Below are 72,089 nucleotides of genomic sequence, written 5' to 3'. Positions count from 1 at the left end.
CCTGAGCACCTTGACGAAAGCAGCAATGAAGTGGTTCGACAGTCTTCCCCCAAGGTCGGTCACTAGCTTCGACGACCTCTCACGAAAGTTCCTGATGTGATTCTCTATCCAGAAGGACAAAGTAAAGCACGCACCGAGCCTCCTGGAAGTAAACAAGAGGTCGGAGAGACTTTAAGGGACTACATGGAAAGGTTCAATAAAGCGTGTCTGGAGATTCAAGACTTGCCCACAGAGGCAGTGATTATGGGCCTGGTAAATGGACTCCGAGAAGGCCCCTTCTCCCAGTCCATCTCGAAAAGGCATCCGACCTCCTTGAGTGATGTACAGGAGAGAGCTGAGAAGTATATCAACATGGAGGAAAATGCCAGACTTCGAGAACCAGGCTGGCGACATGGACACTCTCACTCATCAAAAGAGAAAGAGAGAGAGCCTACAAAAAAAAATTCCGACCTTTTCCTCGAGGTACGACTTCAAGAACCAGATCCCAAGCATAAATGGCCATGAGAAGGTCATACGAAGAAATTTTCCAACTGGCGACCTCGTCTTGATCCAAAATGACATCGGGCCAAAATCGGACGAGGAAAAGCCAACACCAAAATGAAAAGATCCCAACAAAGTCACTTAAGACTTGGAAAAGAACTACTACAACATATTTGACTTACTCGAAAACAATCTACCTAGATTGTGCCATGTCTACAACAAAAGGGATACTACAGTTAGAAAGTGCACCTTACTTCCTAATGCACACTTTTTTTTACTTGAAGTGACAAGATTCAAAGTGGTGTAAGAAGTTATAAATACAAATTGTGGTCTGACCTCATTAAGCCACTTGTACTAAAACAAGCTGGCAAGGGGAAAACCTAAAACGAATCGCAAAAATAACTTGAGGACAGCGTGATGATAATCAAACCTCAACACGGAGAGAATGTAAACCCAACCTCACAACAATTTGTTTAAAACAAATTGAAAAAGGATGGTGGTTTGTAAGAATGCCTCCCCAAGCTAAGAGATAAGTATTCAACCTTACTAGGTTGACACAACAAAACAAGTTATCCGACATCCCAGAAAGAGAGTCCAAAATAACTTGTAAAAATCACATAACAACAAATAGTAAGATTCAAGAATGGCATGATTGAATGTTCGAGTCCGACTTTATGAAGCTCGACCTCGAGTAGGGGCACTGGCTTATTATGAGAGCCAAGTCCAAAATTATTAAAAACCAAAGACAACATTCTACAATGATATCAGAGCACGAAAGAAGAACTCGACCTCCTTCCAAAAATCTGAAAGCAAACTCAGATAAGAAAAGAGGCTTTGAGAAATTCTACAAGGAAGTTGGTAACATTCAAGTTCAAAAGAAAAGCTTGACCTCCTTCTAGAAATTCGAGAGCAAACTTGGATAAGAAAAGAGCTTTTGAGACAAAGGATGGCTACGAGATTCACCGTAAAAGACTTCATCTTGATAAGAAATAATATCGGGCTACTGAGTTCGGGCGAAGGAAAGCTGACAGCAAAAAGGATAGGACCCTACAATATTATTGAAGTCTTAGAAAAGGGCAACTACAAAGTGTCTAACCTCAAGGATGAGGAACTGCCAAGGTTGCGACACACCTCCAATATAAGGAGATACTATAATTTCTTATGGAAATTGATTTTCTACAATTAACACACACCAATTGAAGCTCGATAAACCGCGAAATCACGGGCTGATCCTATAGAAATCGCCCGGATGAAGCGACGAGGAACCAATTGGTGGAAAGAAGTTACATACGCGAATTGGAAAGAAAACACCTCGAAACAGCTCATGCCAAATGGGTTGAAAAAGTTGTATTTAGAACAAGTCGCAAAAGTAACTTAACTAAATATGCCCCTCGAGGCATAAATACGATTTAACAACTCGACCCACACAGGTAACAAATGAATCGTACAAAATCTCAAGCCCACGATCTCATCTCTACAAGTTCTAAAAATAAACGACCTAGTCGTATAAAATGGAACAATCTCACAAAAACAAGTTGTTTAAAGAAAACTTGTTCTAACATTCACAACAACATAAGGACAACTCGGATCAAACGAGTTGTGCCAGCCAACCATATTTTCAACGAAATTGTGTCAAGCACAAGTCGTGTCTATCTAAAAGCAAAGCTTTAAAAGTGATTTGTATCAAAACAAATCATTAAATCAAAACATTAAAAAGTGATTTGTATCAAAATGAATCACTAAAGTAAAATCAAAACAAAAATCCTTCAACCAAATGGTTATAATACGGCTTGATGATTCAAAACAACTCAAGCTCATGAGTTGAACAAAATCGAGTAAAAATTAACCATATGATCTAAGCAATTTGTATTAAAACAAATCACGCAAAACAACTTGATATATAACGAGTTGTGCTTCAAAAAAGTGACTTGTATAAAAAACAAGTCATCTATTAAAAACTCAGAATGAATGAGTTCAACAAATCATTCAGAGGATTCACTTGATAATCCTATCCGCTTGATTGCTCGAGTCCAACTTCACAGAGCTTGACCTCAAGCAAGGGCATAATGGATAAAGCAACGAAGTTCGATGGTTATAAAGTTGATCTGATACTTTAAAAGGACTCAAAATAAACAATTTGTACTTGAAACAAGTTGTGAAGTCCTAAAAACAGCTTGAATTTAAATGAGTTGTATGAAATTAGATCAAGAAATAGCCACATTTTAATTAAACGATTTGAAATGAAACAAATCGTAAGACCTTAAAACTACTCGCATCGAACGAGCTAGATGAGGTTATACTCATAAATAATTACGAGTTTTGAAATAAACGATTTGTATCAAAACAAGTCGTAAGAAATCAGAACAAGTTTCAGAAAGGTGATTTGTATTAAAACAAGTCATGTATCCTCAAAACAACTCGAATTGAACGAGTTGTATGAAACTAGGACAAGGAATATTCTTTGGTTAAGCAAGATGTGTTAAAACCAATCATACAGAGCCCACAAGCCTTAAATAACTCGGAAAGAACGAGTTGTACAAATCAGTTCTAGAAAAAAGACTTGGCCAAAAACAAGTCGTTTAAAGAGGGAAAAGTATTTATAACATGCAAGGGCATAAAGATAAATTGACGCGATCATTAAAGAAATGCGCAGTTACCAATGTAACTGCTCCTATGTGTAAATGCGAAACCCCCAACGGACGTGACATTTGATTAGACATGACGGTTGAGAAATTTAAATCACGTCGGTTTTAAAAATTACGTCGGCTACAAGCCCGAGTTCAAATACTCGAATCCAACTCATAATTAAAAGAGATTGGACTCGAGTAGGGGCACTGTTCATACCCTGGCCCAACATTAAGGCCTAGGTCCAAATGAGGCAAAATGGCCCAATCCAAAGATTGGCCTTCGCTACTCACCGACCTCCTCAGAAGAGGTCGAATTCGACGCACACTCCACCTTAAGGAAGTCGGGATCTAAGATTAGCTGGCAGATAACCCTTATTCAAATAAGTACCTACCCCTAAAATCTCTCAACCCACTTCCAGGAGCCATATCTCAACTTTCCTAAGATAAAAGGACAGTTATCCACCTAAAAAGATGAAACTACTCCAACGGTGGTTATTGGTTCACCACTATAAATACCCTGACACCCCTCAGATATCTCTAAGTTCCAATACTTTCTAAACCTGCTTAGGCCCTTGCTGACTTAGGCATCGGAGTGTCTTTGCAGGTACCACCCCCCATTCCTTCATACACCACAAGTCGGACGGAGGCTCCCAGACGCAAACCTAGTCAGTGGCCTCCTCCCTCAGACGATTGGGCCAACCCAACGAGTCCAGCCCATTAATCTCCGGTTACCCATCGTAACACCTTTAAAGTAGCATGGACATAAATGAAAGTACTGTTTACATCAGCGCTCTCTAATATTGCATTGTTGATCAATTTTCTTCGTTGAAGTATTTCTTGTATTTCTTTAGGTTGTCTTTGGAAATTCACAGAACTTGGAAATAATTAAATTTGTAAATCAAATCTTATATTTGGAGATAAAATTTAAGAATTGATTTGATTTTTAAATATATGAAATTTACAATATAATTAAGATCAAGTTTGAGGTAGCAGTTTTGGGGTGTTTATTAGTGGTGATGAAAAACTATGGGATAAATAAAAATTAAATTATTATATAAATATTTAAATCAACTTAATTTTTATTTTACATAAATTTAAATATACTTCATTTTTAATTCATTTCATTTCAAACCAAATGAAACTGATTTAAAAATAGTTTCAAATACACTTTTAAGAAATACCACAGTGCATCAAGTAATACCACGGTGAGTGAATATCATTTTCACGAAAATTAATAGATTAAAGCAAGCAATGTCTAATTAAATCTCTAATTAAGTCAATCAAACATTGACAAGAGGGTTGTGGATCTTGAATTAGAAGCAAAAATAGTGAAAAAGAGAATTGAGAGAAGGAGAGAAGGCTTAGAGAATTAGGAAGGAATCAAGGATATGGAATGTTAAATGCTTTGGAGATGTTATATTCTTAGAAAAAGCAATGTTTGTGTTTCCTTACTTTGACACAAGCAAAAATCTTCTCGCAGCAAATTATTTATATCAAATTCTAATTCCTTGACAATTTAATTTCTCTTAATTAATCGCCAATTCTTTGGTCAATTAATTAAGAGAAGAGGTGAAGAACGATTTCAATTTAAAGCCACACAATTTTCAAAATACTATTCCTAGTCAAGTTAAAAATCATGAGAAAGAGTTTAGAACTAATTCCAATATTAAATTTTCTAAAGTAATAACGGAATCCAAGACAGAATTAGAATATTTTCCAATACTTCTAACCATTAAAGATGAAGAACGAAACTCAATCTTAAAAAAGTAGAAAAACATTAATCAAAATAAAGAAGACACTTGCATTACTAATCTATAAAAATAAAATAGAGCTCCTAACCTTTAACAAGAGAGGTTTAGTTACTCATGGTAGAGAAAAAAATAACTAAAACTAAAGAAGGAGATGTTCGGTCAAAGATGGTGTCTATTTTTGTGAACCTTTTTTACTTATTTATATCTAACTTCCTAACTAACTGAAATTTAAAAACTAATCTTATCTTTTAAAGGGAAAGATAACTTATTTAAATTCAAATCTAATCTAATCTAAATCCTAACAACCAAATCCTATCTTTTTAGAAGAGGTTGTTGCTAACTAATCATTTAAATCTTAAATCTTGACTTGAATTGAAGCTTCCTAGGAGTTGGTTAGGCATTTGGTGCTAGGCTTGGTGTAGTTAGTGCTGAGCTTTGAAGCACTTTGGATTGCTGGGAGTGAAAAGTGCACTTGGAGCTGGTCAGCCAGTACTTAGAAATTTGGTGGAGCTGGGCGCCATCTATAGGAGTTGGGCGCCAATCGACTTGTGCTTCCTCCCAGGCACGAAGGCGCTGGGCTTGGGGGTGTGGGAGCTGGGCGCCAATCTTTGGAGCTAGGCTCCTGATTTGGGCACCCAGCTTGGTGTTTTAGGTGCTTGGCTCGGCCTCTTTGAGCCTGGCGCCACCAAGCTTGTTTTCTTGTTGATTTCACCTTGATTTGCTTAATTCTATCCTAAAACACAGTTATTCTAACACAACTCCAAACATATGATAAGTTATCAAAATTTCACTAAAAACATAAGAATTTTGATTAAAAACTAAGAAAACTAATGAAAAAGAAGCATAAAAACTACTTAAGATGACTAGTCATCACAACACCAAACTTAAAACTTTGCTTGTCCTCAAGCAAAAAGAAAGGTAAATGGATTTTAACTTAATGAAAAAGAATTGAGAGTTCTTGAATTCAAGCCCAAATCAAAAGTGGGGTTTTCGATGATCTCCCTTATTATAAATGTATTTTTCTTATCTTAATGAGTCATGTATACTTAGGAATCAAGAATATTTCAAAAACTAAATTCTGGATTGTATTATGAGAATCCTTTTAGGATTATATGATCCTTGAAGTAGTTTGCTTACAATTTTAATCAAAAGTGATGTTTGAAGTTCTTTACTCTAAGTGTTTTGTCTTAAGGTAGCTCTTAGCAGGTTTTCAATCGATAATCCGGGCTAGTTGGCCAAGCTACCGAGTGATTAAGTACCCCTCGAATCTAATTACCCAAGTCTCTCCTTGAAACAATCATACCACTAGCACATAATTAGGAATTTGTTCATCTAGACATTGATACCTAGAGCCTCCTTGGACTCTAAATGGTTTGTTTCAAAGTAACTCTTTAATGTGGGCTTTCAACTGATTATCCCAAGCCAGTTGGTCCAAGTTATCGGGTGATGAAGCACTCTTCGGATTTAATTTTCCAAGTCTCTCCTTGAAATATAAACATAACAGGAATATAACTGAGCTCTAGTTATTGATGCTCAGAGCCTTAGTGCTTTTAAATATTTATGATTTTTCCATACTTCTTTCTTTCTTTCTCCCTCATTTTTCTTTTTATTTCAAGGATTTTGGATTTTTGGAATCTCATAATATGTCTCTAGAACTTTGTTTTCGGCTATGATGCACGGACAATGACACGGACACGGGACATGACACGACACGGGACACGCCGACACGGAAATTTTAAAATTTTACATGACACAGGGACACACATATATATAAAATATAAAGTATTTTTTAGATAAATTGTAATGATATTTTGATATTTTATTGATATTAAAATATAAATTAAAATTTTTAATTATTTTTAATGTTTTATTTTAATTACATCAAGTATTTAAAATATTTTTTGTTTTAATAAATAATAATATATACTATATCTAAATTTATTTTAAGAATATATGTTAAGAATAAGACTAGACACGCAGACACGTGATAGTATTTAGGTGTGTCCAGGCGTGTCAAGAAAAGAATTTTTTATTTTTTATTAAGACACGGTTGGACACAGCAGACACGCGTGTCGGACGAGTGTCGGTGAGTGTCGTGTCCGAAACGTGTCCGACACGCGGACACGATAACTCAACGAAGTGTCCGTGCTTCATAGGTTTTCGGAGATTTCGTCTCCCTTTTTTTCAAGACCATTCAAATACTTTAATCCATGGAATATAATCAAGCTACTATTGACCACCACATTTCAATGGAACTTCTTTGTTAATTATTCAATTTCTTTTATTAAGGGTCACCATCTTTACATCACTAGAGTACCCGAGAACAAGTACAAGTGATAAACATAAAAAAAACAAAGAAAAAAAAATAGAAACATAATGCAAAAAAAAAGGAAAACAACTGAAACAGAGATAAAGTAAAAGAAAAAGAAAACGAAAGAAGAAAAATTAACTGCCACACACAAATAAAATTACCAATTTCATCATATATCATCATCTTCATTCTCAGTCTCGACGCTTCCTCTGGGGTTCTTGGTCACCATCTTTTTAGTCTTGCACTTGTCTCCTCCCATGGCCTCCAAGCTTCCTCTTTTCTTCTACTTCATGTCCACTCTTGATGTAGATGTTCAAAAGGGAGAACTTGCTGTGGGTGTGAGTGCTAGACGGCAGCAAATAGATATGTTGTTCTATCTATCATGTCCAACCGGAATCGTTGAAATTCTCGATAAAGCTGCTCCACGTCAATCCCGTGGGTTTAGCGTTGACTAGGCCCAACTTGAGGCTTAGGTGCAAGAGCAGAAGGTTGTTGCTGTGGTTCTTCTTGTTACCCTTCAACATGGCATCTTCTTGCTCTTCTTTCCATTACAGCCACAGTGATGGGTCTTGGAAGTTTGATAGGGGTGTCTTGCTCAATGGACACCCCAACAACCTCACAAAGACGGTGGATGAGGCCCAAAAATCCAAGCTTGACCTTGAGTCGCAACTTTATGCCATAGTTTAGATGTGAGGGGGAATGGGGTTCTCTTCTCTAATTTCTTCCCCAATTATGATCGAGTAGATAATGACAGCTCGGTCCACTGTCACCTCAGAGTTGTTAGAGATAGGGACAAGTGAGTGTTGGATAAAATCCAATCACCCCTTAGCGATAGGGATGAGATCCGACCTCTTCAATTGGTTTAGAAGTCCCCTTGCATCAAATTTTCATTGTGTCCCAGGGACATAAATATCATTGAGCACATCTTGCTCTCTTCTGTTGTTCATCATCCTCAAGGTATATTCACAGTAGTTTGGACTGAATGAGCAAGATGGAGGAGGAAGGCGAAGAACCCTTCGAATACTCCGAGGCCCATAATCAATGGGTTGGTTTCAAACATAGCTTACACTACAACAAAAACGCCATTTAACGGTGGTTCTTGGAGCTGTTTAGCGGCGGTTTTGAACCGCCGCAAAATATTTCGCGGCGGTTTCATGAAACGCTGGAAGATAGGGCGCGGCAAAACGGATAGTGGCGGTTTTAGTCAACCGCTGGAATAACCACCGCAAAATGCGAATAGATTTTGTGGTGGTTATAATAACCGCCGCTAAATAGCAAATAAACGAAAGTAGCACTTGTTTTGCGGCGGTTCTAAACCACCGCCAAATTTCAGTATTTTCGTTCATAGTTATTGGAATCGGACCGGACCGTCCGGTGGTCCAATTAAACCCGCGCTTCCACCAATAGACCCACAACGTGTGGATCAACTATGTAAAGCCTTCCACAAATGAAGAAGGCAGGGCTCGAACCTTGAACCTGGAAGAAGGAAAAGCTTTAACAATGTCATGCTGCCACCAAGCCAAGTGACTCTTCGATATATAGCGCTAATAATTATGTATATCATACGAACACATTTGATTGTAACACAATTTTTTGTTGTATACTTTATATCTGATTATAGTTGTAAAAGGCACCTTATATATTGGGCAAAATGCACAATTAAACCAAATGGACGACCAAATTACACAATTCTATCAAATTGAAAAACATTACCAAGATATCCCAAAAGCACATTCTTATGTAATTCGAATCAGTCCCATTCGAATGAGACAAACCAACACTAATTTGAATTAGTCCTATTCGAATTAGTAGTGATGCTTGTAATTCAAATTTGTCCAATTCGAATTATGCTTGCATGTAATCTTAGGGGAGTTCAAATTAGGGTGATTCAAATTATGCATGCTAGGACGTCCCTAGTAAATCAAATCGGTCTATTTCAAATTAATTTTAGAGCATAGTAGATCGAATTAATTTACATCTATTTATATATGATCCAAGCGTATATAAAGAGTACATTTAATTATATCCATAATAAATTCAATAAAGAGTACATTCAATAACAAATAACAAAAATAATAATTATAAATATTTTTTATAAATTATTAAAAATCTAACATTTTCTAAAAATATTTATTAAGATTTAGAATTTAGTCTTTAATATTTAAAATTAGTGAAATATTTGCCAAAAATATTATATTTGTTAGTCAGTTAGCATTATTGAATTTATTAACTATGATAATATGCAGATCATTAATTGGTTTTATATAAAAATATTTTTATTCTATTTAGTATTTAATTTTGGTAAATTATTAATTAATTTTGAATTTTGTTATTATGAATTCTTATATCTAAGAATACAGGTTAAGATTTTTATTAATAAAAATTTTAAATTTTTTATTTTAATAAATGCTCAACAAATCATTAAAATAAAAAATTTAAAATTTAAAATGATAATTTTGGTAAAATTATAAAATTTTGAATTTTTAATAATTTGTAGAAAATATTTTTAATAATTTATAGAAAATATTTATAATTATTATTATTTTTATTTATTATATTTATTATGGATATTATTAAATGTACTTTTCATTGTACTCTTTATATACTTTTGGACCATATATAAATTGATGTAACAATGATTTAAACATATGTAACTTAAGAAAGTAGTGTTTACTTAATTAGATTATACCCAGATGGTTATTACTAAAGAAAACATTGCAATATGTGGTAATACGCATTTTGCGGCAGTTTAAACAAAACCGCTGCAAAATGTAAAACAATAACTCACCCGGGGTACATATAGCGGCGGTTTTCGAAAAGACGCCGCGAAATGCAAACCTGATTGAAATATAGCGACGGTTCGAGAAAAACCGCCGCTAAATGTCGACCTGACTGCAGCCCCAACCCCTAACCGCCGCTATATGCGCCGCAGGTTGTCGTTTCGCGGCGGTTTCACACAACCGCCGCAAAATAACCGTCGCATTAGCATAAAATTTATGACCAAGGTAAGGCCCATGTTTCTTGGTGGGTTTGCCAAGACTATCTATTTCTAGTGGGAGATCTCAGCTTGAATTACTGGATACTCTTACGATTTTAAATCAAATCTCACGTGGGGGATTATGGGCTTCTGCTTCACCCATGTTCTATATTGGTTCTCATACAATTGGGTTCGGAATCGTGTGATGTCAAAAGATAGGGTGGCCAGTTCTTTCCCTTTTATTTTCTTAGACAAAGACATTTTTGAGTTTTGTTTATACTTATAAAAGTATAAGGCACAACCACAACACCAAACTTAAAGTTTGGTCCTATGAAGAGAATGAAATATAAATGAAAAAAGAATAAAATGCTAAGTGTATTTGTGCTGTGTGATGAATGGATGCATGCATGTGAATTTATAATGGAATGGAGTATGCATTGTGTGGTTATGAAGCTTCGGTAATATATATGATATGAAAGTGTGCAGAAAAAGAATAAGCATACAACAAAAACTAAATGCCAATGTTCTAACTATTGAAAGTTAAAAATATAGAGGTACATAGGTGACATGCTAAGCTTTCAATGCATGTGAATGAATAGAATTAATCTTGAAGTGATTATCATGCATGCTTGATAATGAATTCTTTGGACAAAATAACTTATGGTGGCAGTGAATAAAACAAAGAAATAGTAACTATGTATATGATGAATTTTTAAAGAAATTTTTTACTAATAAATTTTAAAAAAAAAAGTTAAAGAAAATAAAATTAAAATATTTTTAAGAGGATGCATGTTTCATGTATGCATGGCACTGGGCACCAAGCCTCGGAGTTGGGCGTTGCCCTCCAAGAAAACAATGGGGGCGCTGGGATTGAGGCGTAAGCGCAGGGCACAACTCCAATTTTATGCCAGGGCACAACTCCAATTTTATGCCCTTGGGAGCCCTCCTTTGCTTTGGGCGCTAGGCTCCTATAAGTGGAGCTGGGCGCTACCCTCTTCACCCTTTGAAGGAATCTGACTCCCTCTTTGGGAGTTGGGCTTTACACTTATCCCTCTTTTTCTTTTTTTTTTTTCTTTTTTAAAATTTTGAAAAATAACATAAACAAAAAAAAAAGTTGACAAAAAATTGCAAAAGAACAAAGAAGAAGAATAAGAAGAATGCAATTATGAAATGCTTAAAAGAAAAAAAAATGCAAAAGACACTAATCGTAGTTGGGTTGCCTCCCAACAAGCACTCTTTTAACGTCACTAGCTTACATTGAATCTTCTAGGTTGGGAGTTGGATTACTTTATGACATCTTCCTCTAATGCCATCCTCCATTAGTTGTGCATTCTCTAGCTCTTCTTCCTCATCAGTTTTAGAATCTATGAGTTGAAGAGGGCTTTTAAGAGCTCCTCTGTCCACAATCTCTTAGACTAGGGAGTCAATTATGTCAACCCCTCATACAACTCTCAGATTCACTAGGGTGTTGGATGACTTTGAAAACATTAAAAATCACTTGCTTATTATGCACCTTTAGTGTTAGCTCATCCTTTTGAACATTTATGAGTGCTCATCCGGTAGCTAAGAATGGTCTTCCTAAGATGATGGAGGCATCCTCATCTTTTTTCATATCAAGGATCATAAATTTAGCCAAAAAAAAAACTTTTCAACTTTAACCAATGTGTTTTTCACTATCTCATGTGAAAACTTCATTAATCGATCGGCTAGTTGCAATGAGATCTTTGTGGGCTTCACTTCTTCAATATATAATCTCTTCATCACGGGAAAGGACATCAAATTGATGCTAATTCCTAGATCACGACGAACTTTGCCAATAGTGACATCCCCAATAGTGCAAGGGATTTGGAAACTATCAGGATCTTTAACTTCTGTGGTAGTTTCCTTTGAATAATGACATTACACTCTTTGGTGAAAATTATTTTTTCATCTTCTTCCTTGAAAATCCTCTTCTTGAATATCAACACTTTCATGAGTTTGGCATAGAGTGGCATTTGTTCCAGGACTTCAGCAAAAAGGATGTTGATTTGTAGCTTTTTAAAGATATCTAAGAACTTGGAAAAGTTCTTTTCTTGATTTTGCTTCTATAGCCTTTGAGGATATAGAATCTTTAATTCATGACCTTTCACATTTTTCTTTTTGGCCTCTATTGTTGCAAGAGCTTTTTCTTCCTTTAGGTTCTCCTGCTTTATCTCTTTTGGAGGTTCTTCAATTTTTTTCTCATCCTCCTTGAGAAGCTCCTTGTTGATCTCTCTTCCACTCCTTCGAATGATGACTTTACATTCCTCCCTAGAATTTGGGATTATGTCAATAGGGAAGAAATTTGGAGGCTTCTTTGCCAATTACTTAGCAATTTGCCCTACTTGCACCTCTAGGTTTTTAATTGAAGCTTCTTGATTTTTAAAGTTGGCTCTTATTTCTTGCATGAAGCTTTGTGTTTGTTGCATGAAGGAGGCAATGGATTGAAAAAGCTTTTCAACAGCAAAGACAAGAAATGAGGGTTTTTGATGATTAGCGTGCTATTGAAAAGGGACATTAAAGTTCCTTTGTCCTAGATTTTCCCAACCAAAATTTGGATGATTCTTCCAGTTGGGATTATAAGTTTTTGAGGATAGATCGTTCTCTGGCCTTGAAGAATGTCCCATGAAATTTACTTGCTCAGTGAATGAATGATCTTTCTTGCTTAATTTACACTCTTCATTCGGGTATGCTCCTGCACACAAATCGCATAGGGCATGAGTTCTAATAGCTGAAATTTACCTATGTTCGAGTTGTTTTGTAAGTGAGGAGAGTTGTTAAGTCATGAGTCTGTTTTTGTACAAGGATTTCATCCATTGTGTCCAATTCCATCACGCCTTTTTAGTGGACCTTTTAGATAAATACATGAAGTTATTAGCCGCCATTGTTTCTCTTAATTCCAATGCCTCTTCAGGGGTCTTTTTATGTAAAGCTCCTCTAGTTGATGAATGAATCATTGTTCTTGAAGTTTGACAGACCCCATCATAAATGGTTTGGATTTGAAGCCATTCGAAAAAGGCATGGTGTGAATATTTTCTGAGCATCTCTTTGTACCTTTTTCAAGTTTCATAGAACGATTCACCCTCCTTTTAGAAAAAAGAATTAATTTCATATCTCAATTGGGCTAACTTTTGGAGAGGAAAATACTTAGTTAGGAATTGGCTAACTAAGTCTTCCCAAGAAGTAATGCTGCCCAAGAATTGAGCTTGAATCTATTGTGTGGCCCTATCTCTTAAATAGAATGGGAATAGCCTTAGCCAGATGGTTTCGTGGATAACTCCATTACTCTTTATTGTGTCACATAGCTGCAGAAAATTAAGTATGTGTTTGTTTGGATCCTCTTGCAGGCTACTACCGAATTGATCTATTTGTACCAATTGGATTAGTGATAGATTTAGTTCAAAGTTGTTGGCTTGAACTGTGGGTATCACTATGCTACTTCCGCAGCTATCAATGGTAGGTACTATGTAATCACCAAGAGTCCTTCTATTGTTATTCTCTTCTACCATTTTTTTACTTCTTCTCTCCTAACCCTTGATCTCTTCCTTATTTGTGCAAGCGTCTTTCCAATTTCTTAATCGAAGAGAATGTGATCCTCTTCCCATTGCACACACAAAAACAACAAAAAATAAAATGTACCATGGAGAAAAAGAAGAATAAAGAAGGAAGGAAAAATTCAAATAGAATAAAAAAAGAAAATAAATTAAAGAAAAATAAAATAAAATAAAATAACATCTAAGTTAGTGATTTAATCGGACGTATGTTGCCAATTTCAATTAATCCCTGACAACGGCGCCAAAAATTTAATGAGCCAAAACTGATATGCTCATATTATCAGCAAGTGCACCAAATCGTATCAAGTAATACCATGGTGAGTGGATATCATTCCCAGAAAGATTAACGGATTGAAACAAGCAACGTCTAATTAAATCTCTAATTATGTCAATTAAAACTTGGCAAGAGGGTTATGGATCTTGAATTAGAAGCAAGAACAATAAAGAAGAGAATTGAGAGAACAAGAGAAGGCTTAGAGAATTAAGAAGTAATCAAGGATAGGGAATGTTAAAGATTTCGGAGATATTATATTCTTAGAAAAAGCAATGCTTGTATTTTCTTACTTTGACTCATGCAAAAAATTTTTCACCGAAAATTATTTATAATTAAATTCCAATTTCTTGGTAATTTAATTTCTCTTAACTTAATTAATCGCGATTTCTTAGCCAATTAATTAAGAGAATAGGTGAAGAACGGTTTTGATTTAAAGCCGCACAATTTTTAAAATAGTATTCCTAGTCAAGTTAAAAATTACGAGAAAGAGTTTAGAGCTAATTCTAATATTAAAATTTTCAAAGTAATAACAGAATTTAAGACAGAATTAGAATATTTTTCAATACTTCTAACCATTAAAGATGAAGAACGAAACTCAATCTTGAAATATATTGAAAAGCATGAATCAAAATAACAAAGACACTTGCATTACTAATCTATAAAAATAAAACAAAGCTCCTTGGGGTTTTACACCATTCTCGTGTTGAAAATAAGTAGTATGACCACAATCCAATCAATCACGTGTCAAATAATTTGTTATTATTATTATATTAAAATGTTAATATAATAACGTCCTTGATTAAATTTAGAGATTTATCATTGTGATAGTAATCATAATATTGAGAGATAAATTATTTTATAATTTAATCTAAATTGTTTTTGGTCATAGGATTATTAAAAAGGACATTAATAATCCGGAAAGATCAATATATATATATATATATAATGGTCTTCATTGGATGAAGATTAATAGATCTCATTTATTAAATTATATATATAGATGGTGCATATAGAGATATAACCATTGAGCTGACTCACTTTGAGAATTCCTAATGGTTATAATTACCGTATATTTGTCAATAGGATATTTTCAAGATGAACATAGTAATAGAGTTTCCTTTGACCTGCGACTGTCATAGTAATTAACAAAGTATTTATTATACTTTGATTCCGGACACCTAATACCCTAGGGTGCTAGTTGAATGGATATTGGGTATAATTTAAATACTTGTAGAATTAATGATTAGTCAATAAGGAATCCGTCAACTCTCGGTAAAGAGTTTGAGCTCTATGATTATGATGACTGAGATGAATAAAACCTTGGCCAAGGGGATTGAATGAATGAAGAAACGAGTTTCGTAAGTCATTCACAGTTCATTATAAAAATGGTAACAAGTTAGAGCTTGACAATTAAACCATACTCTAAGGGTTAACCAAGAGCTGGAAAGATGGAAGGAATTATACTTTGTTCTTCTAAGGTTCTTAGTAAAAATATATTACTTCATACTATCGGGTCATTGAGGAGTGTTGTTAGACGCCAACCTCGATTAGTAAATTTAGTATGACTAATTTACTACCCGCTTAGTATTGAACCTATGGGGTCACACACTAACGAGTGTCTTAATCTTTGCTGTAGAATTATTTAATTATTATTTTGATTTGATCAAATAAATAATTATATTAATTCAAATAGAATATTATTATATTCTTTGCTAGCACCAATAATATAATAATAATATGATAATTGAGAATATTAAATGAGATTTGAGAATAATTAGTTATTCTATTTCTGAATTTGAATTATAAATTTGGATGAGATCCAAATCGATTATGTTTTAAATTGTTATGATATGATTCATAAAATTTGAAGGATTTAGATTTAGAATTTCAAGATATGATTTAAATTTGAATTGAGAATCAAATTTAAAATCAGTAACAAATCTCATACTATATATATGTATGTCAAGAGTACAGGAAATATATGAGAGAATAACAAGAGTTTTATTCTTTTATCTCTACACACATAAACGTATGTGAGCCTAATTCTTGGAGAAGAATTTTATGGCGTGCAAAGAGTTGCAAGAGGTTTCTCAATTTAGATAAGATGTTCATTGGTCAAGGAGTTGACATCAAAGGTTGGTCTCGGTGTGGATACGCATAGCGCCTTCGTACCATCGAAGGAGAAAGTAATTTTTACTAGCTTACCCAGGTATTTAGGTCTGATCTAAAATATATATTATTTATTGGAATAAAGTTTAAGCACAAAAATAGATCTTTAGGATTACCTTATTTTTCTTCTGCTGCATGTTATGAACACATGGTAATCCTTCAGTGGTATCAGAGCTTTAGCTTTTTGTGTTTAAATTTTATTCCTATTTTCTTAAAATTTGTGAATTAATAGGATTAATTCAAAAATTAATTTAAGCATGTGATGTAGTTATTTTCATTGAGATGATTTTTTTAATAAATTAATAGTTAATTTATTTGAAGTTTGATTTTATTTATTTATTAAATTTTGTTGTAATTTTGATCACAATAAAAGGAATAAGATACAAAATATCTTTTGTTTGTTTCTTATATATATAAGTGTATATATAAAGGTCAAATTTGATTTGATAGTTTTATAAGACTAAGTATTCATCTATTATAAATCAAATTTTGATTTGATTAATGTGTTTTGAACACTATGGTTTTAGAAATTAATTTTTCTAATTTTCTTGATTATAAAGAGCGGCCTGACAACCAGGAGTTTTATTTTCAAGATAATAATCAGTATATACATTGATGTATTATAGATTTGATTTTATATTTTACCTAGACAACCTAGGAATATAAAATTTAATCCATGAATACTGGTAGAAATTCTCTAACAATGGAGATAAATCCTAAAAGTTAGGAGATTGTAAAAAAAAAATTTATCTCTTGTTTACAAGGAACGACCTGACAACCAGGACACTTGTACTCAAAGATAGAATTTATTTATGTATATGATGATGTATAAGGAGAATTAATTTTATACTTGAACCTAGACTATCTAGGGATATAAAATATAATTTATTTAAATAATTGTCTAACAATCAGTTAATTATTTGGGATTATAATTGTATGAGATACAATTTAATCATGTTTATTTAAAATAGATATGAGTAACAACTTGACAACCAAGGTACTCATTCATGATTCTAAATAATTTTGACAGAAATATAGATTTCTTAATTTACTTTCATATTTTAAAATTTTAAATATGCCCATTTTTGTGTGGCATACTTAAAAGTAATATATTGACATTTGAGAATTATTTTCATGTATGAAAGGGTTATCATGGAGATGATAATTCTATTAAAATAATATCTTCTAATAAAATTGTTTTTGAAATGGTCAGAACTTTTGAAATATTTATAATATTATTTTACATGGGTTGTTTGGACAGCCATAAGTTCTAATTTCAAAGGCATCTCCCCACTATTTATTGCTGAACATCTTGAGAAGATGTGGTGCCCAAAGTAAGATAGTATGACTATCAAAGATTTTATTTAAATTAGTGGGAGTATTGGGCAATATATTTTGAATTAAACAACTTTAGAAGTTGAAATGCCATTAGGCAAATGGTTTTTGCGAGAATTGTTCTTGTAAGCATTTTTGGAGATTTATTTTGTTACAAACAATTTATAATTGGCCTTAATATGATTAAGATTTGTGATCTTTTTAGAAAAACTCAATATGAGTATTGAGGATGTCAATCAAAATTGCTCTTAAGGGTTGGTTTGACCAATAATAAAGATATTGATTATTTTTATTATAAGAGTTTAAAGTAAAATCTCTAATATCTAATTGATATTTTATTGAATAGAGAATGAGATTCTCTCCATGCATAAATACTAGTACTCTATGTACTCCATCATGTTTAAGAAACATGAAATTTGATTTAGTTGTGTATCACTGTTTGTTAAATATTTGGACTACATTTTAGAAATGTTGCTAACAAATTTCTCACTAAATCAGTTTTTACCCATATGAGATATGGAAAAGGCATAAGTTGAAACTCAAGAACATTAGAGTTTGGAGATATCTTATATGTGTTAAGAAATTGTATAACAATAGAATTGATATTAGGTCCGATAAATGAGATTTATTGGTTACCCTAAAGAAATAATGAGATTATTTTTATCACTCTTCTTATGACAAAGAGTCTGTAATAAGAGGTTAAACTCTTTTTAGAAAAGAGATTCCATCTTAAAGAAAGAGTGAGAGTACAATTACTTTTATTAGAATTGTATACTGCTCAATAAAGGATATACTTTCTCCTGAAAGTATAAAAAGTTTGATCGTCAAACTAACTTTTCAAAAAAAAAAAATAGCCTATTTGTATAATGATACAATTCTATGAAGATAGATTTAATGGTTACTTAGATTTTTTTTTTAATAATGTTATAAGGATTGTCCTTAAAATACAATTATACACTATTGTAGTGGGAGATTTTATGTTTTGAGAAAACGTGATATTTATTATACACTAGACCCACTTTGCAAAAGGTCAAGCACATATGTTCAAAAGCTAAGGTGTTTAAAGTCAAAAGAGTTTTGATAAACACAAATGTGCATTGAAAATTATAAACATGATTGATTGGCTCTAGTGCAAGTGGAAGATTATTGAGATAATAGTATGCCCAAGATCCAATCTATCATGATTGGCTCTCGTGCAAGTGAGAGATTGTTAGAAATAAGTAGTATGACCACAATCCAATCAATCACGTGTCAAATAATTTGTTATTGTTATTATTTTAAAATGTTAATATAATAACGTCCTTGATTAAATTTAGAGATTTATCATTGTGATAGTGATCATAATATTGAGAGATAAATCTTTTTATAATTTAATCTAAATTGTTCTTGGTCATAGGATTATTAAAAATGACATAATAATTTGAAAAAGAGGAATGCTAGGGGCCAGCAACTTTGTGATTTGTAACTATCAAATAGCCATTAATGATGGTTTTAATGGTGTGAAATAGGTGTGAGATTTCATCCAATGGCTCACTTTTTTTTGCTGGTTACATACTGGCCAGAATTTAACAAAATTGCTGACCCCTATACTTTTCTTTTTTCTTTTGAAAAAATCAATATATATAGGTGCGCTCTACGCTACAGAAGCAGATTTACAGAGATATTCTTTTTCTGACGTCACCATGATACATGTGGGTGAGTTGTCGGTGAACTGGGGCACAGCTTCAAAGGCGCAACACTATAAATCGGCTCGGCTTACCGTTCAGTGGAATGCTTAAACTCAAATGGAATTATGAATTATTCGGCTCCATATTTTGGCAGTGAATCCAATCATCCAGTTGCATATAGGTTTAAGGTGAATTTGATTTATTATTTTGTTTTGTTATACAGTATAGTGAAAATTAAACAAATTCAAATCATGTTGTATTAGATGCACAGACTCTAAATAAGTGAGTTGTGAAGAAGTTACCATCGATGTCAATGGCATCGTGAGCAAAAAGAAAAAAAAAATTGAATGACAAGTAAATTAAAAATCGGAGAAAAGTTGTCTTTTAAATTAGTGGTTCAAAAAATATTACACAATTTATTAAACTATTTTTATTAATAAAAAAATATGTCTTATTATTGATTTGAATGGTAAGAAATAATGATGTATTATTGAAAAATAATATAAACTAATTATTTAACTATTTAGATAAGTTTAATAGAGAGGAACAAAAAATATGTTATATTCATATTAATTCATTATTTTAAGAATGTATAATTTAATAATTTTTGAAATATATAAAGAATTATTTTAAAAATATAAAAGTTCATTTTTTGTTGAGTATAATAATATAATTTTTTATTTCCTACCATGAATTGGAATAATAAAATATCCAAGTATCTCAAATTTAAGTATATCAATTTATTAAAAATTTAGACTACTACATCACATAAACTCTTTTTCGATATCACCAATCATTTTTAAATTATTCATATAAGCAATAGTTAACAACATTAACAACGAAGAATAAAAATAGATAAGTTTTAATCATACATAATAGCACCTAAAATTTAACTCTAAACTTAATTTACAAAAAAATGAACATTTTATATATAATAGAGTAAAAAATAAATATTTTATAAATTACATGCAAAATATTAAGGATAATGAAAATAAAAAAATAAAAAAATGTGAAATATAAAAAAATATTATTATTACTTTTTTATGAAAAGAATGAAGGATTTACAAAAATCTACAAAATAAAAATATTAAATATAGTTTAGTAGAATGAACAAAAAATTGAAATTAGTATAAAAAAATTGAATAAAACACTTCAAATAATTTTATATAGATTAGCATTCATTTTTTTTATAGGAAAAGGGATTGATTACGATTTTAATTTTAGCACTACTATTTTTTAGATGAATTTTTAGTCGTTTTGATATTCAATGTCAGTATAGTTAAATTCTTCTAATATTAAGATTTTTTAACACGATAAAATTATCATTTTATATCTTGTTTCTAAAATAACAAAATTATTCTCTTAAATACGTATCAGTTAAATATATGATTTTTAATTAAAATGAGAAGTAGTAAATTTAATCTTTTAATCTATTAACAAATTATATATAATCAAGGATAAATGACTAAAATAAAAATATATTAAATATGTTTTAAATTATTCAAATATCTTTTCTTTTTAATTTTACTTTTGGAGAATTTATTTGTATATTATACTAGCATTGCTAATGTAAAAATTTTATTTTGCTTAAGCTATTTATTATTTTTAAATATTGAATAAAAATTAAAATAAATTTTTATACTTTTTGAGTTGGTTCATTTTTGCATCCAAATTGAATTTATTTTACTTATTTATTTATTTAGTTACTAGTGAAAGCGCAAATATTTAGGAATGTATTTAGTTTCTAAGTTTAGCATGCTATATGCATTTGAACCGGATTCATTCATGTAATAATAGTGATTCTGTATTAATTATTGGTTGACTTGATAGCCGCAGCTTGATCATATCAGTTGCCAATCCAGCCATGAGTCTATAACTCTTTCAGAAGTTAGGTCAAAATCTATCTAGCTACTCTATTGTCATTCCACGTGTAGGTCAAGCATTCTTACAGAGAAAATAGCATTCTCTCTCTATACAAGTTGATCTGTATAGTATAATTCACCACATATATATATATAATGGTCTTCATTGGATGAAGATTAATAGATCTCATTTATTAAATTATATATATAGATTGTGTATATAGAGATATAACCATTGAACTGACTCACTTTGAGAATTTCTAATGGTTATAATTACCGTATATTTGTCAATAGGATATTCTCAAGATGAACATAGTAATAAAGTTTCCTTTGACTTGCGACTGTCATAGTAATTAACAAAGTATTTATTATACTTTGATTCCGGACACCTAATACCCTAGGGTGCTAGTTGAATGGATATTGGGTATAATTTAAATACTTGTAGAATTAATGATTAGTCAATAAGGAATCCGTCAATTCTCGGTAAAGAGTTTGAGCTCTATGATTATAATGACTGAGATGATAAAACCATGGCCAAGGGAATTGAATGAATGAAGAAACGAGTTTCTTAAGTCATTCACAGTTCATTATAATAATGGTAACAAGTTAGAGTTTGACAATTAAACCATACTCTAAGGGTTAACCAAGAGCTGGAAAGATGGAAGGAATTATACTTTGTTCTTCTAAGGTTTTTAGTAAAAATATATTACTTCATACTATCGGGTCGTTGAGGAGTGTTGTTAGACGCCAACCTCGATTAGTAAATTTAGTATGACTAATTTACTACCCGCTTAGTATTGAACCTATGGGGTCACACACTAACGAGTGTCTTAATCTTTACTGTAGAATTATTTAATTATTATTTTGATTTGATCAAATAAATAATTATATTAATTCAAATGGAATATTATTATATTCTTTACTAGCACTAAGAATATAATAATATGATAATTGAGAATATTAAATGAGATTTGAGAATAATTAGTTATTCTATTTCTGAATTTGAATTATAAATTTGGATGAGATCCAAATCGATTATGTTTTAAATTGTTATGATATGATTCATAAAATTTGAAGGATTTAGATTTGGAATTTCAAGATATGATTTAAATTTGAATTGAGAATCAAATTTAAAATCAGTAACAAACATCATACTATATATATGTATGCCAAGAGTACAGGAAATATATGAGAGAATAACAAGAGTTTTATTCTTTTACCTCTACACACATAAACGTATGTGAGTCTAATTCTTGGAGAAGAATTTTATGGCGTGCAAAGAGTTGCAAGAGGTTTCTCAATTTAGATAAGATGTCCATTGGTCAAGGAGTTGACAGCAAAGGTTGGTCTCGATGTGGATACGCATAGCGCCTTCGTACCATCGAAGGAGAAAGTGATTTTTACTAGCGTACCCAAGTATTTAGGTCTGATCTAAAATATATATTGTTTATTGGAATAAAGTTTAAGCGCAGAAATAGATATTTAGGATTACCTTATTTTTCTTCCGCTGCGTGTTACGAACACATGGTAATCCTTCATCTCGAACTCCCAAATTTAAGTTGTCACCTTTTATGAACCTTTGTCCTTTTTGCAAACCACTATCCAATGCTCCACCATTTAATATTCCAAGAAGAATCATAAGTTGGTCATACGTCTCCAAGAGAGCATATTGATGTGGGATAATGAATATTACGAAAGAAAGATTTATCCACTCAATTTGTACTCCGAACGGTGTCATTCTCTTGTATTTCTTGCACGACGACTTTCACCTCTTGGTTGCCGACTTCTTTGAATACATATTCTTCATTACTCAAAGTGTGTATTGAAAGTTGTGCACATTCCTCCTCAATACCGTTTTTACGCCCAACGAAATAAGGTTCAACAAACTCGTCAACGTCACTAGTTGGTGTAGAATTATCCTCAATGGTGAAGTTGGTTCCTTGCTCAACTTCTAAAAATCCAACCACTCCATCTAATTCAATGTACTCAACATCCTCCGCTTATTGCAACTCATGCTTCAACTCCTCTTCTTTTTCTTGAGATTTCAAATTCTCTTTCACCCCCACATTCTTCAATTAAAGTTGATTATTCACATTCATCCATGGAGATATTTTGATTGTTGCATGATCGTAATAAGACTAAGCGGTTTAAGGCTTCGGCTAAGGTATCCATGAAATTTTTTTGTCTCTTTTGGTATTCCTCTTGCTCTTGAAGAATAGATTGAAGCACTTTTTGTTCTTGGATTAATTGTTGGATAGCTTCTTTCATCAAGGGTTGTGGAGAAAAAGAGGGTTCATCATGTTGGAGAAAATCAGAGTGTATAGAAGGTGGTTCATTAAGGTGGGAATATTGAGATTGTGTATATGGAGGTGATGGTTCAAGAGGGTTATGGGGGTAGTGATGTTGGAATGGTGGTAGTTCAAATGGTAGTTTTTCATGAGGCACATGATGGTATGGTGGATATAGATTTGGATCCCATGGAATTTGTTGGTGGTGAAATGGGACTTGAGAGTATTGTGGTTGAGAAAAATATTGAGAATGGCGGTCATAGGAATATGGTGGTTGAGGTTCATAATCATAGCAAGGATCACCATGTCCATTGGATTGGTATACACCATGGGGTGGGTTGTGATCATAGTAGTCCGGAGGAGGTTGTTGCCATGAAGATTTGTCCATATGAATATGACTCCTCCCTCATTTGATAATTCCTTCCTTGATGCAAACCATCATTGAAATTGTCATTTCCTACAACATAGTCAAAATCATACTCAAAGCTACAAGAATGTGAATTCATAAGAGAAGAGAGAATTAAAATAAAAGAAAAGCTAACAAAAATTGAGAAACAAGCATATATACAATATTCACACTATTTAAGATATCAAGAGCAAAATGCAAATTCCTAACTAGCAAAAACAAGAAAACAAATAAAAAACAAGCTATTCACATTATTCACATATTAACAATAGCCAATAACAAGCACACATTGCACTTCTCGGCAACGGCGTCCAAAACTTGACGAGCGCTAAACACCGGTTTAGAATTTCACAAGTTTAAAAGCTCAATTTCATTGTAACTCTAAACTGGAATTCAACGTTCTTCAAAGTTTAGTAAAAATGTCACAAATTCAAAACAAATACTGAGAGTTTAATCTCGAGTCGTTCTCTCTTGAAATCACAATCGAGTGCTCAATTATTGACTATGGAAAAAAAGAGGTTTTGATTGCAATTTATGGGAATTTAAATGACAAAAAACTAAAGAAAACATGCAAGAAATTAAATTAGGAGTAATTAAGGTAATTAACTAAAAAATGCAAGTAAATTCAATTGCTAAAAGATCTTGGCAACAGTTGAAGGTTAATGATCACTATCCTTGTCACTAATTACAACATGATAATTATAAAGAACAAATTCAATTCGTCAACTATTACAAACATGAATTGTTAAATTTTCGTGATAGAACAACATTGAGTCTATCTTGAAATATTAGGTACACAAATAAGATGATTTAAATATTAAGAACAACTTTAAAACTTATTTCAAATGTTAGGGACAAAAAAATTACTTCTTTAAAAATATCATTATAGGACTAATTAATAGTACCTTTTTAGTTCGTTTTAAAATGATAAAATATCATTTTAGAACTTCTTTTAAGAAAGTAAAATATCCTCTTAGAATTAAAGTTTTTAACTGTATTAATAAAAAAATAAAGTATCTTTTTAGAATTAAAATAATGGATCAGATCGGCAGTAATCTATCCGATTCTACACCCGCAAGCTGCCGGATCGTCGAAGATTCGAACACGGAGAAATTTGAATGCCATGGCTCTCCTTGCCCACTCAGCCACTTTACTTTTTAACATATTAGTCGACAAAAAAGTATATATATATAAATGAACTATAAACGATTTTTTGTTTTTATTTTTTATACATGAATTTATAAAAATACCAAAAAAGTAACAACACATTATATATAAACAAATTAATATATTGGAATTGATTGTTATCTTTTATTCATTTCAATTGAAAAATTATTTTATACTAATGACTAATTTTTTATCTCTTTTTACATCATAAATTATATCTAAAAATTAATATTTGATTATTATTAATATATTTTTAAAAATATTTATTTTAACTTTTAATTTTAATTTTAATTTTAATTTATTTTTATAATTTTATATTTTTTATTTAATTATAAACGAATCAATTGGGTAAATCAATGACTCAATGGTTCAACCAATGACCTAGTCATATAATCGGGTTAATTACCGGTTTGGTTCTGATAACTATGATTAAAATTTTTTAATTGTAACAATAAAATTTCAAATTTGATTTTATATAAACTAAACTACCTTTTAATTAGCAGATAACAAACTCAAAAAGCCCCAAGATCAAAAGCAATCACAAATTTAGATTATCAAACATTATATAAATCAATAAAGGGCAAACAACAAGATTTTCTAAGAACCATTAAATAAAGTGAAATAATAAATTGGAGTCAAACTTCAGCTGCTGCTTAAATATTTAACTCGCCGAAGCAAGGAGCTTGATACAAAATGCAGGAATTGAGAGCTAGAGAACATAAATTGATATTGCAACCCCGGAAGACAGAAGAATGGGCTCTAGGAAGAAACTTTACCAAGTGAAAATTTTCTGGTTACCACATAATAAGACTACCATCTTACGAGGAAATATGAAACTTTAGACGCCTGTATGTACTGCAAGAAAGATTGTTCCGCCGACTAAGCGCACATGAGATGAGACATTTACAATGCAGACATCTGGAAATAAAGTAAATCTAAACCGGCCACAAATTAATAATGGTTCCATTCATAGGAGCAAAAATCAGTTTACCATCACGTCCCACTTAATAACCAAAACAGACAACCAATACTATGCTTCCCCTTGTTATTGGCAGGAGTGCCAACATCAAAATAGCGCATTGTAGAATCCGTGTCGCACAAGGCAATTCCAAGAACACCTTCCTTAATGGGCTGCACATATTTTTTTTTTAAAAAAAAAAGTAGAAAAACAAACCCAAAATGAGATCAACTAATAACAGAATTTCAAACTCCCATAAAAACATTGACAGTTAATAGTGAAACAAACAACATACACCACTACACCCTCAACACAAATGAATAACATAAGTTTCAAACATCTAAAACAAGTGGCACCTGATGATCAGTCCTTGGATTAGTCAGAATGAGTAGACGAGGCTCATTATTGGATGTCTGCATTTGATTAGTGAATGTTCTAGGAGTGTGCCTTCCAGCAATTGCATTCGCACCTATTGTGCGAACTTTGATATCCTGAGGGTTCTTGATAGCAACAATAATCCTAACAGCAAGATGGAGCCTCTCCCATGTCTTGTCCAAGGTTAATTATGTAAATACCTGGAAACAAGGAATACGAAAAATCAACCAAACATAAAAATGCTTTCATTCAGTAGCAGAAGGATCGGAAAGATAACAGAAATGTTGAGGTTTGACAAGTTTTCTTTTTCATAAGCTCTATTGTGAAATTATGATAATAAGCTGTTTTGAACACAATGTGGTCATACAAAATACACTTACTCGTATCAAAATTATGATTAGAAATTAAATTGACTATTTGAATAGACAACACACCATATAAAGAAAAATTGACAAACCACTAGATTATAACAAATTTATAAGTATATAACAAAAAAAGAACCCTAGATACAGGAAAAGATAAATATAAAAAGGTGAAAACTCATGTACAGTCAACTTCACCTGAAGTTGATAACTGAGAGTCGTTAGATGAAAATTTAGTCAAATCAGTCAAATTATTTAACCGCTCTCAGCTATCAATTTCACGTGAAGTTGCTTGCACTTGAGTTTTCACCAAATATAAAAAAATTGAATACAAAATTCACAAAAGATTCACAATCGACATACTCTTCAATAATATTCAGATTCAGAATCCAAAAAGATAAACAAAAAAGATTATGTGAAAATGGGAAAGCAAGACTGACCTCTGAGTAATTGCATTAGCACCAGTTTATTGGGCAAATTTCAAGACTGCCTGCTGACTACATGGCCTAGCAGACTAAACAACAATATCCTTAGGGTTCTCAATAGCAACAATAATCCTGCTTGGATATTTAAGTTGCCGTAGCAAGGAGCTCGATTCAAAAAGCAGGAATTTACAGCTAGAGAATATAAGTTGAAAATGCAACCCCGGAAGACACAAGACTTAGGCTCTAGGAGGAAACTTTACCAAGTGAAAATTTTCCAGTTAAACATTGTGCAATGTTGTCTACTACCATGGAAATTCAACTTTTTATTTAAATGGAGAAACATAGAGGTTCAAAAATGAATATCCTATTCTCCAAGTTCTAAACCAGAAACTTCTGCAGCAGCAGTTAACAAAAATGTTATATAGCTATTTTCTATGATTACATCAGCAGATTCAAAACCAGCATCAAATTTCATACTGAATTACTTTGAGGTCACAGAAAGTGATGATAAGAGGAGAAAAAGAGAAAGAAAAACTGAATTCAGATTTGAAACATTATAAGAACTTGATAACAACAATCATATATGAAGAAAAAGAAAGATGCAGATGAGGGGGACTCTGTCAACTATAGTTGATGACATGCTTGACTTACAACGTAAATTATAAGGTGAGTTTTTGTTTTAGAGTATGCACTTGCAAGTAGAAGTTGTCTATTCTTGAAAACATGCAAGAGCTAAAACCTAGAGTATAGCTTTGTAAACCTCAACTAAACCTCATTTTCTTGAAGTGCTGAGTGCTTTCTCTTCTTGGTTGACAAGCATCTTTCCCTCAACAAAATCGCAGAACGCCACAGTTACTCCAAGCTGCTTCTCCATTTTCTTCACAATAAACACTTCGGACTCTTCACATATGGTCAGCACTGTACCATCCCTACCAAGCCGACCAGTTCGGCCTGCTCGGTGTGCATAGTGAGTTGAATCCGTAGGTAAGTCCAGATTAACCACGAGATCACATTCTGCCACATCCAAACCTCTAGCTGATAATTCATTTGTCACTAGAACTCTCACCTCGCCATTCTTGAATTTCTTCAAAGTTGATGACCTAGCAAGCTTCCCAAGATCCCCATGCAACTCTGCCGCTTTCATTCCACAGGCCTCCTTGAAGACGACATCCTTTAGTTGCTTAGTGTTGTTCATGAAAGCTATTACAACTTTTGCATCCAAGGCATGAATACACTTTCTCATGGTATCGACCTTATGCTGTAACCTTGCTACACAGTAATAGTGTTTCAAAGCCGGAGGCAAACTCTCTACTGATGCCTGAGATGGCTTAGTTGGGTCTGGAGTAGAACCGACCGAAGGCCTTGACAAATTGATAGGGGCCGAAGGCGAGACAGTATCAAGCGGGATAACTTTCTTAGCTTGGACGAGAAGTGGATCACATCCCCAGCTTCTCGCTGCTCTTACAACAGAAAACGGCACAGTTGCAGACACCATAATTAACTGACGCTCAGTCCTTTTAACATTTGGATCCGGGTCTGCACCTGATCTCCTGCCTACATGCTCCAATATCCGGTGCATGTCCTCCCAAAAATTGAATGACAAGAGCTCATCAACTTCATCCAATACCAAATAGCGACAGCCATGTGTCCGAAGCTTCCCTGCTGCACTAAGTTCCGCTATCCTACCAGGTGTGCCAACAACAATGGCAGGTTTATTCTTCTTGAGAGCTTCTTCCTGCCTAGTTCGGTTCGCACCTCCCACAAGCTGCTAAACCACTTTCTTGTTCTCCACTCCTAGTATGTTCTCAAACTCCCTCACTATCTGCATCCCTAGCTCCCTAGAGGGAGCAACAACCACTGCTTCTATTCCCATTTTCCCACCAGAATCACCACCACTGGCACTCTTGGAAACTTTGTTCATCAGTGGACCAATAGATGATAGTATAGGAAGCAGATAAGCCAATGTCTTCCCCGAACCCGTGTAAGACTGAATTATGACATCATGGTTCTGCAGAATGGTAGGAACAGCTGTAGACTGAACTTCAGTTGGAACACTGAACCCCTCTTTCTCCAGTCTCTCAATCAGAACAAGGGGCAACCCAAGTTCAGAGAACGATTTTGCTGCAAATGGGGCAGCCTCGATTTGTTGTTTCTTCCTCTCAACAATCCCAAACGCTTTCTTCTTCTCACTGGAAGCAATAGGTTTCCCTATGCCTTTGCTCTTAAGGGACCCAGGGGATGAACCCAACAATGGCTTTACCTTGCTGCTAGACTTGCCACCTTTGTTAATTGGTTTATCAACTTCACCTTGGAAACCAACACTTGAGAGGGTTAAGGAACCATGATTGGGTGGTTCCACTTGGCTCATACAATGAATACTTGTGTGCAACAAAGAAGAAGCATTTTTATGAGTAGCCAATGCTCTTCTAATGGGGAAGGACTCTCCAACAAGAAGAAGAAACCTAGATGACATCAAAGCTGGCATCTTTCTAACAAAACTAAGAACAAAATACTATCCTTATCCTTACTTATCCTTACTTCCTTACTTAATATCTTAAAATCCAGACATGTAGCTCTAGGTGTCACAATATCCTTCTTCCTGATGTTTGTTTACTTTCCTCCATTGGCATTGAAAAGTCATCAAATGTGATGAAAGCTAGAAGTCCTCAAAGTCTTACCACGTGCTGGTCATAGATGGAAATTTCAACACCTAATTAAAGTACCTGTTAGTTCAAAAACGTAATAAATGTAAATTTAAAATATCAAACAAGTGTGTTTGATATTTGGCCAATCTATTTTGAGAATCTACTCTGTTACATGCATCATTGATGTAAACTTTACCTATAAAAAAAAGTTATTCATTCATCAAAAGGGTAAAATCTTTTTGAGAAAAAGAACCCAATTCATCCCTTCTTTCTTATAACCAAGATTGCGAGAACCGAACCGGCCATCGAACCGATTGAGTAACTGGTTCAATGGTTCAATGGTCCAACCGTGATCGAACCATAGTCGAACCGGTTTCGTTAAATATAAAATAAAATGATTAAAAATACAATATAAATATTTTAAAATTTTAATTCAATCATTCATATAATAATAAAATTTAAAATTTTATGACCCATCCACTAACTAAACTATATCCCATATCATCATTAAAATTCTACATTCAAATTCAAACATCAAAATTTAGAACTAAAAAAATCATGGCATAAAATACTATATCCACATTCAATCAACAATCACCAACAATCAATAATAATATCAATAATTATTTAATTAGACAAAACTCACTCAATTAATGCCAAATTACTAATTAAAAATAGCTATGAACCAATCTCAGCAGCAATATTTTTTCAAGATGTGCAAAACAAACCATCCCTGCCCCCTGAAAATCCTAAAAGGAAAGAGATTTATCGATAATTGACCAACTTCTATTTTAACATTCAAACCTTCTAAACATTTCTCCTAAAAAATTGGTACAACCTCAAAGAAGAAAAGTCTAAAACCCAGCTTTATGTTTCAGTTGCAGTTACAACTTACAACATAGCATACCTTCAACAAGCATAAAACAAAGGGATAAAACAGAACCGAATTACAAATTACAAATATACATACAGCAATTACAGCAAAATTACCCAAACTCCTTGTTAAGGCTGCTGGCGGCAGCATTAGTACCGGCCTTATCGGAGGCACCATATTTGGAAACAAGATCATCCTTCACTCGCTCTAGAAACGCAATAGGAACCTGCCTTCCAGCAGATTCATCCGCAACAACACAGTAAGCAGAAAAACGACAATGCAGCATTTCAAATCACTCAAACACAATGAGAATTCCACTCTAACAATCATCTGAGCAAAAATGCATACATATATACACAAAATTGAATCAGAGGAAAACAGATCCAGAGAGAAAAAGAGAGGAACCGACTGAAGCCATTATCGACGAGGAAGTTGAAGGTGTGGTTGTCGCAGTTGTAGGTGAACTTGTTGTTGGAGGAAGGAAGCTTCTGGAGGCACTGGAACGACGGTGAGGAGAACAGGCACGTTTGCGACGGCGAGGAGAACAAGACTGAGTAGACGTTCGCGACGTCAAGCAACAGAAACGTTCGGCGGCAACAACGGCACCCTCGGGCTCGAGGACGACGATGACAGGTCCGGCATTGACAACCTTCTGGCGACAACGACGAGGATAGGTCCGGGCTTGACGGCACCCTCGGGCTTGACAACGCGAGGAGGAGAGAATACCTTCGAGAAGCGAGGATGGCAATCACTGGTTGTCACCGCCGATAGTGGTGGGGAATGATGGTGGCTGAAAAGCTTTGTTGATTTTGCTCTGATAGGGTTAGGGTTGGTCAGTTTGAGGCTTTGGGCGTTTGTGGAAGATTGAAGAGGGAGGGGTGTTCTCAAGGTTCTGAAAACCGAACCGATCATCGAACCGCTTTAGTTACCGGTTTATTGGTTTAGTAGTTTAATCGATCCAACCGTGGTCCAACTAAAAAAATCGTTTTATATTAAAATAATAAATAAACACTTCAAAACATAATTATAGTCTAATATAAATTTTAAAATATCTTCTAAATTAAAAAACTACATGAAATGTTATCAACCACAATCTTAAGATCTTTAGATAGTAAAAACTTAAATATTTTAATGAAGTGAAGCTTTTGCTTTCAAAGTTTGCTATAAGAGAAACCAAAATTCTTTCTTCATCATATAAATGTTTGCTTTGATGACATTAATCAATAAAGCAATTATATCCAAAAAATATCAAACCATTTCCAACTCTGGTTTAAATTTATCCAAGCAACAAAGAAAAAGAATCAAAGGTTTCATCACCAAAAAAAAAGAATGAAGGTTCCTCGAAGTAGCAGCTGTACAATCCACATCATTTAACACAAACTAGAAGTTTAGAAATCTCGTTCTTCCATAGCTGCAGGCTCAAAGCTATCGCCACCTAAATCTAACCTGCCACCTAACATATCACAAATTTCTAATCAAGAGGAGACTCAAACTTGCAGGCTCACAGTAAAATTGTATTCACTTAAGGAGACTCAAAACAAATCAGAAAAGCAAAAGGATTTCACAATAACCCAAAGCTAACTTGACATTTTAATGCCCCTTCATTGCGTTACTCAATAAATCATCAAAACAGCCGCAATCCAAGGACATGTAAATCACAAACTTGACCCTACACTTGTCTACTTTGCCATTGAACAAAGCTGGAAACATAAAACAAAGTTACAGGTAAATTCTAGTTTCTAACCATGCCAACCCAAATTTCAACACCTCTAAATTCTATTAAAAGCTCAGTTACTAATATGCAAGGTCAATTATTAGAGCGTGGTCCTCAAAATCTTAGTAAAACAACACATAATTTCAATTCAGCAACATTAAACCAAGATAATCCATATTGATCAGCATCATGCCATAATTCATCTTTACTGACTGAGGTATTATTATCAGCAACACATTGACACACAAAACAGCAGCATAGAAGAACCAAAGCTAATCAATAATCACTAAATTAAAATAATAAAATCACAACATACACAAAACAACAGCATAGCAAAACCAAACAGAGAAATAAATTTCACACATCAGAAATTACCAAAACACACAAAGAAAATAAAAGAAGAAAGCTACAAACCCTAAGATGGAAGACGTGGCGTGACTGAGTGTCGCGGACGACAAGGACCGCGGTGAGTAGGACGACTGAGAAGTAGACAGCGGCGCAGCTGAGAAGTGGATGACGGCTTGACCGAGATGAGGAGGAAATGGCAGCGCCTGCGATGATTCTTCCTCTATGGGAGCGCGACGGCGGCGAAAGAGAGCACCTTCGAAGCTAGAAGCCTTGAACAGAGCACGAAAGAGGGAGACACCGAGACAAGGAGCACCTTCGAACGGGACAGTGGCTGCGGTGGAACAAAGCTAGCGCCGGCAGGACTGTGGCTGCACGTAAGGGAGGGGCTGAGCTTGCTGGCATTGAGAGGAACGGCTAGCTCGAGGGTGATGGGAGGGACGAGGGAGGGTGCGCTGCTGCGCCGTTGGAGATTTGGAGTGGGTTAGGGTTGGTAACGTAAGAGTTGGGAAGGGGGTTAATGAATGCTAAACGGTGCGTTTTGAGTGTTTTTGGGCAAAGCAAAAAACCGGCCGGGTCCCGGTTCGACTCGACTGACCGGTTACCGGCTGGTTTAGTGGTTCAACAATGGTTTTTATTTTTTTCGGTTTGGCATAAAATCGAATCGTAATTCTCATCGGTTTGCGGTTCAACCGATTCAATCGGACGGTTCGAACCGGTTTTCAGAAGATTGGGTGTTCTCATTATGGGCTGAGCGTTTTTTTTTTTGGGTTGGGACCAAAACGGCGCCGTTTTGGTGTTGATTAGAGAAGGGAACATTTTAAAAACCTGGCCGATTCATCGGTTAACCACTGGTTCGACCGGTTTTTGCAGAATGATATTAGATGTCAATCGGACCGGTTAGATAACCGGTTTTCGATTAATCTGGTTAAACTGGCCGGTCTGGTCCGATTTTCAAAACATTGCTTATAACCTATTTTTTATGCATCACAAAATTTTCATTTACCCAAGCATCACCATTATCACGCACAATTACTTCATTATCATACAGACAGTCACAACATATATTGGGTATACATAAAAGATTGTCTCTGATTTTGAACATGAGGTTGCTGCCTTCTGAGGTTGGTGTATCACCGATAGTTCTACATGAATGAATCATGGAGCTGCTGTTCCTCTCTCCCTCTCCCTCCCCCTATGTGTCTGAAGCCCCATTCATTTTTATTATCAAATTCTTCCACTCTAAGTTATTAGTAAATATGTGTCTTAAACTAAAAACAAGACAGCACATGCCCCTTGATATTTATTTATTTTTTTACTTGGGCCAACCAAGCATGATTAAAATAGAACAAGCTCACTGCAATAGTCCAAAACAACAACGCAGCACCTTCCTTTTTTTTCATTACTTATTTGTTTATCTTTCAGAAATCATGAACGGCAAGAAAACACCTAACTTCAAAGATTATGTAAGAAACTTTAACAAGGTTAACTTACCAAAAATCTAACTACAATATCTAAAGTGTGAGAAACTAAATCAATCTGAATATGTAATATGTAATATGTAATATATTCTTTTGGTGTCTAAAAATAAAAGAAAAGAAAAAGGAATAACAAAACCAAAGAATAAGCACTTTCTAAATGGCAGTAAGTACATCACAACGCAGCAGAAGAATGTAATATGTTGTATGTAATATATAATATAACATTACTGAATCTGCTGAAATAAGAACCATTAGATTGAAAACATAAATTTAAAAGCACATGCAAACAAAATGTTCAAATACTGCACCTCAACAAGGAAAACATAAATTTATAACAATCCCATCAACAATCCCGCATACATAATAATTTCATCCATCTACATAAGTCTCAATGAAAATATGAATCTAATGACATAGAACGTAGCATAGTCATTCATAACATTGTTGAACTTTCAAAATATTATTTTAATAATATTATATTTATTTATTTTTATAATTTAATTTTGATTTACTGATAGTATAAAATGTATTATACAATTATCTAATTATATTTATTTTTTGAATAACTATTTACTTTATCAATATCAAAAATAAATTTTTTACTGATTTATTTAATTAGATATAGTACATCAAAATTAAATTCTTATTATATTGTTTAAATTTTAATTTTAGTATATTTTTATCAAAAATACTACTCGTACACCAAAATCAATCACTAATGTATTTGTGTATAAATACATGTATATGTAGTTTAATTTATTTTTAATGTGTATTTATATTCCAATATATATTTTATATTGGTTGTTGACTTTAATGGTTGATCTTAGTATAAACGTAACATAGTTGATACTTTTATATATATTTTTTTTCAAAGTTACGAGCGAGACTTGAATCCGCGACCTTTAGGTGAATATGGGAAGATTATGCCATTTGAATTATAACTAATTGGTTTTTTATATATTTATTTAATTATTATTGAATCAAACAATTTAACTAATGATCCACCAATTGAATCATTAATCCAGTGACACAGTAACTTTGCTCGTCGATTGCTGGCTCGAGCTAAAAGGAGGAAAAAAAAAGAAAACAAATTTCATGAGATAAACCGATAAAGGATAAGGATTTTTTAAATAAATAAAATAAATATATTAATTGCCAAAATATGCATTTACTAGAGTTTTTACTGAAAAACATCACATCACTTATCTCGTTTACAGTGTAAATAATATAAACAAGATACGTTAAGACAAATTTTCAATGACTATAAAAGGATGTGCAACCCTTGGTATCCTCCAAAAATATTTCACTACTTCTTTGCTATCTATTCCTTCTGAAAATAAGCCAAAATATCTAGTAGTAATAGTTTCTTGGTTGTAAGTGTGTATCACAATTGTCATATGAAAAATAGTGATAATGGGGTAACATTTGAGTGTGAGAATCCCATTCTCTTACGTATCCGGCCAGCACTGATGGAAAATGGAGTTTTTCGGTTCCATCTATATTGGCTCATTGGAGACGAGCATGTGCGCCTGATATTTGACATTCATAGAACAATCATGGCGGAGCAAGTGATGGAGCTTTCTGCAGAGGTTGGCAACGTCGGTGGCAGTAAATCTGGGTCGTCAGACTTCATCCAGGATGACCCACCTCTCGCACCACCACCAATTCATGTTGCCAGTCCAGTGGAAGACATGGAGGTCAACGGTGAGGAGTTGGACGAGGAGTATATTGTGGATAGCAATGAGAGCGGTTCCTCCGAGGATGATGATGAAGAAGAGGGAACATGTGAATCTGTCACTCAGGGGGACACTACTTAGGGAACCACTATTATATCCAAGAAACCAGCAGAGAGGTGCACCCAGCGATGTCTGTGGTGGAGCAGTGGACCGCTGAGCATAGTGAGTGGTATGTCCATGCCAGCACCGCAGATCCCTATGACCGACTACAGCACCTCGCAAATTCATCCAGTAGTGGGAGCCACCGGAGATGAACCTGATTGTTGGATTTATCGGTCATCAGGTTACCTTCGATCATCAACAGTATGTAGCACTTCGCATACTGTCGAAGGGTGTCTGGGTCATCAGCATCGGGGGGCATCTGTTGAACTCGATCTCAAAGCCATATCAGCTTTAAGGAGAAGGACTCCTTCCTCTGTCCTTCCTATTGCTGGACTGCTAGAGGCCTGGCACCGAGTAGCCTCTCAACCAACTCCTAGTCCCCGGTACCATACCACGTGTGAAAGTCCCAAAAGAAACCACCAATGGTCTTTCCATTGGCGCATAGCTCGAAGTGGTATGCGACGTCCTATAGGGTGATCGTACACTCACCCCTGTGGAAGGTGTGGATCTCTGGCTACCAACACTCGACGAATACCATGATCAAGGAGTTGTCAAGCACAAAATCCCTGAGCGGCAGCACATCGTCAAATCTTGCCTTCCTCAGATACGGGACAATAGCGTCCAACGGTGGGAGTGTGTGATTCACCCTCCTCGGAAGAAGTAGGCGAAGCCTGTAATAAACAATAAGAATAGTGGATCAAGAATTAATTTGGCTTATAAGTAAACCATTCAACCAAACAAGTATAAACACTTAAATTATGGATTTATTTGCATCAATTAGTTTACTTGAATAATGAAAATGTCTAAAAAAATAATTAGCTTTAACGTCTGTATAGTATAATACACATGAAAATTTCTCCTAAGATAACTAATGACTACACTAATAAACATCTATTTTAATTAATTTAAATAAATTTATTTAGAGACATAGTGAATAACGAAATTCATTTTGCAACTCCTATATATGGCAGATTAAGTGAACACATTTACTTACTAATCGATAAGTACATCTGTGTAGATTATTTAGTTTAAGTGACAACAAAACTCCACAACAAACAACTTACTTAGACATTTAGTATAGAGACATAAAACTTTTGCTATGTCATTAGGTTTATTACAAATTTTTACTCCCCTAAATTAGTAACTACATTAATAAACATATGCTTAACAATAACATAGCATACTAGCTGATGACTTGCATCATCTACCTCTTTCTCTCATAAAAAAGGACCATAGAAGTGATTATTTCTCATTTATTTGATGCAATTACATGAACTATATGATGAATTTATGGGACATTGCTTTGAAATGAGTCTTGCTTGAATTTCAGGTGAAAAGAGCAACAAAAGAGGAAGAAAGCAAGAAAAAGGAGTTGGGCGTGTGTACTGGACATGCCACTTGGTGCAAATGCCACTATTTGTACTGGGCATGGCACACCAGCTATTGGGCATGGCACGCCAGCTATTATTCCCAAGGAGCAAAGTGGAAGAGCTTCTATGGGCATGGCACGCCAGAGTAGGGCATGGCACGCCAGTTAACATTTTCCAGAAAGAGCCCATGAAGGATTACTATGGGCGTGGCACGCCATTGATGGGCATGACACACCAGTTAATCTTCCAGAGGAGACTCCATGAAGAGCTACAATGGGCGTGGCACGCCAAGGCCAGGCGTGGCACACCAACTACAATTTCCAGAAAGGAGGTTTTGATGAATTACAATGGGCATGGCACGCCAAGGCTAGGCATGGCACACCGGTTATCTTTTTCAGAGAAGGAACTCCAAGCTTTACTATAGGCGTGGCACGCCACTGCTGGGTGTGGCACGCCAGGCATTCTGGCCAGGAAGGGATCTTTGAAGACTTGCAAGGGGCGTGGCATGCCAAACTGGGCGTGGCATGCCAACCTTATCCTCCACAATGGGTGTGGCACACCAGTTCAACTAAACAGAGGAGAATGGAAGAAGCAACACTATGGGTGTGCCACTTGAGTCCTGGGCGTGGCACGCCAAGCTTGAGTATCCATACCAACTTCAATGGGCATGCCACTTAGTACTTTGGGCGTGGCACGCCTAGCTTGAGAGTTCAATCATCAACAAAGGCATGCCACTTGAACCCAAGGCGTGGCACGCCAGTTTATCTAACCAGAAAGGGTGCATGAAGCTCCAACAAGGGCGTTGCATGCTAGTTCAAACTTTCAGAGAAGAAGGGACAAGGCTTCATCGAAGGCGTGCCACTTGAGACTTTAGGCGTGGCATGCCAAGTCAAAGTGTCAATGGGCGTGCTACTTGGTATTTGGGGCGTGGCACGCCAACCTTATTCGTATCATGGGCGTGCCACTTGAGTCTTGGGCGTGGCACGCCAGTTTACTGGACCAGAGAGGACTGATCATGCACTATAAGGGGTGTGCCACGCCAGACCTGGGCATGGCACGTTGGTTCAACCCACCAGAGAAGAATGTGCATGTGCCAACAAAGAGCGTGGCACGCCAGACACAGGCGTGGCACGCCAGTTCAACATTTCAACGAAGAGGATGAAGACCTTATTGAAGGCGTGGCACGCCAGACCTGGGCGCGGCACACCAGTACAAGTGACCAGAGAGGAAGATTGACGAGCTTAATTAGGGCGTGGCACACCACTATAGGGCATGGCACGCCAGTTCAATAGACCAGAAGAGAAGAATGAGGACTTTGCTGAAGGCGTGGCACGCTAGTTCCGGGTGTGCCACGCTAGTTCAATTTACCAGAGAGGAAGAAGGAAGACATCACTGTGGGCGTGCCACTTGAGTTATGGGCGTGGCACGCCAAGCCAGCTGGACAAAGGGGGCGTGCCACTCACACGCCGCTCACACGCCAGGCACATGTTTCAATTTAATAATTTTTCTCTTTAATTTTCAATTGTAATTTTCTTTTCTTTTTGTAATTTTCATTTCTAGTAATAGGAGTAGTATAAATACCCCTTAAGAGGACTAAAAAGTTGGTTAGTTAGTTAGTTTGGAACTTTTACACTTACTTCACTTCATCTTCTTCCATCTCTTATACTTTTCTCTAAGCTATAAGTAGCTAAACTCCCTCTCATTGGGAGAGAGAGCTCTGTTGTACTTGATGGATTAATGATAGTGATTTCTTCTTCTCTTCATCTCTCTTTGATTTGCTAGAAGGAATTTTGTTCTTCAAGTTTAGCATTCAATCATCTTGGAAAAGAGGTTGAATGCAAATTGGGTTTCATGGGAACTTTGAAAAAGGAAACATGAAACCATGCTTGGAATATCTTCTCACACTTGAGTAGATCTGGGTTTTGGGATTGGATATGGTGACATAAAATCTACCCACTACTTGGATCTGTGAGGATGTGTGGTATAATCAGGGACTAAGTTTATCTCTCTTCATGAGCAATTAGACCAAAGAATTGGCTGATTACCAAGATTTGAGAGATTGAATCACCAAGGAATTGGGGTTCAATCAATCATAATTGCCAAGAGGTCAATGAGTTGTATGATTGAAGATGAGATGATCTAGATTTGATCCAAAGAGAGCAACATCTCCTAATCCCAATGAATTTCCCCTATTCTTATCTTCCCTATTCTTTATAGCTTTCTTTAATTTCTGCTATCAACCCACTCCCCATTTACAATTCAGTCTTTTATGTTTCATTACTTTACATTCTTGTCATTTACATTCCTGCACTTTATTGCTTTCTTTTATCTTTAAGTCATTTACAATTCTGCTGTTTAGAATTCTGCACTCACAATTATTCTTGATTAGCTTGACTAAATCACCCAGTAACTAAAATTGTTCAATTAATCAATCTCTGTGGGATTCGACCTCACTCATAGTGAGTTATTACTTGACGACGAGTTGGTACACTTGCCAAAGACGGATTCATTGTAGTGATATAGTGAATTTCCAGTCATCACTAGCATTTAAACCTAACATCATATTCCGTGCATTTAAACAAATTCTAACCTATGTTAATAACCTTAATTAATAACTAAATCAATAACATCCAATTTAACGTGTACCTAACATTATATCTTAACATTTAAACCGATCTTCACATGTACTGCATACTACCTACGTAAAACTACCCTACTTAGGGAGCAACATCTATGCAAAAACATAACCATAAAAGAGAAAACAATACTAACCTCAAAGTCCTCTGCGCCTGCAATGTGCCAAGTCATGTTGAGTCTGTTAATGTCTCCATCATGGTTATTAGCACATGCCATATTCTTCGAGTAACTCAAAAATATGATTAAAAAGGATTAAAGGTGGGAGAAAACAACAACAACAACAACAAAGCCTTGTCCTACTAGGTGGAGTCAGCTACATAAATAAATAAAAAATCAAAGGATAAAAAGTGATGCTGTGGACGAGATACATATAGGCCTCCACTCCACTTATCTCGTTTATAGTGTAAATGAAATAAGTTAACACGTATCTCGTTTACACTGTAAACGAGATAAGTCCGTTACACAATACATGTATAAACGTGATACGACCACGTCTTCTCTAGCAATATCTTGTTTATAGTGTAAACGAGATACGTGTTAACTTATTTCGTTTATACTATAAACGAGATAAGTGATGTGATGCTTTTTGGTAAAAATAGTGGTAAATACATATTTTGGTAATTAATATGTTTATTTTATTTATTTAAAAAAGAATCCTAAGGATAATCCAAGCCGAAAATTGAAAAACAGAGGCAGGGGATTCTGAACTTCGATAATCTACTCTCCATATATCCCATTTTTTCCCAACAAGCCACTAAGTGGAAGAATCATCCTCACACACTCAAGTCTCACACAACGTCCACCATTCACAACGCCTCAAGCTCCTGCTCCGCCGTTCGCGATTAAATGCGCTTAGAGCTCCGTGGTTTGCGTTTCACCGCGCCTCGAGCTTCGCCGTCCACGATTCACTGCGCTTCAAGCTCCACGGTCTCTTGGTCTCATGAGTTCTGCCACCGTCGAGTCTCTCCGTCTCTAGCATTGTCACCTTCATCTTGCCAACTTTGCAGCTGACCCGTCGTCCTCTTCTTCGAGCTCTATTTTTTCGACGTCCTCTTTTCCAGCCCTCCCATTCGAGGTACCATTTTCTGCTTTCACATGCTTTGTTTTTTTTCCCCAGTGAGCTCTAATAATAGTTCTTCGGACAGTGCTGATATTTGTTCCTTCCGGCAATTATTAATTTAGATTTTTTTGTTCCCTTGTTTAATTTAATTTCAGTGTCGATAGAAGTTAAAAGCATAAAATTTTGTTCCAATTTGAAAGTTCAACAATGTTATGAATGACTATGCTATGTTCTATGTCATTAGATTTATGTTTTTATTGAGACTTATGTTATTATTGATGGATAGAATTGTTATGTATGCTAGATTATTGATGGGATTGTTATAAATTTATGTTTTCCTTTTTGAGGTGCAGTATTTGAATATTTTGTTTGCATGTGCTTTTAAATTTATGTTTTCAATCTAATGGTTCTTACTTCAGCAGATTCAGTAACGTTATATTATGTATTACATTCCTCTACTGCGTTGTGATGTACCTACTGACATTTAGACAGTGCATATTCTTTGGTTTTGTTGTTCCTTTTTCTTTCCTTTTATTTCCAAACACCAAAAGAATATATTACATATTACATATTACATATTCAGATTGATTTAGTTTCTCATACTTTGGATATCGTAGTTAGATTTTTGGTAAGTTATCCTTGTTAAAGTTTCTGACATAATCTTTGAAGTTCAGTGTTTTCTTGCCATTCATGGTTTCTGAAAGAAAAACAAATAAGTAATGGAAGAAAAGGAAGGTACTGCATTGTTGTTTTGGGCCATTACAGTGACTTTGTTCTATTTTAATCATGCTTGCTTGGCCCAAATAAAAAAATAAATAAATAACAAGGGGCATGTACTGTCTTATTTTTAGTTTAAGACACATATTTACTAATAACTTGGGGTGGGAGAATTTGATAATAAAAACTAATGAGGGCTTCAGACACATAGAGGGAGGAAGAGGGAGAGAGGAACGACAGCTCCATGATTCATTCATGTAGAACTATCGGTGACACACCAACAGCATCCTCATGTTCAAAATCAGAGACAATCTTTTATGTATACCGAATATATGTTGTGACTGTTTGTATGATAATGAAGTAATTATGTGTGATAATGGTGATGCTTGGGTAAATGAAAAATTTATGATGCATAAAAAATAGGTTTTAACTTATAAGAAAGAAGGGATGGTTTGGGTTCTTTTTCTCAAAAATATTTTACCCTTTTGATGAATGAATCACTTCTTTTTATAGCTAACGTTTACATCAATGATGCCAGCTTTGATGCCATCTAGGTTTTTTCTTCTTGTTGGAGAGTCATTTCCCATTAGAAGAGCATTGGCTACTCATAAAAATGCTTCTTCTTTGTTGCACATAAGTATTCATTGTATGAGCCAAGTGGAACCACCCAATCATGGTTCCTTAACCCTCTCAAGTGTTAGTTTTCAAAGTGAGGTTGATAAACCAATTAACAAAGGTGGCAAGTCTAGCAGTAAGGTAAAGCCATTGTTGGGTTCATCCCCTGGGTCCCTTAAGAGCAAAGGCATAGGGAAACATATTGGTTCCAGTAAGAAGAAGAAAGCGTTTGGGATTGTTGAGCGGAAGAAACAACAAATCAACGCTGCTCCATTTGCAGTAAAATCATTCACTGAACTTGGGTTGCCCCTTGTTCTGATTGAGAGACTGGAGAAAGAGGGGATCAGTGTTCCAACTGAAGTTCAGTCTGCAGCTGTTCCTACCATTCTGCAGAACCATGATGTCATAATTCAGTCTTACACGGGTTCGGGGAAGACATTGGCTTATCTTCTTCCTATACTATCATCTATTGTTCCACTGATGAACAAAGTTTCCAAGAGTTCCAGTGATGGTGATTCTGGTGGGAAAATAGGAATAGAAGCAGTGGTTGTTGCTCTCTCAAGGGAGCTAGGGATGCAGATAGTGAGGGAGTTTAAGAAGATACTAGGAGTGGAGAACAAGAAAGTGGTTCAATAGCTTGTAGGAGGTGCAAACCAAACCAGGCAGGAAGAAGCTCTCAAGAAGAATAAACCTGCCATTGTTGTTGGCACACCTGGTAGGATAGCGGAACTTAGTGCAGCAGGGAAGCTTTGGACACATGGCTGTCGTTATTTGGTATTGGATGAAGTTGATGAGCTCTTGTCATTCAATTTTCGGGAGGACATGCACCAGATATTGGAGCATGTAGGCAGGAGATCATGTGCAGACCAGATCCAAATGTTAAAAGGACTGGGCGTCAATTAATTATGGTGTCTGCAACTCTGCCGTTTTCTGTTGTAAGAGCAGCGAGAAGCTGGGGATGTGATCCACTTCTTGTCCAAGCTAAGTAAGTTATCCCGCTTGATACTGTTTCGCCTTCGAGCCATATCAATTTGTCAAGGCCTTTAGTCGGTTCTACTCCAGACCCAACTAAGCCATCTCAGGCATCAGTAAAGAGTTTGCCTCTGGCTTTGAAACACTATTACTGTGTAGCGAGGTTATAGCACAAGGTCGATACCATGAGAAAGTGTATTCATGCCCTGGATGCAAAAGTTGTAATAGCTTTCTAGAACAACACTAAGCAACTAAAGGATGTCGTCTTCAAGCTGGAGGCCTGTAGAATGAAAGCGACAGAGTTGCATGGGGATCTTGGGAAGCTTACTAGGTCATCAAGTTTGAAGAAATTCAAGAATGGCGAGGTGAGAGTTCTTGTGACAAATGAATTATCAGCTAGAGGTTTGGATGTGGCAGAATGTGATCTCATGGTTAATTTGGACTTACCTACGGATTCAACTCACTATGCACACCGAGCAGGCCGAATTGGTCGGCTTGGTAGGGATGGTACAGTGCTAACCATATGTGAAGAGTACGAAGTTTTTATTGTGAAGAAAATGGAGAAGCAGCTTGGAGTAACTATGGCGTTCTGCAATTTTGTTGAGGGAAAGATGCTTGTCAAGCAAGAAGAGAAAGCACTCAGCACTTCAAGAAAATGAGGTTTAGTTGAGGTTTACAAAGCTATACTCTAGGTTTTAGCTCTTGCATGTTTTCAAGAATAGACAACTTCTACTTGCAAGTGCATACTCTAAAACAAAAACTCACCTTATAATTTATGTTGTAAGTCAAGCATGTCATCAACTATAGTTGACAGAGTCCCCTTCATTAGCATCTTTCTTTTTCCTCATATCTGATTGTTGTTATCAAGTTCTTATAATGTTTTAAATCTGAATTCAGTTTTTCTTTCTCTTTTTCTCAACTTATTATCACTTTCTGTGACGTCCAAGTAATTCAGTATGAAATTTGCTGCTGCAGAAGTTTCTGGTTTAGAACTTGGAGAATAGGATATTCATTTTTGAACCTCTATGTTTCTCCATTTAAAAAAAAAGTTGAATTTCCATGGTAGTATACAACTTTGCGCAATGTTTAACTAGAAAATTTTCACTTGGTAAAGTTTCCTCCTAGAGCCTAGTCTTCTGTCTTCCGAGGTTGCAATTTCAACTTATATTTTCTAGCTCTAAATTCCTGCTTTTTGAATCAAGCTCTTTGCTTCGGCAACTTAAATATCTAAGCAGGATTATTGTTGCTATTGAGAACCCTCAGGATATCGTTGTTCAGTAAACTGGTGCTAATGCAATTGCTGGAAGGCACACTTCTAAGAGGTCAGTCTTGCTTTCCCATTTTCACATAATATTTTTTATTTATCTTTTGGGATTCTGAATCTGAATATTATTGAAGAGTGTGTTGATTGTGAATCTTTTGTGAATTTTGTATTCAATTTTTTATATTTGGTGAAAACTCAAGTGCAGTCAATTTCACGTGAAGTTGATAGTTGAGAGCGATTAAATAATTTGACTGATTTGACTAAATTTTCATCTAACGAGTCTCAATTATCAACTTCAGGTGTAGTTGACTGTACCTGAATTTTCACCTTTATATTTGTCTTTTCCTGTATCTAGGGTTCTTTTTTGTTATAAACTCATAAATTTGTTATAATCTAGTGGTTTATCAATTTTTCTTTATATGGTGTGTTATTTATTGAAAGAGTCAATTTAATTTCTAATCATGATTTTGATACGAGTAAGTGTATTTTGTATGACCACATTGTGTTCAAATTTCAAAACAACTTATTATCATAATTTTACAATAGAGCTTATGAAAAAGAAAACTTGTCAAACCTCAACATTTCTGTTATCTTTCTGATGCTACAGCTACCGAATGAAAGTATTTTTATGTTTGGTTGAATTTTTGTATTCCTTGTTCCCAGGTATTTACATAATTAACCTTGGCAAGATATGGGAGAGGCTCCATCTTGCTGCAAGGATTATTGTTGCTATCAAGAACCCTCAGGATATCAAAGTTTGCACAATACATGGGTGCGAATGCAATTGCTGGAAGGCACACTCTTGGAACATTTACTAATCAAATGCCGAGATCCAATAACGAGCCCTGTCTACTCATTCTGACTGATCCAAGGACTGATCATCAGGTGCCACGTGTTTTAGATGTTTGAAACTTATGTTATTCATTTGTGTCGATGGTGTAGTAGTGTGTGTTGTTTCACTATTAACTGTCAATATGTTTTTATGGGAGTTTGAAATTCTTTTACTAGTTGATCTCATTTTAGGTTTGTTTTCCTATTTTTGATTAAAAAAATATGTGCAGCCCATTAAGACACATATTTACCAATAACTTGGGGTGGAAGAATTTCGTAATGAAAACGAACGGGAGCTTCAGACACATAGGGAGAGGGAAAGGGAGAGAGGAACTGTAGCTCCATGATTCATTCATGTAGAACTATCGGTGATACACCAACCTCGGAAGACAGCAACCTCATGTTCAAAAATAAAACAACGTAATAATTGTAAATTTAGAATATCAAACAAGTGTGTTTGATATTTGGCCAATCTATTCTAAGAATCTACTCTGTTACATGCATCATTGATGTAAACTTTGCCTATAAAAAGAAGTAATTCATTCATCAAAAGGGTAAAATATTTTTGAGAAAAAGGACCCAATTCATCCCTTCTTTCTTATAAGTTATAACCTATTTTTTATGCATCACAAATTTTTTATTTACCCAAGAAACACCATTATGACACACAATTACTTCATTATCATACAAACAATCACAAGATATATTGGGTATACAACTGATTTTGAACATGAGGTTGCTGTCTTCCGAGGTTGGTGTGTCATCGATAGTTCTACATGAATGAATCATGGAGCTGCCATTCCTCTCTCCCTTTTCCTCTCCCTATGTGTCTGATTCCCCCATTCATTTTCATTATCAAATTCTCCTATCCAAAGTTATTAGTAAATATGTTTCTTAAACTAAAAACTAGACAGCACATTCCTTTTTATATTTATTTATTTTTTTCTTGGGCCAAGCAAGCACTATTAAAATAGAACAAGTTCACTGAAATAGTCCAAAATAACAATGCAACACCTTCCTTTTTTTCATTACTTCTTTTTTTATCTTTCAGAAACCATGAATGGTAAGAAAACACCTAACTTCAAAGATTATTTCAAAAACTTCAACAAGAATAACTTACCAAAAATCTAACTACAATATCCAAAGTATGAAAAACTAAATCAATTTGAATATGTAATATGTAATATGTAATATATTCTTTTGGTGTCTGAAAATAAAAAGGAAAGAAAAAGGAACAACAAAACCAAAGAATAAGCACGGTCTAAATGGCAATAAGTACATCACAACGCAGCAGCGGAATGTAATATGTAGTATGTAATATATAATATAACGTTACTGAATCTACTGAACTAAGAGCCATTAGATTGAAAACATAAATTACAAAGTACATGCAAACAAAATATTCAAATTCTGCACCTTAAGAAGGAAAACATAAATTTATAACAATCCCATCAACAATCCAGTGTACATAACAATTCCATCCATCAACAATAACATAAGTCTCAATGAAAACATAAATTTAATGACATAGAACATAGCATAGTCATTCATAACGTTGTTGAACTTTCAAATTGGAGCAAAATTTTATGCTTTAATTTCTATCGACACTGAAATCAAATTAAACAAGGGAACAAAAATCTAAATTAATAATTGCCTAAAGGAACAAATTTCAGCATTGCCCGAAAAACTATTATTAGAGCTCACTGGGTAAAAAAAACAAACAAAGCATGTAAAAGCAGAAAATAGTACCACGAATGAGAGGGCTAAAGAAGAGAACGACGAAACAACAGAGTTCAGAGAAGAGGACGGCGGGTCGGCCGCGACGCTGGTTGGACGAAGGGGGCAATGCTCTAGACGGAGAGACTCGACAGTGGCAGAACTCTCGAGACCAAGAGATGGTGTAGCTTGAAGCGCGGTGAATCGCGGACGGCAGAGCAGGAGCTTGAGGAGTTGTGAATGGTGGACGCAGTGTAAGACTTGAGTGTGTGAGGAAGATTCTTCCACTTAGTGGCTTGATAGGAAAAAATGGGATATATGGAGAGTGGATTATCGAAGTTCAGAATTCCTTGCCTCTGTTTTTCAATTTTCGGCTTGGATTATTCTTAGAATTCTTTTTTAAATAAATAAAATAAACATATTAATTATCAAAATATGTATTTATCATTGTTTTTACCGAAAAGCATCACATCACTTATCTCGTTTATAGTATAAACAACATAAGTTAACACGTATCTCGTTTACATTATAAACGAGATAAGGCTGGAGAAGACGTGGTCGTATCACATTTATACATATATTGTGTAACGGCCTTATCTCGTTTATAGTGTAAACGAGATACGTGTTAACTTGTTTCATTTACACTGTAAACGAGATAAGTAAAGCGGAGGCCTATATATGTATCTCGTCCACAGCATCCTTTTTATTCTTTGACTTTTTTTTATTCATGTAGCCGACTCCACCTAGTAGGACAAGGCTTTGTTGTTGTTGTTTTCTCCCACCTTTTTTAATTAAATTTCTGAGTTACTTGAAGAATATACCGCGTGCCAGTAACCATGATAGAGACATTAATATACTCAATGCGACTTGGCACATTGCAGGGGCAGAGTACTTTGAGGTTAGTATTGTTTTCCCTTTTATGGTTATGATTTTGCATAGATGTTGCTCCCAAAGTAGGGTAGTTTTATGTAGGTAGTATGCAGTACCTGTTAAGATCGGTTTAAATGTTAGGATATGATGTTAGGTACACGTTAAATAGGATGTTATTGATTTAGTTATTAATTAAGGTTATTAACTTAGGTTAGAATTTGTTTAAATACACGGATATGATGTTAGGTTTAAATGCTAGTATGCTATGTTATTGTTAGAAATATGTTTATTAATGTAGTTATTAATTTAGGGGATTAACAATTTGTAATAAACCTAATGACATAGCAAAATTTATGCCTCTATACTAAATGTCTAAGTTGTTTGTTGTGGAGTTTTGTTGTCACTTAGACTAAATAATCTATACAGATGTACTTGTCGATTAGTAAGTAAATGTGTTGACTTAATCTGCCACCTGTATAGATTATTTAGTCTAAGTGACAACAAAACTCCACAACAAACAACTTACTTAGACATTTAGTATAGAGACATAAAACTTTTGCTATGTCATTAGGTTTATTACAAATTGTTAATCCCCTAAATTAATAATTACATTGATAAACATATGCTTAACAATAACCTAGCATACTAGCATTTAAACCTAACATCATATCCGTGTATTTAAACAAATTATAACCTAAGTTAATAACCTTAATTAATAACTAAATCAATAACATCCTATTTAACGTGTACCTAACATCATATCCTATCATTTAGACCGATCTTAATATGTACTACATACTACCTACATAAAACTACCCTATTAAGGGAGCAACATCTATGCAAAATCATAACCATAAAAGGGAAAATAATACTAACCTCAAAGTACTATGCCCCTGCAATGTGCCAAGTCGTGTTGAGTCTGTTAATGTCTCCATCATGGTTACTAGCACGCGTCATATTCTTCAAGTAACTCAGAAATTTAATTAAAAAAGGTGGGAGAAAACAACAACAATAAAGCCTTGTCCTACTAGGTGGAGTTGGCTACATGAATAAAAAAAAGTCAAAGGATAAAAAGAATGCAATGGACGAGATACATATATAGGCATCCGCTCCACTTATCTCGTTTATAATGTAAATGAAATAAGTTAACACGTATCTCATTAACACTGTAAACGAGATAAGTCTGTTACACAATACATGTATAAACGTGATACGACCACGTATTCTGGAGCGTTATCTTGTTTATAGTGTAAACGAGATAAATGATGTGATGCTTTTCGGTAAACACGGTGGTAAATACATATTTTGGTAATTAATATATTTATTTTATTTATTTAAAAAAGAATCCTAAGGATAATCCAAGCCAAAAATTGAAAAATAGAGGCAGAGGATTCTAAACTTTGATAATCCACTCTCCATATATCCCATTTTCTTCCCATCAAGCCACTAAGTGGAAGAATCATCCTCACACACTCAAGTCTCACACAGCGTCAACCATTCACAACGCCTCAAGCTCCTGCTCCACCGTCCGCGATTAAATGCGCCTAGAGCTCCGTAATCCGCATGTCACCGCGCCTCGAGCTTCGCTGTCCGTATTCACTGCGCTTCAAGCTCCACCGTCTCTTGGTCTCGTGAGTTCTGCCACCGTCGAGTCTCTCCGTCTCGAGCATTGTCACCTTCGGCTTGCCAACGTCGCGGCTGACCCGCCGTCCTTTTCTCCGAGCTCTGTTTTTTCGACGTCCTCTTTTCCAGCCCTCCCCTTCGTGGTACCATTTTTTGCTTCCACATGCTTTGTTTTTTTCCCCAATGAGCTCTAATAATAGTTCTTCAGACAGTGCTGATATTTGTTCCTTCGCGCAATTATTAATTTAGATTTTTTTGTTCCCTTATTTAATTTAATTTCAGTGTCGATAGAAGTTAAAAGCATAAAATTTTGTTCCAATTTCAAAGTTCAACAATGTTATGAATGACTATGCTATGTTCAATGTCATTAGATTTATGTTTTCAATGAGACTTATGTTATTGTTTGATGGATAGAATTGTTATGTATGCTGGATTGTTGATGGGATTCTTATAAATTTATGTTTTCCTTTTTGAGGTGCAGTATTTGAACATTTTGTTTGCATGTGCATTTAAATTTATGTTTTCAATCTAATGGTTCTTACTTCAGCAGATTCAGTAACGTTATATTATATATTACATTCCTCTGTTGCGTTGTGATGTACCTACTGACATTTAGACAGTGCATATTCTTTGGTTTTGTTGTTCCTTTTTCTTTCCTTTTATTCAGATTGATTTAGTTTCTCATACTTTGGATATCGTAGTTAGATTTTTGGTAAGTTATCCTTGTTAAAGTTTCTGATATAATCTTTGAAGTTCGGTGTTTTCTTTCCATTCATGGTTTCTGAAAGATAAACAAATAAATAATGGAAAAAAAAGGAAGGTACTGCATTGTTATTTTGGACTATTACAATGACCTTGTTCTATTTTAATCATGCTTGCTTGGCCCAATTAAAAAAATAAATAAATATCAAGGGGCATGTGTTGTCTTATTTTTAGTTTAAGACACATATTTACTAATAACTTAGGGTGGGAGAATTCGATAATGAAAACAAATGGTTGCTTCAGACACATAGGAGGAGGAAGAGGGAGAGAGGAACGACAGCTCCATGATTCATTCATGTAGAACTATCGGTGACACACCAACCTCGGAAGACAGCATCCTTATGTTCAAAATCAGAGACAATCTTTTATGTATACCCAATATATGTTGTGACTGTTTATATGATAATGAAGTAATTGTGTGTGATAATGGTGATGCTTGGGTAAATGAAAAAATTGTGATGCATAAAAATAGGTTTTAACTTATAAGAAAGAAGGGATGATTTGGGTTATTTTTCTCAAAAATATTTTACCCTTTTGATGAATGAATCACTTCTTTTTATAGGTAAAGTTTACATCAATGCTGCCAGCTTTGATGCCATCTAGGTTTCTTCTTCTTGTTGGAGAGTCCTTCCCCATTAGAAAAGCATTGGTTACTCATAAAAATACTTCTTCTTTGTTGCACACAAGTATTCATTGTAAGAGCCAAGTGGAACCACCCAATCATGGTTCCTTAACCCTCTCAAGTGTTAGTTTCCAAAGTGAAGTTGATAAACCAATTAACAAAGGTGGCAAGTCTAGCAGTAAGGTAAAGCCATTGTTGGGTTCATCCCCGGGGTCCCTTAAGAGCAAAGGCATAGGGAAACCTATTGGTTCCAGTGAGAAGAAGAAAGCGTTCGGGATTGTTGATAGGAAGAAACAACAAATCAAGGCTGCCCCATTTGCAGTAAAATCGTTCTCTGAACTTGGGTTGCCCCTTGTTCTAATTGAGAGACTTGAGAAAGAGGGGATCAGTGTTCCAACTGGGGTTCAGTCTGTAGCTGTTCCTACCATTCTGCAGAACCATGATGTCATAATTCAGTCTTACACGGGTTCAGGGAAGACATTGGCTTATCTTCTTCCTATACTATCATCTATTGCTCCACTGATGAACAAAGTTTCCAAGAGTTCCAGTGGTGGTGATTCTGGTGGGAAAATGGGAATAGAAGCAGTGGTTGTTGCTTCCTCTAGGGAGCTAGGGATGCAGATAGTGAGTAAGTTTAAGAAGATACTAGGAGTGCAGAACAAGAAAGTGGTTTAGCAGCTTGTGGGAGGTGCAAACCGAACCAGGCAGGAAGAAACTCTCAAGAAGAATAAACCTGCCATTATTGTTGGCACACCTGGAAGGATAGCGGAACATAGTGCAGCAAGAAAGCTTTGGACACATGGCTGTCGTTATTTGGTATTGGATGAAGTTGATGAGCTCTTGTCATTCAATTTTCGGGAGGACATGCACCGGATATTGCAGCATGTAGGCAGGAGATCAGGTGCAGACCTGGATCCAAATGTTAAAAGGACTGGGCGTTAATTAATTATGGTGTCTGCAACTGTGGCATTTTCTGTTGTAAGAGCAGCGAGAAGCTGGGGATGTGATCCACTTCTTGTCCAAGCTAAGTAAGTTATCCCACTTGATACTATCTCGCCTTCGAGCCCTATCAATTTGTCAAGGCCTTCAGTCGGTTCTACTCCAGACCCAACTAAGCCATCTCAGGCATCAGTAGAGAGTTTGCCTCTGGCTTTGAAATACTATTACTGTGCAGCGAGGTTACAGCACAAGGTTGATACCATGAGAAAGTGTATTCATGCCCTGGATGCAAAAGTTATAATAGCTTTCATGAACAACACTAAGCAACTAAAGGATGACATCTTCAAGCTGGAGGCCCGTGGAATGAAAGCGGCAGAGTTGCATGGGGATCTTGGGAAGCTTGCTAGGTCATCAACTTTGAAGAAATTCAAGAATGACGAGGTGAGAGTTCTGGTGACAAATGAATTATTAGCTAGAGATTTAGATGTGGTAGAATGTGATCTCGTGGTTAATCTGGACTTACCTACGGATTCAACTCACTATGCACACCGAGCAGGCCGAACTGGTCGGCTTGGTAAGGATGGTACAGTGCTAACCATATGTGAAGAGTGCAAAGTGTTTATTGTAAAGAAAATGGAGAAGCATCTTGGAGTAACTGTAGCATTCTGCAATTTTGTTGAGGGAAAGATGCTTGTCAACCAAGAAGAGAAAGCACTCAGCACTTCAAGAAAATGAGGTTTAGTTGAGGTTTACAAAGCTATACTCTAGGTTTTAGCTCTTGCATGCTTTCAAGAATAGACAACTTCTACTTGCAAGTGCATACTCTAAAATAGAAACTCACCGTATAATTTACGTTGTAAGTCAAGCATGACATCAACTATAGTTACCAGAGTCCCTCTCATCTGCATCTTTCTTTTTCCTCATATCTGATTATTGTTATCAAGTTCTTATAATGTTTCAAATCTGAATTCAGTTTTTCTTTCTCTTTTTCTCCTCTTATTATCACTTTCTGTGATGTCAAAGTAATTCAGTATGAAATTTGATGCTGGTTTTAAATTTGCTGATGTAATCATAGAAAATAGCTGTATAACATTTTTGTTAACTGCTGCTGCAAAAGTTTCTGGTTTAGAACTTGGATAATAGGATATTTATTTTTGAACCTCTATGTTTCTCCATTTAAAAAAAGTTGAATTTCCATGGTAGTATACAACATTGCGCAATGTTTAACTGGAAAATTTTCACTTGGCAAAGTTTCCTCCTAGATCGTAGTCTTCTGTCTTCCGGGGTTGCAATTTCAACTTATGTTCTCTAGCTCTAAATTCTTGCTTTTTGAATTGAGCTCTTTGCTTCGGCAACTTAAATATCTAAGCAGTATTATTGTTGCTATTGAGAACCCTCAGGATATCATTGGTCAGTCTGCTAGACCATGTAGTCAGCGAGCAATCTTGAAATTTTCCCAATAAGCTGGTGCTAATGCAATTGATGGAAGGCACACTTCTAAGAGGTCAGTCTTGCTTTCCCATTCACACATAATATTTTTTATTTATCTTTTGGGATTCTGAATCTGAATATTATTGAAGAGTGTGTCAATTGTGAATCTTTTGTGAATTTTCTATTCAATTTTTTATATTTGGTGAAAACTCAGGTACAGTCAATTTCACGTGAGGTTGATAGTTGAGAGCGGTTAAATAATTTGACTGATTTGACTAAATTTTCAACTAACGACTCTCAGTTATCAACTTCAGGTGAAGCTGACTGTACCTGAGTTTTTACCTTTATATTTGTCTTTTCCTGTATCTAGGGTTCTTTTTTGTTATATACCTATAAATTTGTTATAATCTAGTGGTTCGTCAATTTTTCTTTATATGGTGTGTTGTCTATTGAAAGAGTCAATTTAATTTCTAATAATGATTTTGATATGAGTAAGTGTATTTTGTATGACCATATTGTGTTCAAATTTCAAAACAACTTATTATCATAATTTTACAATAGAGCTTATGAAAAAGAAAACTTGTCAAACCTCAACATTTCTGTAATCTTTCTGATGCTACAGCTACTGAATGAAAGTATTTTTATGTTTGGTTGAATTTTTGTATTCCTTGTTCCCAGGTATTTACATAATTAACCTTGGTAAGACATGGGAGAGGCTCCATCTTGCTGCAAGGATTATTGTTGCTATCAAGAACCCACAGGATATCAAAGTTTGCACAATACATGGGTGCGAATGCAATTGCTGGAAGGCACACTCCTTGAACATTTACTAATCAAATGCCGACATCCAATAACGAGCCCTGTCTACTCATTCTGACTGATCTAAGGACTGATCATCAGGTGCCATGTGTTTTAGATGTTTGAAACTTAAGTTATTCATTTGTGTTGAGGGTGTAGTGGTGTGTTGTTTCACTATTAACTGTCAATATATTTTTATGGGAGTTTGAAATTCTGTTATTAGTTGATCTCATTTTGGGTTTGTTTTTCTATTTTTGTTAAAAAAAATATGTGCAGCCCATTAAGACACATATTTTACCAATAACAGTTTTGTAATGAAAACAAATGGGAGCTTCAAATACATAGGGAGAGGGAGAGGGAGAGAGGAACTGTAGCTCATGATTCATTCATGTAGAACTATCGGTGACACACCAACCTCGGAAGACAGCAACCTCATGTTCAAAAATAAAAAAACGTAATAAATGTAAATTTAAAATATCAAACAAGTGTGTTTGATATTTGGCCAATCTATTCTAAGAATCTACTCTGTTACATGCATCATTCATGTAAACTTTACCTATAAAAAGAAGTGATTCATTCATCAAAAGGGTAAAATATTTTTGAGCAACAGAACCCAATTCATCCCTTCTTTCTTATAAGTTATAACCTATTTTTTATGCATCACAAATTTTTCATTTACCCAAGCAACACCATTATGACACACAATTACTTCATTATCATACAGACAGTCACAACGTATATTGGATATACAACTGATTTTGAACATCAGGTTGCTGTCTTTCGAGATTGGTGTATCACTGATAGTTCTACATGAATGAATCATGGAGCTGCCATTCCTCTCTCCCTTTTCCTCCCCCTATGTGTCTGATACCCCCATTCGTTTTCATTATCAAATTCTCCCACCCCAAGTTATTAGTAAATATGTGTCTTAAACTAAAAACTAGAGAGCACATTCTCCTTTATATTTATTTATTTTTTTTCTTGGGCCAAGCAAGCACTATTAAAATAGAACAAGGATAACTTATTTGTTTATCTTTCATTACTTATTTTTTTTCTTTCAAAAACCATGAATGGCAAGAAAACACCTAACTTCAAAGATTATGTCAAAAACTTCAACAAGGATAACTTACCAAAAATCTAACTACCATATCCAAAGTATGAAAAACTAAATCAATTCGAATATGTAATATGTAATATATAATATATTCTTTTGGTGTCTGAAAATAAAAGGAAAGAAAAAAGAACAACAAAACCAAAGAATAAGCACTGTCTAAATGGTAATAAGTACATCACAACGCAGCAGCGGAATGTAATATGTAGTATATAATATATAATATAACGTTATTGAATCTACTGATGTAAGAACCATTAGATTGAAAACATAAATTACAAAGCACATGCAAACAATATATTCAAATTCTGCACCTTAAGAAGGAAAACATAAATTTATAACAATCCCATCAATAATCCAGCATATATAACAATTCTATCCATCAACAATAACATAAGTCTCAATGAAAATAAATCTAATGACATAGAAGATAGCATAGTCATTCATAACGTTGTTGAACTTTCAAATTGGAGCAAAATTTTATGCTTTTAACTTTTATCGACGCTGAAATCAAATTAAACAAGGGAACAAAAAAAAATCTAAATTAATAATTGCCTGAAGGAACAAATTTCAGCATTGTCAACAAAATTATTATTAGAGCTCACTGGGTAAAAAAAACAAACAAAGCATGTAGAAGCAAAAAATGGTACCACGAATGGGAGGGCTAAAGAAGAGGACGATGAAACAACAGAGTTCGGAGAAGAGGACGGCAGATCGGCCGCGACACTGGTTGGATGAAGGGGGCAATGCTCGAGACGGAGAGACTCGACAGTGGCAGAACTCACGAGACCAAGAGACGGTGGAGCTAGAAGCGTGGTGAATCGTGGACGGTGAAACTCGAGGCGCGGTGAAACGCGGACCGCTGAGCTCCAGACGCAGTTAATTACAGACGGCGGAGCAGGAGCTTGAGGAGTTGTGAATTGTGGATGCAGTGTAAGACTTGAGTGTGTGAGGAAAATTCTTCCACTTAGTGGCTTGATGGGAAAAAATGGGAAATATGGAGAGTGGATTATCGAAGTTCAGAATTCCTTGCCTCTGTTTTTCAATTTTCGGCGTGAATTATTCTTAGGATTCTTTTTAAAATAAATAAAATAAACATATTAATTATCAAAATATGTATTTATCACCATTTTTACCGAAAAACATCACATCACTTATCTCGTTTATAGTATAAACGAAATTAGTTAACACGTATCTCGTTTACATTATAAACGAGATAAGGCTGGAGAAGACGTGGTCGTATCACATTTATACATATATTGTGTAACGGCCTTATCTCATTTACAGTGTAAACGAGATACGTGTTATCTTATTTTATTTACACTCTAAACGAGATAAGTGGAGCGGAGGCCTATATATGTATCTCGTCGACATCATCCTTTTTATCCTTTGACTTTTTTTATTCATGTAGCCGACTCCACCTAGTAGGACAAGACTTTGTTGTTGTTGTTTTCTCCCACATTTTTTAATTAAATTTATGAGTTACTTGAAGAATATGACACGTGCTAGTAACCATGATGGAGACATTAACAGACTCAACGCGACTTGGCACATTGCAGGGGCAGAGTACTTTGAGGTTAGTATTGTTTTCCCTTTTATGGTTATGATTTTGCATAGATGTTGCTCCCTAAGTAGGGTAGTTTTACGTAGGTAGTATGCAGTACATGTTAAAATCGGTTTAAATGTTAGGATATGATGTTGGGTACACGTTAAATAGGATGTTATTGATTTAGTTATTAATTAAGGTTATTAACTTAGGTTAGAATTTGTTTAAATACACAGATATGATGTTAGGTTTAAATGCTAGTATGCTATGTTATTGTTAAGCATATGTTTATTAATGTAGTTATTAATTTAGGGGATTAACAATTTGTAATAAACCAAATGACATAGCAAAAGTTTTATGTCTCTGGTGCACGAATTGTGAATCACACGTTTCACAACTCGTACCACTAACCAACAAGTGCACTGGGTCGTCCAAGTAATACCTTACGTGAGTAAGGGTCGAATCCCACGGAGATTGTTGATTTGAAGCAAGCTATGGTTATCTTGTAACTCTTAGTCAGGATATAATATCAATAATAATTCTTAGTTTTAATTGTAAAAAGTCAAAGGGCATAAAACAAATACTTGTTACTCAATAATGGAGAATATGTTGGGGTTTTGGAGATGCTTTGTCTTCTTTATTTCAGTTTTTCTCTTGTACTCCTCTTCACACACGCAAGGCTCCTTCCATGGCAAGCTGTATGTAAGGTGTCACCGTTGTCAATGGCTACTTCCCGTCCTCTCAGTGAAAATGCTCCAAATGCTCTGTCACAGCACGGCTAATCATCTGTTGGTTCTCGATCATGTCGGAATAGAATCCCTTGATTCTTTTGCGTCTGTCACTACGCCCAACAATCGCGAGTTTGAAGCTCGTCACAGCCATTCAATCCTTGAATCCTACTCGGAATACCACAGACAAGGTTTAGACTTTCCAGATTCTCATGAATGCCGCCATCAATTCTAGCTTATACCACGAAGATTCTGATTAAGAAATCTAAGAGATACTCATTCAATCTGATGTAGAACGGAGGTGGTTGTCAGGCACATGTTCATGGATTGAGGAAGGTGATGAGTGTCACGGATCATCACCTTCTTCATAGTGAAGCGCGAATGAACATCTTAGATAGGAACAAGCGTGTTTGAATGGAAAACAGAGATAATTGCATTAATTCATCAAGACGCTGCAGAGCTCCTCACCCCCAACAATGGAGTTTAGAGACTCATGCCGTCAAAGAGTACAAAGTTCAGATCTAAAAATGTCATGAGATACAAAATAAATCTCTAAAAGTTGTTTAAATACTAAACTAGTAACCTAGGTTTGCAGAAAATGAGTAAATTATGATAGATAGCGCAGAAATCCACTTCTAGGGCCCACTTGGTGTGTGCTGGGGCTGAGACTTAAGCTTCTCACGTGCCTGGGCTATTTTGGACGTTCAACGCCAGGTTGTAACCTGCTTCTGGCGTTGAACTCCAACTTGTAACTTGTTTCTGGCGCTGGACGCCAGACTGCAACATGGAACTGGCGTTGAACGCCAGTTTACGTCATCTATCCTTGAGCAAAGTTTGGACTATTATATATTGCTGGAAAGCCCTGGATGTCTACTTTCCAACGCAATTGCGAGCGTGCCATTTGGAGTTCTGTAGCTCCAGAAAATCCACTTTGAGTGCAGGGAGATCAGAATCCAACAGCATCAGCAGTCCTTTTTCAGCCTGAATCAGATTTTTGCTCAGCTCCCTCAATTTCAGCCAGAAAATACCTAAAATTACAGAAAAACACACAAACTCATAGTAAAGTCCAGAAATGTGATTTTTAATTAAAAACTAATAAAAATATACTAAAAACCAACTAAATCATACTAAAAACTAAGTAAAAACAATGCCAAAAAGCGTATAAATTATCCGCTCATCACAACACCAAACTTAAATTGTTGCTTTTCCCCAAGCAAATAAAAACAAAGTAGGATAAAAAGAAGAGAATATACAATGAATTCCAAAAACATCTATGAAGATCAGTGTTAATTAGATGAGCGGGGCTATTAGCTTTTTGCTTCTGAACAGTTTTGGCATCTCACTTTATCCTTTGAAGTTCAGAATGATTGGCATCTATAGGAACTCAAAATTTAGATAGTGTTATTGATTCTCTTAGTTCAGTATGTTGATTCTTGAACACAGCTACTTTATGAGTCTTGGCCGTGGCCCTAAGCACTCTGTTTTCCAGTATTACCACCGGATACATACATGCCACAGACACATAACTGGGTGAACCTTTTCAGATTGTGACTCAGCTTTGCTAAAGTCCCCAATTAGAGGTGTCCAGGGTTCTTAAGCACACTCTGTTTTTTTTTTGCTTTGGACCTCGACTTTAACCGCTCAGTCTCAAGTTTTCACTTGACACCTTCACGCCACAATCACATGGTTAGGGACAGCTTGGTTTAGCCGCTAAGGCTAGGATTTTATTCCTTTAGGCCCTCCTATCCACTGATGCTCAAAGCCTTGGATCCTTTTTATTACCCTTGCCTTTTGGTTTTAAGGGCTATTGGCTTTTTGCTCTTGCCTTTTGGTTTAAAGAGCTTTTGGCTTTTTCTGCTTGCTTTTTCTTTTTCTTGCTCTCTCTTTTTTTTCGTATTTTTTTCTGCAAGCTTTGTTCTTCACTGCTTTTTCTTGCTTCAAGAATCATTTTTATGATTTTTCAGATTATCAAATAACATTTCTCCTTTTTCATCATTCTTTCAAGAGCCAACAATTTTAACATTCATAAACAACAAATTCAAAAGACATATGCACTGTTCAAGCATTCATTCAGAAAACAAAAAGTATTGCCACCACATCAAAATAATTAAACTATTTTAATATTCGAAATTCATGTACTTCTTTTTCTTTTTCAGAAAACAATTTTCACTTAAGAAAGGTGATGGATTCATAGGACATTCATATCTTGAAGACATAGACACTTTGGTACTAGTGATCATATAGTAAAGACACAAACATAATTAAACATGAAGCATAGTAAACGAAAAACAGGAAAATAAGAACAAGGAGATTAAGGAATGGGTCCACCTTAATGAGGGTGGCGTCTTCCTCTTCTTGAAGAACCAATGGTGCTCTTGAGCTCCTCTATGTCTCTTCCTTGCCTTTTGGTGCACAAAATTGTGATCTCAGGCAACGGCGCCAGAAACTCTGTACGCACGTCTTAATAAATCGTTTTTCATTCACAACTTCGATACAACTGACCAGCAAGTGCACTGGGTCGTCCAAGTAATAAACCTTACGTGAGTAAGGGTCGATCCCACGGAGATTGTTGGTATGAAGCAAGCTATGGTCACCTTGTAAATCTCAGTTAGGCGGATATAAAATAGTTATGGAGTTTTCGAACATAAATAATAAATAGATAGAAAATAAGGATAAAAACACTTATGTATATCATTGGTGAGAATTTCAAATAAGTGTATAGAGATGCTTTCGTTCCTCTGAACCTCTGCTTTCCTGCTGTCTTTATCCAATCAGTCTTACTCCTTTCCATGGCTGGCTTTTTGTAAGGACATCACCGTTGTCAATGGCTACTTTTAATCCTCTCTGGAAAATGGTCCGATGGGCATGGCTAATCGTCTGGAGGCATCACCCTTGTCAATGGCTGCATCCTATCCTCTTGTGAAAATGGTCCAAATACTCTGTCACAGCACGGCTAATTATCTGAGGTTCTCGATCATACTGGAATAGGATTCACCCTCCTTTTGCGTCTGTCACTATGCCTAGCACTCGCGAGTTTGAAGTTCATCACAGTCATTCAATCCCAGAGTCCTACTCAGAATACCACAGACAAGGTTTAGACTTTCCGGACTCTCATGAATGCTGCCATCAATCTAGCTTATACCACGAAGATTCTGATTAAGAGATCCAAGAGATACTCATTCAATCTAAGGTGGAACAGAAGTGGTTGTCAGGCACGCGTTCGTGGGGAATGATGATGATTGTCATGCTCATCACATTCAGGTTGAAGTGCGAATGAATATCTTAGAAGCAGAATAAGTTGAATTGAATAGAAAAACAGTAGTACTTTGCATTAATCTTTGAGGAACAGCAGAGCTCCACACCTTAATCTATGGAGTGCAGAAACTCTACCGTATGAAAATACATAAGTGATAATGGTTCAGGCATGGCCGAATGGCCAGCCCCCATGATCTAAGAACTAGGCATCCAAAGATGTCTAATACAATAGTAAAAAGTCCTATTTATACTAAACTAGTTACTAGGGTTTACAGAAGTAAGTAATTGATGCATAAATCCACTTCCGGGTTCCACTTGGTGTGTGCTTGGGCTAAGCTTGAATGTTACACGTCCAGAGGTCATTCTTGGAGTTGAACGCCAGTTTGTAACGTATTTCTGGCGTTCAACTCTGGCTTGTGACGTGTTTCTGGCGTTTAACTCCAGACAGCAGCATAGAACTGACGTTCAACGCCCTTTTATGTCATCTAAACTCGGCCAAAGTATAGACTATTATATATTTCTGGAAAGCCCTGGATGTCTACTTTACAACGCAATTGGAAGCGCACCATTTTGAGGTCTGTAGCTCCCAAAAATCCACTTTGAGTGCAGGGAGATCAGAATCCAACAGCATCAACAGTCCTTCTTCAACCTCTGAATCTGATTTTTGCTCAAGTCCCTCAATTTCAGCCAGAAAATATCTGAAATCACAGAAAAACACACAAACTCATAGTAAAGTCCAGAAATGTGAATTTAACATAAAAACTAATGAAAACATCCCTAAAAGTAACTAGATTCTACTAAAAACATACTAAAAACAATCCAAAAAGCGTATAAATTATCCGCTCATCACAACACCAAACTTAAATTGTTGCTTGTCCCCAAGCAACTAAAAATCAAATAGGATAAAAAGAAGAGAATATACTATAAATTCCAAACTATCAATGAAACATAGTTCCAATTAAATGAGCGGGACTTGTAGCTTTTTGCCTCTTGAATAGTTTTGGCATCTCACTTTATCCATTGAAGTTCAGAATGATTGGCATCTATAGGAACTCAGAGTTCAGATAGTGTTATTGATTCTCCTAGTTCAGTATGATGATTCTTGAACACAGCTATTTTATGAGTCTTGGCCGTGGCCCTAAGCACTTTGTTTTCCAGTATTACCACCGGATACATAAATGCCACAGACACATAATTGGGTGAACCTTTTCAGATTGTGACTCAGCTTTGCTAAAGTCCCCAATTAGAGGTGTCCAGGGTTCTTAAGCACACTCTTCTTTTGCTTTGGACTTTGACTTTAACCGCTCAGTCTCAAGTTTTCACTTGACATCTTCATGCCACAAGCACATGGTTAGGGACAGCTTGGTTTAGCCGCTTAGGCCAGGATTTTATTCCTTTAAGCCTTCCTATCTACTGATGCTCAAAGCCTTGGGATCCTTTTTATTTACCCTTGCCTTTTGGTTTTAAGGGTTATTGGCTTTTTGCTCTTGCCTCTTGGTTTTAAGAGCTTTTGGCTTTTTCTGCTTGCTTTTTCTTTTTATATTTTTTTTCGCCTATATTTTTTTTTCTGCAAGCTTTGTTCTTTGCTGCTTTTTCTTGCTTCAAGAGTCATTTTTATGATTTTTCAGATTATCAAATAACATGTCTCCTTATCATCATTCTTTCAAGAGCCAACATATTTAACATTCTTAAACATCAACTTTAAAAGACATATGCACTGTTCAAGCATTCATTCAGAAACCAAAAAGTATTGTCACCACATAAAAATAATTAAACTAAGTTCAAGGATAAATTCGAAACTCATGTACTTCTTGTTCTTTTGAATTAAAACAGTTTTTATTTAAGAGAGGTGATGGATTCATAGGACATTCATAACTTTAAGACAAAGTTACTAAATACTAATGATCATGTAATGAAGACACAAACATGGATAAGCACTTAACATAGAGAAAATGAAAAACAGAGAATGTAAGAACAAGGAATGAATCCACCTTAGTGATGGTAGCGTCTCCTTCTTGAGGAACCAATGATGTCCTTGAGCTCTTCTATGTCTCTTCCTTGTCTTTGTTGCTCCTCCCTCATTGCTTTTTGATCTTCTCTAATTTCATGAAGGATGATGGAGTGCTCTTGATGTTCCACCCTTAATTGTCCCATGTTGGAACTTAATTCTCCTAGGGAGGTGTTGATTTGCTCCCAATAGTTTTGTAGAGGAAAGTGCATCCCTTGAGGTATCTCAGGGATTTCTTGATGGTGAGCTTCCTCATGTGTTTCTTGAGCTCCATGAGTGGGCTCTCTTGTTTGCTCCATCCTTTTCTTAGTGATGGGCTTGTGAGATGAATCTTTCCATCTCCCATGACTCGGAGGTGGAAGCTTTTGTCTTCCCTTTCCCTTTTCTAGAGGATTCTCCGGTCTTGGGTGTCATCAATGGTAATGGAAAAATAAAAAGCTTATGCTTTTACCACACCAAACTTAGAATATTGCTCGCCCTCGAGCAAGAGAAGAAAGAATAGATGAAGAGGAAGAAGAAAATATGGAGAAGAGGGGGGAGGGGTGTATTCGGCCAAGAAGGGGAAGAGAGGGTTGTGTTGTGTGAAAATGAAGAAGAATGGAGGGCTTTATATAGGGAAGGGAGGGGGGTAAGAGAGATTGAGGTGATTGGTGAAGAGTTTTGGGGAAGAGTGTTTATGGGATTGTGTGAAAGAGGGGTGAGAAGAAGTGAGTGGAGGTAGGTGGGGATCCTGTGGGGTCCACAGATCCTGAGGTGATCCTGTGGGGTCCACAGATCCTGAGGTGTTCAAGGATTTACAACCTTGCACCAAATTAGGCATGCAAAATGCCCTTGCACACAACTCTGGGCGTTCAGCGCCAGATTGGTGCTTGTTCTGGGCATTGAACGCCCATTTGTTGCCCATTTCTGGCGTTGAACGCCAGAACCATGCTTGTTCTGAGCGTTCAGCGCCAGCACTTCTCCAGGGTGCAATTCTGGCGTTCAAACGCTCAGATGCTGCCCATTTTGGGTGTTCAGCGCCAGAACCATGCTCTGTTCTGGCGTTGAACGCCAACCAGATGCTTCTTACTGGCGTTTAAACGCCAGTAAGGTCTTCCTCCAGGGTGTGATTTTTCTTCTGCTATTTTTTATTCCGTTTTCAATTTTTATATTTATTTTGTGACTCCACATGATCATGAACCTAATAAAACATGAAAGAACAAGAAAAATAAAATTAGATAAATAAAAATTGGGTTACCTCCCAACAAGCGCTTCTTTAATGTCAATAGCTTGACAGTGGGCTCTCATGGAGCCTCACAGATGTTCAGAGTATTGTTGAGACTTCCCAACACCAAACTTAGAGTTTGGATATGGGAGTTCAACACCAAACTTAGAGTTTGACTGTGGGGGCTCTGGTTGACTCTGTTTTGAGAGAAGCTTACTGTGCCTCTTTTCCATGTTTACAGAAGGGTAACCTTGAGTTGTAAACACAAGGGAGTCCTCATTCAATTGAAGGACTAATTCACCTCTGTCAACATCAATCACAGCTCTTGCTGTGGCTAGGAAAGGTCTTCCAAGGATGATAGATTCATCCTCATCCTTCCCAGTATCAAGGATTATAAAATCAGCAGGGATGTAAAGGCCTTCAACCTTTACTAACACGTCCTCTACTTGTCCATAAGCCTCTTTTCTTGAGTTGTCTGCCATCTCTAATGAGATTTTAGCAGCTTGTACCTCAAAGATTCCCATTTTCTCCATTACGGAGAGTGGCATGAGGTTTATTCCTGAACCGGTCACACAGAGCCTTTTCAAAGATCATGTTGCCTATGGTACAAGGTATTATGAACTTTCCAAGATCCTGTTTCTTCTGAGGCAATGTTAGTTGATCCAGATCACTTAGTTCATTGGTGAACAAGGGAGGTTCATCTTCCCAAGTCTCAATACCAAATAATTTGCCATTCAGCTTCATGATTGCACCAAGGTACTTGGTAACTTGCTCTTCAGTAACATCCTCATTCTCTTCAGAAGATGAATACTCGTTAGAGCTCATGAAGGGCATAAGGAGGTTCAATGGAATCTCTATGGTCTCTAGATGAGTCTCAGATTCCTTTGGTTCCTCAAAGGGAAACTCCTTATTGATCACTGGACGTCCCAGGAGGTCTTCCTCACTGGGATTTACGTCCTCCCCTTCCTTTCCACGTTCGGCCGTGTTGACTATGTCAATGGCCTTGCACTCTCCTTTTGGATTTTCTTCTGTATTGCTTGGGAGAGTACTAGGAGGGATTTCAGTGATCCTTTTACTCAGCTGGCCCACTTGTGCCTCCAAATTTCTAATGGAGGACCTTGTTTCATTCATGAAACTTACAGTGGCCTTAGATAGATCAGAGACTAAGTTTGCTAAATTAGAGGTATTTTGTTCAGAGTTCTCTGTCTGTTGCTGAGTGGATGATGGAAAAGGTTTACTATTATTAAACCTATTTCTTCCACCATTATTAAAGCCTTGTTGAGGCTTTTGTTGATCCTTCCATGAGAGATTTGGGTGATTTCTCCATGAGGGGTTATAGGTGTTTCCATAAGGTTCACCCATGTAATTCACCTCTGCTATTGCAGGGTTTTCAGGATCATAAGCTTCTTCTTTAGAAGATGCCTCTTGAGTACTGTTGGATGCAGCTTGCATTCCATACAGACTCTGAGAAATCATATTGACTTGCTGAGTCAATATTTTAGTCTGAGCCAGTATGGCATTCAGAGTATCAATTTCAAGAACTCCCTTCTTCATAGGCGTCCCATTACTCACAGGATTTCTCTCAGAAGTGTACATGAACTGGTTATTAGCAACCATGTCAATGAGTTTTTGAGCTTCTGCAGGCGTTTTCTTTAGGTGAATGGATCCACCTGCAGAAGTATCCAATGACATCTTAGCTAATTCAGACAGACCATCATAGAATATATCCAGGATGGTCCATTCTGAAAGCATGTCAGAAGGACACTTTTTGGTCAGTCCTTTGTATCTCTCCCAAGCTTCATAGAGGGATTCACCTTCTTTCTGTCTGAAGGTCTGAACATCCACTCTAAGCTTACTCAGCTTTTGAGGATGAAAGAACTTGGCTAAGAAAGCCTTGACCAGCTTATCCCAAGAGTTCAGGCTATCCATAGGTTGAGAGTCCAACCATACTCTAGCTCTGTCTCTCACAGCAAAAGGGAAAAGCATGAGCCTGTAGACTTCAGGATCTACTCCATTAGTCTTAACAGTATCACAGATCTGCAAGAATTCAGTTAAGAACTGAAAAGGATCTTCAGATGGAAGTCCATGAAACTTGCAGTTCTGCTGCATCAGAGAAACTAATTGAGGTTTCAGCTCAAAATTGTTTGCTCCAATGGCAGGAATGGAGATGCTTCTTCCATGTAAATTGGAATTAGGTGCAGTAAAGTCACCAAGCATCCTCCTTGCATTATTATTATTTTCGGCTGCCATCTCCTCTTTTTGTTCAAAAATTTCTGAAAGGTGCTTGCTGGATTGTTGTAATTTAGCTTCTCTTAATTTCCTCTTCAGAGTCCTTTTAGGTTCTGGATCTGCTTCAACAAGAATGTTCTTGTCCTTGCTCCTGCTCATATGAAAAAGAGGGACAGAAAAATAATAATAATAGGGGTCCTTTTTACCACAGTATAGAGGTCCCTGTGTGAGTAGAAGAAAAGAAGAAGAAAAAATTCGAACACAGATGGAAGAGGGGGTTCAAATTTGGGTGAGATGAAGTGTTAGTAGATGAATAAATAAATAGAAGGAGATAAGAGAGAGAGAGAATTTTCGAAAATAATTTTTGAAAAAGAGTTAGTGATTTTCGAAAATAATTTTTGAAAAAGGTTAGTAATTTTTCGAAAATTAAAATCAACAATTAAATTAATTAGTTAATTAAAAAGAAATTTTGAAAAAGAGGGAAGATATTTTCGAAAATTAGAGAAAGAGAGTTAGTTAGGTAGTTTTGAAAAAGATAAGAAACAAACAAAAAGTTAGTTAGTTAGTTAGTTGAAATAAATTTTGAAAATCAATTTTTGAAAAGATAAGAAGATAAGAAGTTAGAAAAGATATTTTAGAATCAAATTTTGAAAAAGATAAGATAAAGAGATATTTTTGAAAAGATATGATTGAAATTAGTTTTGAAAAAGATTTGATTTTTAAAATCACAATTAATGACTTGATTCACAAGAAATCACAAGATATGATTCTAGAACTCAAAGTTTGAATCTTTCTTAACAAGTAAGTAACAAACTTGAAATTTTTGAATCAAAACATTAATTGATGATGTTATTTTCGAAAATTATGTGATAAAGATAAGAAAAAGGTTTTTGAAAAATATTTTTATAATTTTCGAAAATAAATAAGAAAAATGAAAAAGATTTGATTTTTTTGAAAAAGATTTTGAAAAAGATAAGATTTTTAAATTGAAAATTTGATTTGACTCATAAAAACAACTAGATTTTAAAAAGTTTTGAAAAAAGTCAACTCGAATTTTCGAAATTTATGAGTGAAAAAGGGAAAGATATTTTTTTTTTATTTTTGAATTTTTAATGATGAGAGGGAAAAACATGAAAATGATGCAATGCATGAAAATTTTGGATCAAAGTATGTGATGAATGCAAGAACACTATGAATGTCAAGATGAACACCAAGAACACCTTGAATGTCAAGATGAACATCAAGAACTTATTTTTGAAAAATTTTTAATGCAAAGAAAACATACAAGACACCAAACTTAAAAATTTTTCATGTATAGACACTATGAATGCAAGAATGCATATGAAAAACAAGAAAAGACACAAAACATGAAAACATCAAGATCAAACAAGAAGACTTACCAAGAACAACTTGAAGATCATGAAGAACACTATGAATGCATGAATTTTTTCGAAAAATGCAAGATGAATATGCAATTGACACCAAACTTTCAACTTGACTCAAGACTCAAACAAGAAACATGAAATATTTTTGATTTTTTTGATTTTTTTTGGATTTTTGTATATTTTTTTCGAAAACAGATGAGAAATTTTTGAAAGATTTTTGAAAAATTTTTGAAAATAAAACAAAAAGAAAATTACCTAATCTGAGCAACAAGATGAACCGTCAGTTGTTCAAACTCGAACAATCCCTGGAAACGGCGCCAAAAACTTGGTGCACGAAATTGTGATCTCAGGCAACGGTGCCAGAAACTCTGTACGCACGTCTTAATAAATCGTTTTTCATTCACAACTTCGATACAACTGACCAGCAAGTGCACTGGGTCGTCCAAGTAATAAACCTTACGTGAGTAAGGGTCGATCCCACGGAGATTGTTGGTATGAAGCAAGCTATGGTCACCTTGTAAATCTCAGTTAGGCAGATATAAAATAGTTATGGAGTTTTCGAACATAAATAATAAATAGATAGAAAATAAGGATAGAAACACTTATGTATATCATTGGTGAGAATTTCAGATAAGTGTATAGAAGTGCTTTCGTTCCTCTGAACCTCTACTTTCCTGCTGTCTTCATCCAATCAGTCTTACTCCTTTCCATGGCTGGCTTTTTGTAAGGACATCACCGTTGTCAATGGCTGCATCCTATCCTCTTGTGAAAATGGTCCAAATACTCTGTCACAGCACGGCTAATCATCTGAGGTTCTCGATCATACTGGAATAGGATTTACCCTCCTTTTGCGTCTGTCACTACGCCTTGCACTCGCGAGCTTGAAGTTCGTCACAGTCATTCAATCCCAGAGTCCTACTCAGAATACCACAGACAAGGTTTAGACTTTCCGGACTCTCATGAATGCCGCCATCAATCTAGCTTATACCACAAAGATTCTGATTAAGAGATCCAAGAGATACTCATTCAATCTAAGGTGGAACGGAAGTGGTTGTCAGGCACGCGTTCATGGGGAATGATAATGATTGTCACATTCATCACATTCAGGTTGAAGTGCGAATGAATATCTTAGAAGCGGAATAAGTTGAATTGAATAGAAAAACAGTAGTACTTTGCATTAATCTTTGAGGAATAGCAGAGCTCCACACCTTAATCTATGGAGTGCAGAAACTCTACCGTATGAAAATACATAAGTGATAATGGTTCAGGCATGGCTGAATGGCCAGCCCCCATGATCTAAGAACTAGGCGTCCAAAGATGTCTAATACAATAGTAAAAAGTCCTATTTATACTAAACTAGTTACTAAGGTTTACAGAAGTAAGTAATTGATGCATAAATCCACTTCCGGGTTCCACTTGGTGTGTGCTTGGGCTAAGCTTGAATGTTACACGTGCAGAGGTCATTCTTGGAGTTGAACGCCAGTTTGTAACGTATTTCTGGCGTTCAACTCTGGCTTGTGACATGTTTCTGGCGTTTAACTCCAGACAGTAGTGTAGAACTGGCGTTCAATGCCCTTTTACGTTGTTTAAACTCGGCCAAAGTATGGACTATTATATATTGCTGGAAAGCCCTGGATGTCTACTTTCCAACGCAATTAAAAGCGCGCCATTTTGAGTTCTGTAGCTCCAGAAAATCTACTTTGAGTGCAGGGAGGTCAGAATCCAACAGCATCAGCAGTCCTTCTTCAACCTCTGAATCTGATTTTTGCTCAAGTCCCTCAATTTCAGCCAGAAAATATCTGAAATCACAGAAAAACACACAAACTCATAGTAAAGTCCAGAAATGTGAATTTAACATAAAAACTAATGAAAAAATCCCTAAAAGTAACTAGATTCTACTAAAAATATACTAAAAATAATGCCAAAAAGCGTATAAATTATCCGCTCATCACCTTTGTTGCTCTTTCCTCATAGCTCTTTGATCTGCAGTCAATTGCTCTACCACTGAATTACGGAAAAACAAAAGCAATGCTTTTACCACACCAAACTTAGAAGGTTTGCTCGTCCTCGAGCAAAAGAAGAAAGAAGTGGAGAAGATGGAGGAGATGGAAGTGTGTGAATGGGTGGGTTTGGGAGGGGAATGGTTTGAATTTGAATGGTGAGGTAGGTGGGGATCCTGTGGGGTCCACAGATCCAGTGGGGTCAAGGATTTAGCATCCTTGCTCCAATTAGGCGTACAAAATACCCTTACTGTGCAATCCTGGCGTTTAACGCCAGACTGCTGCCTGTTTCTGGCGTTAAACGCCCAAATATAGCCTGTTTCTGGCGTTTAACGCCAGACTGATGCTTGTTTCTGGTGTTAAACGCCAGCTTGGTGCTTGTTTCTGGCGTTAAATGCCAGACAGATGCTTGTTTAAACGCCAGAATGATCTTCCTCCAGGGTGTGCTATTTTTCATGCTATTTTTCATTCTATTTTTGAATTTCCATTTGTTTTTGTGACTTCACATGATCATCAACCTAAAGAAAACATAAAATAGCCATGGAAAATAAATAGATATAATTAAATAACATTGGGTTGCCTCCCAACGAGCGCTTCTTTAATGTTAATAGCTTGACAGTGAGCTCTCATGGAGCCTCACAGATAATCAGAGCAAGGTTGGGACCTCCCAACGCCAAACTTAGAGTTTGACTGTGGCGGCTTTGGTTGACTCTGCAGTGAGAGAAGCTTTTCATGCTTCCTCTCCATGGTTACAGAAGGAGAACCTTGTGTCTTATAGTTTGCAATGTTTGCGAACCACAGAGCTTCCTGAATAGCAAACAATTACTCATCCGGAAAAGTTTCAGAGATCTCAGTAGGAGGGAGGGATGCTCCTGCTACTGGTTCTTTCCAGGACAGGTGATCAGCTACTTGATTCTCTATCCCTTTTCTGTCTCTTATTTCTATATCAAACTCTTGCAGAAGCAACACCCATCTTATGAGCCTGGGCTTTGAATCCTGCTTTGTGAGTAGATATTTAAGAGCAGCATGGTCAGTGTACACAATCACTTTTGATCCTACTAAGTAGGATCTAAACTTGTCAATGGCATAAACCACTGCAAGTAATTCTTTTTCTGTGGTTGTGTAATTTTTCTGGGCATCATTTCAAACACTGCTAGCATAATAAATGACATGCAGAAGCTTGTTATGCCTCTGTCCCAATACTGCACCAATGGTATGGTCACTGGCATCACACATTAGTTCGAATGGTAATGTCCAGTCTGGTGCAGAAATAACTGGTGCTGTGACCAGCTTAGCTTTCAGGGTCTCAAACGCCTGCAGACACTTTATGTCAAACACAAATGGCGTGTCAGCAGCTAGCAGATTGCTCAGAGGTTTTGCAATTTTTGAAAAATCCTTTATAAACCTCCTATAGAATCCTGCATGCCCCAGAAAGTTTCTGATTGCCTTAACATTGGAAGGTGGTAGTAATTTTTCAATTACTTCAACTTTAGCTTGATCCACCTCTATCCCCTTGTTTGAAATTTTATACCCAAGGACAATCCCTTCAGTCACCATAAAGTGACATTTTTCCCAGTTTAAAACTAGATTGGTCTCTTGGCATCTTTTCAGAACAAGTGCTAAATGGTTAAGGCAGGAGCTGAATGAGTCTCCAAATACTGAAAAGTCATCCATGAAGACTTCCAGAAACTTCTCTACCATATCAGAGAAGATAGAGAGCATGCACCTCTGGAAGGTTGCAGGTGCATTACACATACCAAAAGGCATCCTTCTGTAGGCAAACACTCCAGAAGGACATGTGAATGCTGTTTTCTCTTGGTCCTGAGGATCTACTGCAATTTGGTTGTAACCTGAATAGCCATCCAAAAAGCAGTAATATTCATGACCTGCTAGTCTCTCTAGCATCTGGTCTATGAATGGTAAAGGAAAATGATCCTTCCTGGTGGCTGTATTGAGCCTTCTGTAGTCAATACACATACGCCACCCTGTAACTGTTCTTGTAGGAACCAGTTCATTCTTTTCATTATGAACCACTGTCATTCCTCCCTTCTTAGGGACAACATGGACAGGGCTCACCCAAGGGCTATCAGAAATAGGATAGATAATCCCAGCCTCTAGTAACTTAGTGACCTCTTTTTGCACCACTTCCTTTATGGCAGGATTTAGCCGCCTCTGTCGTTGAACCACTGGCTTAGCATCATCCTCCAATAGGATCTTGTGCATGCATCTGGCTGGGCTAATGCCCTTAAGATCACTTATGGACCACCCAAGAGCTGTCTTGTGTGTCCTTAGCACCTGAATTAGTGCTTTCTCATCCTGTGGCCCTAAAGCAGAGCTTATGATTACAGGAAAAGTGTCACCTTCTCCCAGAAATGCGTATTTCAGGGATGGTTGTAGTGGTTTAAGCTCGAGTTTAGGAGGTTTCTCCTTTTCCTGAGGAGTTTTCAGAGGTTCTTTTATTTCCTCTGGTTCCTCCAGATCAGGCTAAACATC

At 35.7% G+C, this 72,089-nt stretch overlaps 1 protein-coding gene, 1 non-coding gene and 3 pseudogenes across 3 annotated transcripts; 3 read left to right on the top strand and 2 right to left on the bottom strand.

Moving 5' to 3' along the window:
* Positions 1-27,778: 27,778 nt before the first annotated feature.
* On the bottom strand, positions 27,779-28,249 carry LOC148562763 (DEAD-box ATP-dependent RNA helicase 47, mitochondrial-like). The gene has a single exon (XM_088490986.1). The coding sequence runs from the start codon at positions 28,247-28,249 to the stop codon at positions 27,779-27,781; it is 471 nt and encodes a 156-aa protein (XP_088347112.1).
* On the bottom strand, positions 28,114-33,075 carry LOC107604857 (DEAD-box ATP-dependent RNA helicase 47A-like; annotated as a pseudogene). Its single transcript, XR_015885884.1, has 2 exons — positions 32,654-33,075; positions 28,114-29,716 (listed from the first exon to the last, which is right to left on the bottom strand). The product of XR_015885884.1 is annotated as a DEAD-box ATP-dependent RNA helicase 47A-like (transcript).
* Positions 33,076-42,218: 9,143 nt separating this feature from the next.
* Positions 42,219-44,033, top strand: LOC107647295 (DEAD-box ATP-dependent RNA helicase 47A-like; annotated as a pseudogene).
* Positions 44,034-50,926: 6,893 nt separating this feature from the next.
* On the top strand, positions 50,927-52,664 carry LOC107647296 (DEAD-box ATP-dependent RNA helicase 47A-like; annotated as a pseudogene).
* A 13,064-nt stretch (positions 52,665-65,728) lies between these two features.
* Positions 65,729-65,836, top strand: LOC148562762 (small nucleolar RNA R71). The gene has a single exon (XR_015886734.1). It is a non-coding gene; the product is annotated as a small nucleolar RNA R71 (small nucleolar RNA).
* The last annotated feature ends 6,253 nt before the right edge of the window (positions 65,837-72,089 follow it).

This window comes from Arachis ipaensis, chromosome B6, assembly GCF_059453495.1.
Source record: "Arachis ipaensis isolate K30076 ecotype BB chromosome B6, ASM5945349v1, whole genome shotgun sequence".
NCBI classification, from domain to species: domain Eukaryota; kingdom Viridiplantae; phylum Streptophyta; class Magnoliopsida; order Fabales; family Fabaceae; genus Arachis; species Arachis ipaensis.
Note: the sequence above shows the minus strand (reverse complement) of the source record. Positions and strands in the feature narration are given on the sequence as shown.

Excerpts from the sequence above, each read along its gene's own strand:
- LOC148562763 (XM_088490986.1), bottom strand. The coding sequence starts at position 28,249 with ATGAGAAAGTGTATTCATGCCTTGGATGCAAAAGTTGTAATAGCTTTC.